General features: G+C 42.9%; 5 protein-coding genes and 2 long non-coding RNA genes across 19 annotated transcripts in view; 4 read left to right on the forward strand and 3 right to left on the reverse strand.

Moving 5' to 3' along the window:
- On the reverse strand, positions 577 to 5,026 carry LOC110393654. The gene is made up of 3 exons (XR_002435085.1): positions 4,567 to 5,026; positions 4,117 to 4,236; positions 577 to 1,745 (listed from the first exon to the last, which is right to left on the reverse strand). It is a non-coding gene; the product is annotated as an uncharacterized LOC110393654 (long non-coding RNA).
- NMT2 (N-myristoyltransferase 2) lies at positions 5,847 to 38,084 on the forward strand. Its single transcript, XM_021386742.1, has 12 exons — positions 5,847 to 6,101; positions 13,628 to 13,763; positions 19,184 to 19,328; positions 22,286 to 22,404; positions 22,493 to 22,584; positions 22,691 to 22,807; positions 23,175 to 23,345; positions 25,060 to 25,168; positions 28,752 to 28,922; positions 30,881 to 31,048; positions 33,579 to 33,716; positions 33,931 to 38,084. The coding sequence occupies exons 1-12, from the start codon at positions 5,992 to 5,994 to the stop codon at positions 33,949 to 33,951; spliced, it is 1,497 nt and encodes a 498-aa protein (XP_021242417.1). The 5' UTR covers positions 5,847 to 5,991; the 3' UTR covers positions 33,952 to 38,084.
- Positions 38,308 to 43,266, reverse strand: RPP38 (ribonuclease P/MRP subunit p38). 10 transcript variants are annotated; one of them, XM_021386733.1, is made up of 4 exons: positions 42,578 to 43,266; positions 41,539 to 41,759; positions 41,042 to 41,092; positions 38,308 to 39,358 (listed from the first exon to the last, which is right to left on the reverse strand). In XM_021386733.1, the coding sequence occupies exons 1-4, from the start codon at positions 42,960 to 42,962 to the stop codon at positions 38,483 to 38,485; spliced, it is 1,533 nt and encodes a 510-aa protein (XP_021242408.1). In that variant the 5' UTR covers positions 42,963 to 43,266; the 3' UTR covers positions 38,308 to 38,482. The 10 variants fall into 10 exon arrangements, with proteins under 10 accessions (XP_021242408.1, XP_021242407.1, XP_021242416.1 ...); XM_021386732.1 differs by having other exon boundaries at positions 41,042 to 41,095; positions 42,578 to 43,265; XM_021386741.1 differs by lacking the exon at positions 42,578 to 43,266 and adding an exon at positions 42,268 to 42,345 and having other exon boundaries at positions 41,042 to 41,095.
- ACBD7 (acyl-CoA binding domain containing 7) lies at positions 42,056 to 44,994 on the forward strand. The gene is made up of 4 exons (XM_021386745.1): positions 42,056 to 42,172; positions 44,346 to 44,463; positions 44,572 to 44,634; positions 44,722 to 44,994. The coding sequence occupies exons 1-4, from the start codon at positions 42,161 to 42,163 to the stop codon at positions 44,793 to 44,795; spliced, it is 267 nt and encodes an 88-aa protein (XP_021242420.1). The 5' UTR covers positions 42,056 to 42,160; the 3' UTR covers positions 44,796 to 44,994.
- On the reverse strand, positions 45,063 to 52,535 carry OLAH (oleoyl-ACP hydrolase). 2 transcript variants are annotated; one of them, XM_021386743.1, is made up of 7 exons: positions 52,089 to 52,535; positions 49,922 to 50,053; positions 48,162 to 48,300; positions 47,449 to 47,548; positions 46,233 to 46,402; positions 45,763 to 45,848; positions 45,063 to 45,522 (listed from the first exon to the last, which is right to left on the reverse strand). In XM_021386743.1, exons 1-7 carry the CDS (start codon positions 52,339 to 52,341, stop codon positions 45,389 to 45,391), a joined length of 1,014 nt encoding a protein of 337 aa, XP_021242418.1. In that variant the 5' UTR covers positions 52,342 to 52,535; the 3' UTR covers positions 45,063 to 45,388. The 2 variants fall into 2 exon arrangements, with proteins under 2 accessions (XP_021242418.1, XP_021242419.1); XM_021386744.1 differs by having other exon boundaries at positions 52,073 to 52,179.
- Positions 45,717 to 49,182, forward strand: LOC110393655. The gene is made up of 3 exons (XR_002435086.1): positions 45,717 to 45,803; positions 46,307 to 46,404; positions 48,283 to 49,182. It is a non-coding gene; the product is annotated as an uncharacterized LOC110393655 (long non-coding RNA).
- Positions 66,868 to 69,082, forward strand: part of CROT (carnitine O-octanoyltransferase) — a 20,169-nt gene continuing 17,954 nt past the window's right edge. Inside the window, exons 1-2 of one of the 3 annotated variants that reach the window (XM_021387511.1) lie at positions 66,868 to 67,003; positions 67,565 to 67,688. In XM_021387511.1, coding sequence (XP_021243186.1) covers positions 67,574 to 67,688 — 115 coding nt within the window. In that variant the 5' untranslated portion in view covers positions 66,868 to 67,003; positions 67,565 to 67,573. Of the gene's footprint in view, positions 67,004 to 67,564; positions 67,689 to 68,023 lie in introns of those variants that run through there. The other 2 variants (XM_021387513.1, XM_021387514.1) reach the window with 2 other exon arrangements.

Genomic DNA, 69,082 nt, shown 5'->3' on the forward strand with positions numbered 1-69,082 from the left:
TAATGCCTCCTAATCCGCTGTCCAAAACCAATGAGGGAAGCACAGTGTGACAGGCAAGTTCCCACATATGAGGGTTAACTGCCTTGTGAGAGCTGGATTGGTGCTTTATCCCTTGAAATCAGCAAAGTCTGCCTATATAAATGTGTGTGTTTGCGTGCACATGCATGTGTACATACATAAATGTATTTAATATAAAAGTTGGCTTAAATGCAAGCTTAAGCATTTGGGGATTAAGCAGTGCCAAAGTAAATGTTGCTCATCTAGGCTGACTGGAAAAACCAGCACAAGAGCTCATCAAGGTTTGTATTAATTAGCTTAATTGTCCTTGTGGTCTGAGATTGCAGTCAAAGCCATACTCGATGCTGAGTTTGTGCTGTGCTTATGCCCCCGACTTCGATGGGATTTATTCACATTTGCCAACTAGTCTAGACACGATGCCTAAATTTTCTTTGTTATTAAAGCTTCTTTAATGTCTTCAAGCAATTTATTCTGCAATTGTTAGAACATTGGGTGGAAATTTTTCTTTTTGTTGTAAAAGTGGTAAAATTCTCTAGGGGAAAATCTCACTGAAAAATCTCCAAAAATTTAGCATAGAAATTGAAGAATTATCATAGAGCCTGATTTCTTATTTTCTTCACAGAGAAAATTCTATGTCCACGGGACACCTCTTAATTCAATGCAGTTCTCCAAGCAGTAGGTACACACCCTGAACATTGTTAATCTGTTTCTAACCACCCAGGAGGTACGAGGAACCTTTGTTACCATTATCCCTTTATCTGATTTGTAAATTAGTGGGATCCAACCTAAAGGGTATTGAAAATGATTTTCTGTCAGCTGTCGTGGAAATGTGGGAAATACCCAGAAATATCAACACCCTGAGCAGGGTGTCACCCCCAGGAGCGTTCTGCTTGTCATCAAATACAGTTCTCACCCAAGGTTCACTTGTCTTTAGGCTGCAGTCTCCCAAGACTGGAAGAGCACCTTCCAGAACACCAAACAGAAGGGTCCGTTGGCTTAATAATGCAAATAGGTAACAATACCAAAGCATCTGATAAGAACACATTTAGTTGGAGGGCTGGGGATAGTGAGACTTCTAGATCTCCTTCTCTGGCTATGATCTTCAAAAACTATTCCAGTGTATTTGTCAAGGTTTCCGTCCCATTTTCTAATCTCTCTTACAAGGTGTCTGAAACTGTTAAATACCCCAGGGCAAACTAGATATGTAGGAGAATCCCAATAGTTCAAGACTTTCAAAAGTGCTCTTGACCTGAGAGTTGTAGTGAGGCTGTAGCCTCTTTGCTCCATCAGGAAAAATTTACATCTATCCTAAGAAACAGTCCTGTTCTGCTTCAGGATAAAGAACTATCAGAATGACAGAAAATTTTGAAAAACTTTCATTTTTGAAAACTCATGCTGGAATGCTCAGAGAATGAAGAGTCGTTTGTATTTCTGTCACCTCCGCCATTCAGAGCCAGGGAAAGCATCTTGACGGTACCTGCAGCCTCCCTTCCCTGCAAAGAGGAGGAACAGCAGGTGTCTGGATAGGGGGGAGCTGCAAGAGGATGACAGAAGGACTGATTTGGGAGCGGGTGGGAGTAAATTGGATTGATCTGGAGATTGGATGTGCAGAAGTAATTGCTGAGTGGTGGTCCGAGTTCCTGAAGCTCCTGACCAGTGTCAACTTGATCCTTATCAATAAATCTGTCACCACTAATTCTCATCCACATTCATAGTTTGAGAAGGGCCTGAAAGGGTTAGAAAAAAGAAAAGAAGAAAAAAGATGTATAAATCTGTAATAATCATTAAGAGCCAACTGCAGTTATTAAGCATTTTTGTATGTAAACCATTACTAGGTTTTGGGTTTTTTTTGTAATCTTTTAAGGATGCAGAGCACGGCAACAGAGGAATTGCAGCACTGGAATCTGTCTAAACGTGTGTTTGAGCCTTGATCTGAGCCGTGTATTCTGCTCCCACCATCATCAAAAACAGATGCGTTGGGAAACTGGGGAAGAGATCTCTACCAGTGATTATAACCCCACAGGATAAAAGTCTTGCTATCCTTATCAGTTATGCCCTTCAGCATGAGGTTTTCTATTTATTGTACACATTTTAAATGCTATAACATGTTTTCACTATGCACGCAAATGTCTAACCCCTATTTACTGCTGTGTAGGCAGCTGCCCTTGCTAATATAGGCACCAGTAGGTGCTTCATTGCAAAAGGTAACAGGTAACATGGAAGAGGTATGTTAGAGCTGTGTTTTAGAACACGGATGAGTGTGCAGGAGGGAGATGGGCCGTTCTGAGAGCACTTGCCCCCAGCAGCATGGGGAAACAAGCAGGGCTGCAGCTCGCCACACGTGCCATGCAGGTAGGCCAAACAGGTGCAGAGTGGGAGAGGCAAAACACAATGATCAGGGACGTGATGCAAGCATGCAGCAGGCTAGCTCACACACTCATTCCCCAGCCGTTTCATTCTGTTCTGATGTTTGCTTTTATAAGTATATAGATGTGCTTCTAGTGCATTTGTTAAGTGTATTTTGACTCTCTGCTCTCTCACCCTTGCGTCTCATTCAGGACTGAAGAAGGCGGCGTTTAAGTTCTCAGCATAAAGAGCAGCCAGTAAAAAGATAGTCATGAGGTAGTACTGGTAGACATTCGTGTGAAGCCTAAACATCTGTTTGCTCTCCTAAAATAAATAAATAAATAAATAGGACAATAGGAGAAACACTCAACTACTATCAAATTTTCAAATTGGATCAGTTTTGCTTCCAATTTACAAGATTATTTGCATTACCAAATTCATTTTAAATTAGAAAGGCAATGAATATTTCAATGTGATACACAGAGGTAGGAGTAGTCCTACAACTGCATGAAAATTTCAGATACTTCTGCAGTGTTTAATACTCAGAACACCGAGTAATTGGATGATACCACTACTCTGAATGCTGAGTATATGCTATATATCACTTGTTCACTGAGTTGTAGTTAATCACAGAGCAACAGAATGGCTTGGGTTGGAAGGAACCTTAAAGCCCACCCAGCCCCACCCCATGCCGTGGGCAGGGCTCCCCCCACCAGCTCAGGATGCCCAGGGTCCCACCAACCCGGCCTTGAGCACCTCCAGGGATGGGGCACCCACAGCTCTGGGCAGCAGTGCCAGTGCCTCACTGCCCTCAGAGTAAAGAATTTCTTCACAATATCTAATCTAAATCTTCCCTTTTGTTTTAAAGCTGTTATCTCTTGTCCTATCACTATACTTCCCACTCCATCTTTCCTTTCAAGTTAGGTTGAAACTGAACCTATCTTGTCTGTTACTTCTGGGTAAGAAGCTGGTCGGGGCCTTTATTGGAACAACAATCCCTTTCTCATGCTTTTATCTGTACCTTAATGAAACTTCTGAACATGAGTTTCCAGTGTCATACCTACAAAAGAAACAGCTAGTGCTGGCCTGAAAACAAATAAATATTGATGACAGACAATTTTATTTCCACAGATACTTGTGACACCAACACCAGGATGCTACCTATCGTTTTCATATTCTAACAGCATATTGAAAGAAAATAGAATAGATGATGAAATCCATAGAAGTGACTTGGGGTCTGGAGTGCATGCCTTCCACTAGTCTAACACCCAAGCTCTACCACAAACTGCATCCTTGACAGTCTGACTTGATGGTTAATCTGACAGGCAAGATCTGACAAAGCTCTGTACAGCTGCTGGAGTCTGGACTTCCTAAACCTCAGTACTTCTTCAGGCAAGTTGAGGTGGCTCCTCGCTCAGTAGCCCAGCCAGGCTTTGAACTTCTGTCAGTCACTGCAATGCTCCAAGTATTTGGATGTTTGTAAAGCCTTTTTCTGAGTCCCGGTTATTGCTGCGGGAGTCACACGCTGCATCACCCCAATCTATTTGTGGATCTGAGCCTATATTCATATGCTCACATTTAAGCTGGCTGAAAGCCTCTCAGAACTGTAGGCAAGGGTTAATTTTGTGCACCCAAGACAAGCTCATGGCTGCAGCTGTAATGGAAAGCAGAGGAAAGAGAGAGAAGCTGGAAAGTGAGCAAAGATGGGGAAAACTGGTGGTGCAGAGGGCCCCCTACACACTGCTCTGTTACCTGGTGGCTGGCAGCAGTGGGAGCAGCTAGGCAGGGCCATGGCCGTAGTGTTTGTATCAACCTTTCTCTCTTCCTTCCTTCCAGTTTGCTGCCATAACCAACTGGATATTTTGGCTGTGTCTGGAAGCAAACCAAGACTCACTGCTAACGCTCTAAGGAAACCTGTGAACATACCCATCCCACCAAAGAACTATTAATCCAATGCTGGAATTATTTTAAATGTTTTTGTGATATGCTATTTAGTACTGAGTGAAGTTCATCTCCTGATTAGGAAGTCTATTTTCCTTTGTTAATGATTTTTTAGCTTTTGTGCAAAGTAACCGTGGTTGTTTGATTCTTTGTTTTTTTAAGTCTTCCTAAAATAGAAGGATTTAATCTCTCTGGTACCTCTAGGGAGAGGTTTTTTTATCAATGAGAAACAGTAAATTCACATCTTAACAAACACTTTACCTGGTACATTTAAGATGAAACACGTCTGATGGCCTTTGAAGGTCTGCTTTGCCTGGTGCAACTGTATGGCTAGGCCCCCACACAGCTGTCTGGGGACATAGTCACCTGCAACATCAGTGCTCTTGCAGCGAAGTTAGGAGACAACTCATGGATGAAGTATGGCAGACATAATGATCTGAGCCTTTGATTTTTTATCATGATATTTTCTGCCATTGACTATTTGAGAACGTTATGGATTTGAATTACAAGTTCCTGTGGCAGCTTGCATATTGTAAGGACCAACTGCTGTGAGACAGAGTGGCCCTGAACCAGTGCTCAACGTGTGCAGATCTGTAGTTTCACAGAGAGAACAACTGCATGGCTATGTAGCTGTCTTTTGCCAGACCAGTGAACTGGGTTACTTGACATGGAATCTGTGATATCTTCTTCACATTAAATGACTTTCAAGAGGGTGGCAGAGATAAGGAGAAATTGCAACTGGTGCGTATTATTCTTAGGTTTTAATGCGCTGCTTGGCAGCCAGCCAAACCAAGCTCTCAGAAATTCTGAACTCCATCCAGAAATCTCGATGCGACCGTGGAAATCGTCAGAGTTCAAACAATTAATGCAAGGTTCTCTTTATTTGCTTTCCTGGTTTTGAATTGTTACAATTCCAACTCCAATTTTTCCAGCATGAAATTTGTAGAAAAGATGAGCCCTGGAAGCAGCGTGACTTCCTCAAACAGCCCCGGGACTGGAAGCCGCCTCCCGTGCCTTCACAAACCAGTGCTGCTCCGTGATAACATCATCACGGTTGCGGCAGCTCTGCTGCGAAGCTGTTCCCAGGGCTGCACGCCGATCGAGGTGTGAAACATCTTAACATCGGCTGAACGACTCATGCTGGGCGTCCTTCAGCGTCACACAGATCGCACTTCAGGAAAGCACGGAACGCTGTGAGGGCCGGTGACAAGGCCCTCCGGTACCTCCCAGCAGCAATTCTATGTCAAAAATATTACCGTCAGAACAAAAACCACGGCGCTGACAGAACGGGCTCCGCGCTGTCGAGGCCCGCAGTTCCGTGGCGGAGGGGCACGGCCCCGCCGGGGGAGGCCCAGCACCGCTGCGGGGCGGCCTAGGGACCTCCCCGCCCCGGGAAGGCGGCGGGTGCGGGATCGATGCCGCCCACGGGGCACCGAACGGCGACGGAGCAGAGGCGGCACCCGGCGGGGGCCAGGGGCCGGGGGGAGCAGGGCGCGGGGCACCGCCGCCCGGCATCGGGCACCCGCAGGCGGCGGGAAGCTGCCCCCAGGCCCCGCGGCCTCCGCCTCCTCCGCGAACACGGGGGAGGACAGCAGCTAGAGGGAGCTCCTCCGGACTGCATCTGCCCGTGCGCCCCGGCTCCTTTCATAGGCTCCCCCGCCTCCTCCCCTCCCTCCTTCCCCCGTGATGGCGGAGGACAGCGAGTCTGCGGCCAGCCAGCAGAGCCTGGAGCTGGATGACCAGGACACCTGCGGCATAGACGGCGACAATGAGGAGGAGGCCGAGCACGCCAAGGGGTAGGGGCGCGCTGCGGGCACGGCGCTGCCTTTCTCTCTCGCTCCTTCCCACGGGTGGCGGCGGGGCGGGCTCGGCGGGGCCGCCGCGGCCGTTCGCGGTGCGGGGAGAGCCGGGCTGCTCGCCGGGCTCGCAGGGGGCGGGCGGCTGTCAGCCGGCGGGCGGCCTCCGTGGCGCGGCCCGCGTTCCGCCTGAGCCAGTGCCGGCCGCGGGCACCCCTCGCCCTCCTCCCGGGCCGCCCTCCTCCGTAGCGGGCGGGTGGGAGGACGCCGGCGGCCCGGGCCGCGCTGCCTCGCTCCGCTCCCTGCGGGGGGGCCTCCGCCGAAGGAGGAAGCGCGGGGGCGGCGGGCCTGGGGAGCGGGGAGCGGAGGGGCCTCGGCCGGGGAGGGTTTGGCGGCTGCTCCGGACGGCGGAGTTAGAAGCTGGCCCGCGAGTGTTCCCCGCCTAGGGAGTGGGGAATCCTGTTCTGTTCTGCCTGTGCACGGCGGTTTTCCAGGATGGAGGGGTTCTGTCTCGGGGTCTGGGCCGTAGAAGCTCCCCCGGCCGTGCCGCTCCCGCCTCCCCCGCGTGTCTCGGCGCGGAGCGGGCACGGCACTCCCCGGGCTGCGGGGCGGCGCGGGCGGCACCGCGTCCCTCTGTCATGCGCTCCCTCCTCCTACTCGGCGTCCTCTATTGTCCGAATTGAAATAGCAGCTCGAAATCCACATGTTGTTTGGAGCAGAGCGGGTGTTCTAGCCAGCGGAGCGATGCTGTGCTGCCTGTGGTGCTTCCTCTCCCCTCGGACCGGCTCTAGCAGCCCGGGGACGCGGGCCCTGCACCGTGGGCATCCCTCAACCTGCGGCGTGCTTCCATCTGGGCACCCGCTGCCGTGGGTCTGGCTCACGCTGCGGCTTCTGGGAGGAGATGCATTTAAAAACTGACTTCATTTAGACATGCCTTCTTGCTGTTTTGGGAGCTAGAAAACTGATGGCAAAGAAAATGCTTCTTTGTCGCAACCAGGAGTAACCCAAAATAGAAATAGGTTAATTTATATACCGCTGCACGAATACATTCCTCATGAATTTCTGATTCATTTGGTTGAGAGCATTCCTGGGGGTGATTGATGCTTGAAGATGTAAGCTGTTTGTCATCTCCTGCCCGAGGTTTGCTTGGCAACAAGCAGCTCTGCATCTTACATGTGGCAAGAGGAGCCTGGGAGCCCTGTAGGAGGGGAGGGCTGGCTGCTTTAAAAGGCAGCAAGGGGAAAACTTCCCTGTGAGCCACTGGGTCAGGGTGTTCGCAGTGTGGATGCAGGGTGCTGCTCTCCCCCAGCCTGGCCTCCAGCAAGCTCACTGGGATGCCTCGTGCAGCTGTGGATTGTGTAGTGTTCTCTCCAAAACTTGTTTTTGTTGAACGTCCCAAAGGTGTTCTAAGGAGTGTTTTGAAGAAGCTCCTTAATTCATCTTTACTTGGAAGCTTTCACTTCCTATTTCAGTATGAAATTTAATGAAATCAGAGCTAGAATATTGCTATAGAGAAAAGCCTCTAAGTATTTTCATCAGTTTTCTGTGGTGTTTCCGACGCATGAAGTCTAATATTGACTTTTGAATAACTGTATTTTGATTTCCTGAAGTCTTTGAGAACCTCGTTTGCTACAGCTTTCTGCAGGCTGGAGAATTCAAACAAGTTCCATCAAATGCAAAGAAAAATGTTACATTACAGCAAACACAGCTATGTCTCAAGATCTGCTCTCCAGCAGGGAAGTTAACCTGTAGCTATAGGAGCCTGTATTGTTCCCTGTTTTTTCCCTGTTGCAGTGTTTTCATTTTGGAGGTGGCTTTGAAGTTTACTTGGTGTTCATAGGTTAGGCTTGGTGTAAGTAAGCAATGTATGAGCAGTCTTACAACTTAAAATTGTGGCTCTGCCAGCTGACTTACTACGTGCTAAATGGTCTGCATTGAAGTTGAGCAATATTTAATCTGATGATGTCTTTACCTGTACTTTTTATTTTTAAGAGGACAGTATGTGTTGTGTGCCAGTCTCCAGTAGGATCACTTCGTAAATGAAGTTACTTTCAATCTGTGTCTTAATGTGCCCTTACAGTGCTGCCCACAAACAGATATTATGCATATATATATATATATATATGTAAGCGTGACTTTGCAGCAGAAAATACCTGTTTTGACTCAACTGTGCAAATGTCTTTGTCCTCTGTTTCTGGTCCTGTTTTTTAGCTGCAGGATTATGTATGTTGTGTGACTCATATTGCTGTTCTGTCTGCAGTTTGCTCCTGCTTGATGCATTATGCTGTACTTGTTCTGCTTCATAATAAAGTGTTGTTTACAAGGCAGCTTTGTTAGTGTGTATGTAGCGAAATACCTTTTATTGCACCTGACTCCCCTGCTGAGCCTGGTTGGCGAGGTCTCTCCCTTCGTTCTAAGTAGCTCCTTCTGCTCCATGACAGAAAAGAAGATTTTGTAAACAGATGAGGAAAAATATGACCTTTAGACCCCACCCCCTCTCAACAAATGATTTACTTTGGATGTTTTGGTAGTATACTCCTTCAATTAACAGCAACTTTCTGAACAGCTCTACTTTTAGATATAGATATGTTTTAGTTTATTTGTAAGGTCTGGAGGCAGTACTTGGTTTTAACATGTGAGACTGAAATCTTGGCGCACAGCCTTACAGACCTGAGGGAGCCAGGGGAGGCCCACGGAGCTGTGGGGAGTGTCTGTGGGTTCTGTTCTAAGGCACTGCTGCTGGATTTTCATGCTGAAGAAACTTGCGTTTCCAAGCACTGAAATGTGCGCAAACGAAGTGTTAGTCCAGAAAGGTTGTCAGGAATGGGAGTGCTAACTATGGAATTTGAAGGATGTGTAATAACCCTCTCTGGTCCTGTGCTGTTGAAATGGTGGTGGCCTAATACAGGAGGGGGAAAGCTCTTTGCTTCTAGGCCTCCATTTTCTGTACGAATCAAGGACAGCCCTAGTATAAATAATGCTACTTTGAAATGTGTTGGAATCTTGCCAAAACACATAAGGTCTGATTTTTTTAATGATCAAAAAGATCTACATAACACCTTCAGAAACATAGTTCTGAGACCTCGCTTACTCACAGGGAGACAAAAAATTCTGTGGAGGAGAGAAAGACCCCAACTGACAGTTCTGGGCCTTTGCCTCTTAAAAATAAGCAGCTAAAATAGACGTTTAGTTCTAGATTTGAGAAATTGTTAGCTTAAAATTGCCATTCGCTGTAACTCAAAGCAGATGTTGATATTACAACGAGCTGTTTCTGCTAAAGCAGGATTCAGTGTCCAGAAAGACAATTAAAACAACACTGAAGAATATTTGGTGGGAAGGATGATCTTGAATGAAACCAAGGGGACAGAGCGATGTGAGCACCTGGGCACTGCGGCTCTGCTGGCCCTGGTCACTCCATCTGAGCACTGCCCGTTCTGCTCAGAGCTCCGTGCGGCATTCCCTGCCTCGCTTCACAGTGGTTCAGTTAAAAACCTGCACATTGAGAGAGGCTCAAGTCTTTCTCCACATCTATGCAAAACACCAGATGTGTGTACATAAGTGGAAAGGTATGTGGGTGTGATCACGGGCTTATTTTTATGATTTTGTTGCGCATATGTGGGCCTGAGTAACTTTCCCGCAGCCTGCTCCTGCAGCAAGGCCAAACCTTTAATGCTTTTGGGACAGAGGGGATTCTCTTGACTCTTCTTTTTCCTTGGCTGCAGTCAGACTGCAAGTTACTTCTGTGCCGGCCTCTCTGCTTTCTTCTTCGTCAGACCAATGTGGTGGGTGCAGTTGAAGTATCACAGATCTGGGGTACACCTCAGTGTGTGGCCTGCTCTCCTGTCAGCAGAGTGCTTGTAGGGCAGGCACAGCCCTGTCAGGCCCTGGGCCGCACAGAACGGTGTTCCTGCTGGGGCTGGGCTGCTCGGTGTGGCATCACAGTGGGCTGCAGGTCCTTGTCCTCCTGCCCGTGCTGGTTAAGCGAGAGCCGTTTCACACGTGAAGGTCAGCTTCCATTGAGCTGTGGGAGTCATTCTTTCCAGCTTCTAAGAGTGAGATATGTTTCACATCATACAGGTATGTCTAAGCAGACGACAACTCGGATCTTAGCACGTAAGAATGTTTAATTAAAAGCTTTTAATAGGAGTCTTCACTAATAATCTTGTTACCTTTGCATCTCCTTTGTGCCATTATGTCCAGTGTAATTACTGAATATTGAGCAACAAGTCTCCTCCCTTCTCAGCCCTTCTTTCTCCCAGCTTTAAGACCTTTCAGCTCTTCCCAGGGCTGAGGCGGACCTCCAATACAGAGATGCTCTGCTTTTGCCCCATTTCACTCGGTGTCTCTGGCTGCAGCTTGTGCTGGATGAGCGTGTTGGTTTGACCCAAGTTTCTGTGCACTGCCTGCTGCCAAACTTCAGCTGCAGTCCTGCCCGGGGAGGTGAAGGACACAGTGATTTCACTTTATGTGCACTTTCTGTGGGCTGTGAGAGTGATAAGAGCAACTTAAGCAGAGGACTGCATAAAAATAATTGCCCTGAACAGCCCCCATAACTTGTCAAACAGGGGGTGCGGATGTTTATGTTGTGAGAGACAGCATGAAAGTTCTGCAGCCAAAGGCCATAAGCCAAGGGCAGGGATTTAGGAAGGTGCGGAGATGGTAGGAAAAATAAGAGGGAGAGATTATTCAAGGAGGTTTCAGACACTTCTCCCTGTTCACTCTCCACAGCCGCAAGCAGAGTTGAGAAATGAGTGGTTTTAAATACTGTCCAGCCTTCATAGCAGCTTGGTCCTGTCTTCTCTCTTTCTCAGCTAAAATATATGTGTATTTCTATATGGAAATAGCCTTGAGCTGGTGTAAGAACAAACTGTGATTATCCTGGTAAAAGTGCAGTTGAACTGGGGTAACATTAATTAAGCTTGGCAAAGCTGCTTTTTTCCTACACAGCTGCTAAACTTTTTTTTTTCCTTTAGTGGTCACTAGTTCTTTCACCAAACTAAATAGCACATTGACCCTGCGGTGAGCAGGAGCCCTGTGGTGGGAGCGGGCAGCTCCTGCTGCAGGACGAGCTGCCAGGGGCCGCTGGGGAGCGGGGACTGGGGCAGCGCCTTGGTGTGAAGTGGGGTCAACTCAGGGACACAGGGCAGCATCTCTCTGGTGTTTGTCATGCTACTGGAAAAGGTGGAAGTTTAGGAGAAGTTTAAGTTCAAGGAAACGAAGCAGTACCTTGCTAAACACAGCAAAGGTGAATATCTCACTTTCTCTGATATTTTTTGTTTCAGTTTTGCCAGAGATGGGGAAGTCCTCGATAAGTTGTCCATTTTTTTTCATTGTCTCATATTTATAACTTCTTGCCAGACATCTAAAGGGAGTTTAAAAACATGAGGGAAATAAACTTTTTACACAGGTAGATTGTGATAGGACAAAGGGGAATGCTTTTAAACTAAAGGAGGGGAGATTTAGATGAGGTATCAGGGGGGAGTTTTTTACTGAGACAGTGGTGAGGTGCAGGAACAGGTTGCCCAGGGAGGCTGTGGATGCCCCATCTCTGGAGGTGTTTAAGGCCAGGCTGGATGGGGTCCTGGGCAATCTAATCTTGAACTTATCTAGTGGCTGGCAGCCCTGCCTGTGGCTGGGAAGGGAACTTGGTGATCCTTGAGGTCCCTTCCATCCCAAGCCATTCTATGATTCTATGATCTAGGTCTGTTCTTTGTTTAGATTCTGCACAAATGTCAGCTTGGTATACAGACCTTCAAAAAGATTTAAATTTGATTATTTAAAAGTGAGAATTTTGGAACTGCTAATAGAATCACATAGAAGATCCAGCAGTATCGTCACTGTGCACAGAAGGCTCCCTGCTGCCTCACTTTACAGCTCAGTCTTTTGTTTCTGCGGAGCTGTGGTGAATACTCCTGGTTCTCCATTCTGTGTTTGATCTGTTACACCGTGATCCTTTGAGCAACTCCTGGGGGCTGATCCCAGGTCCCAAATTTCGAGCTCTCACCTCACTGGGAGCTTGACATAGTCTGGTGTAGCTGGGAATGGTAAGCTCTTGTCAGGCTTGATCTTTCTTAGAGAAAAGCAGTGATGCCACGAAGTATGACTCTGTTTAGTTAAATACTTGATTAATTGCAGTTTTTTGGCTTCCAAATAGAAAATTTGGTACTTTCACACTGACTGGCGTTCTGAAAAGGTTTAGCTGCTGAGGCAGGGCAGTATGGTCTTAGAGCATTCATGGCAAAAACCACGGCCCTTGCAAACGTATTGGCCTGAATAACTTTGTTAGTGTTCTGAGTTCTTCCTGTTGGTTTGCCAGTGTCAGAACATTTTTTTTTCCTTTTTTTTTTCTCCAAAATTGTTTCCTCGACTTTTTTCCACTGAAAAATGCCTAAGCCCCCTAACCCTAACATCTCTATTGAGCTCCATAATATGCTTATGGCTCTGCTGGGAGATAAACCTCCTGAAGAGGCTTTGTGTTAACTGACTCATTCCCTCCTTTGCTTTCCGTCTGAGAGTTGCCAACACCTCCCACACTTTGCAAATTCTAATCTGATCTTGATTCTATATCTCGATTAGTTGCTAAATTAGAATCTCCTTCAAGAAAATAGGAGTTGTATTATCGATAGTCCAAATATGTGAGAATCTGCAAGCACAACGTAGACTATATTGCACTGATTGTTTTAAAGCACAAATATTTGGATCATTTTGTGGTGATTCTTAATGAGATTTCACCAAGATTTTCATCACTGCTTCAATTAGAAATAAAATTTCCTGAAAACAGAATGAAAAAAATCCAATCCAAACCTAATTCAGCTGTCCCTGATGGCTGAACATCAAGGAGGATAAATATTGGGCCATCCTAGTTATCCAGTTTTGGAGGAGGATGCTTTCCTTGGTTCCCGCACTTTCCTGTGTTCCTCCAAGCTCAGTTGAATTTGTGTTTCTAAATTGCTTCATCTCCCCAGGAAATCCCACCCCAACCCAGAGTTAGCTGTGCTTGGAACAGGGCAAATGGAATGTGTAGTTGCAGGGCCGTGGGGTTTTTATCCGTCCCTCCAGCAACCACTTGTAGAAGCATCGGAGATCTCTTGCTCTGCTGTGTACAACACCTTAATGCACCTTTCGTGCTTGAAGTCTTTGGCCCAATTTTCTGTGCAAGGTGCTTCTAAGTAAACAGTTCATTAGGCTGGTGAGCCTCCTGCCTACATGTGGGAATGGTCATTTCAAGTTTGAGCTGAGGCTCTTACAGTGTATGCAGTTTCACATTGCTGTGTCAAAATGCCTGCTTGTGCTGGGCTCTGAGTGTAGAACAGATGAGGAGGTGCTTGCAGGAAGCTTTTTGTGAATGCACTCTCGTTTCCCCCCCCCTCCCCCCCCTCACTTCCTTTCCCCTGGCTTGGCTGCAGATTCAAGCTACTGTTAGATTTTTCTTATAACACTGCTGATTTTTCCATATTTAATCTTTATGAATTTTAAGTTTGGTGGTATTGATTTTTCTCATTGCACGTTCTCTGAATTTCTGGCAGAAGTCCTGGAGGGGATTTGGGAGCGAAGAAGAAGAAAAAGAAACAGAAGAGAAAAAAGGAGAAGCCAAATTCCGGAGGCACCAAATCAGATTCTGCATCTGACTCTCAAGAGATTAAAATTCAACAGCCTTCGAAAGTGAGAGCCTTGTCCTGTTTCAGTTTGTGTGTGCTTTCTGTTTCAACTTTTTAATTTGTGTGTTGCTTTTTGTAAAAGAGAGTGGGTGCTACTGCCCTAGCACATCTGAATTAGGCAACTCTCTTCAGAAGCAAGGTGTAAGTCCTGGTATTGGCTGGCTGCATGAAGTTAGCCAGAGAGTTGTAACCACAGCAGTTTTTTACCACAGTGTTCTTTAACAGCAGTCAGAATTCAGGCTTTGTAGCAGAGAGTCTTAATCTGCACTGGTAATGCTTTTAAGTACATTCCGTGTTTGATGAGTTGCCTTTAGTTTAGCTGCCACCTACCACAGTTTAGTGCAGCTGCAGTTACATGGACAGCGTAGCGCTATCTCATGGCAAGCATCAGCAGGAGGAGGGGCGGACGAGTGAGTTCATGCTGACTGTATGCTGCCTATGCTGTTTTATAGCATTTTACACAAGCACGTACACACAAATAATAAATAAAATCCAGTGCTCAGCCAAGCCAGTCCAGTGTTTAGGCAAAATCTTACTGAGGCGAACCTGCTTTGTTTAACAAGCCTCGTTTGGGCAGAGTAGCAACATATCATCTCGCATAAAATGCAGTAATCTCTACCATGGAGGTACGGACTGAAGAAACTTCTTGCCATCTGAAAGGTCTCCACTGTAAGTAAGAATGCAAAATTACTTGAAGGGATGCGCAGCCTTTGTGGGCTTTGTCTCTGTGCTTTTGACTGCCAGGTTCTAGTTAAAGTGAGTTATGTGCATTGGTGGCTTTTCAACATATCTCCAGAGAAATCTGAGCCCGAGAACTGAGGTTTATAACATGGTGATATGGAAGTTCATGGGCCACTGAGCATGTTGATGTAGTTAGGTTTGCTTTACTGGATTAATGTGGAAGAAGTTACACTAACTGTGCCAGTAAGATTTGTCACGTATGTTGACACTACCAGCTGATTTTCGGGAAGAAGCTGTGCTCTGGTTTGTTAACGAACTGATGGATTTTGTGTTGTCCCTCTGGATCTTCTGTGTCACACCTATTGCTTTGAACGGATACGTTTGCCATGTGGGATTCTTATATGTAGAGCGATCTTATGTAGTTTCTTGTCTCACTACATGTTTTGACGTTATTTTTCGACAAAGTACATGGCATGAATTGCAAGAAGATTGCAAGCAACAGCCAAGTGATCTTACACTCTTTTATAGTGGGAGTGGGGCCAGTTTTAATATTAATATATAGTTCATTGTTGCAGTATCATGAGAGTTCCTAGATCCTCTGCTGACCAAATTTGTTGTTGCATCAAAAGGAATCTGCTTCATTTCATCTGCGGGACACTAGTCCTCAGCACCTTGCAGTTTTGCACACCGTTTCTGTAGCATGCACTGTATTTTGCAGACGTGGGAACTTATCCTTGTTACAGTGATGCACTCAGTGATATTTCACTAATGCAACAAGTTCAGCCAGTTTGTTAGCAATATTAAAGTTCTGTTCTGTAGGCACACAAGGGACGCCTTTAAGTTTTTCTCTCAGGCTGTAGTGTAACTAAGCCGTTTTACTGCCCTTACAGAGCTTCCTCATTTCTGTACTTGCAAGTGCACCAGTGTTGGTTTGTTTCCCTTTCTGTTCATTGTTTCAGGTGTACGACCTCATTAGTAGACAGGTTTCTCTGTCTTGGACAGCTTTGGTGTTTTAGATTATTTTCAAGGGCATCTTAGACTGCTTGTCCGTCAGTGTGGAGAAATATATTTTCTCAAGTACTCTAGTGATATTTAGGTTTTGTAGTCCTTGTACTATGTGAAGTATGGGAAAAAACATGTTTAGCATTTGCTTGCTGTTTGTTGAAAGAAGGTCTGCAAAATATTTCAGAGGAAAGTGATGTTGTACACTTGGTCTCTAGGAGAATATACACAGGATCCTCAGATATTACTCAGTGGGGCTTCTGAACAATCTGACAATTACTTTGAAAAAGAATTTTGAGGTGAGCTGTTTTTGTAAACTGGTATCCCGGTCAGCAGATGAGAAAAGCAGAACAGTGAGTCTCCTTGGCTCCTCTCTCATTTGTGATGCTGGACCTCTTGAGCACTGGCATGAGTGTAACCACAGCAATAAATGCTTGTTAGCTCTGTGCTTAAGTTGACCTTTAGGACACTTCACAATGCCCATGAGATGGGCAGCAGAGTCTCTTCTCAGTACTAGCCCCAGGGATGTAAAATTCCCGCACTAATACAAATGAACTGGCCGGATCTCTGATACTGTCAGTGATAACTGTAGTCACCAATGACCTGCACAGCATTCAGTCATAAAATAGCTTAGCTTGGAAGGGACCTCTGGAGATCTTTAGCCCAACCTCCTGCTTAGTGCAGATCGAATTAGGTGAGGTTGTTCAGGCTTAAATGTGTTTGTATGGACTCCAGAGATCTCCATCAGATTCTACAGCCTCTGTGGGCAGCCCCTTCCAGTGTTTTACCACTCATGTGGTTAGAATGTTATTAGTATTAATGGTAAATCTTTATATCTAAAATGGAACTTGATCTTTTTCAACTTGTGTCCATTATTTCTTGTTCTGTCTTTAAGCCCGTCTGCAAAGACTTGACTCAGTCTTCTTTACATCCTCCCATTAGGCAGCACTACGATTTCCTGCTCCCTTAGCCTTTGTTCAGCCTTCTTCTTGAGCCTTGCATGTCATGTGCTTCAGCCCCTCAGCCATCTTGGCAGCCTGCTGTTGAACTCATTGCGCTATGTCAATGGTTTCTCTTTAACGGGAAACCCAAAACTGTGTTTGTGGTCTCAGGGAAGACTCTTGCTGGTACAATGCAGTATGCAGTTGACTTTCTTTGCTGTGGGAGCAGACTGTTAGTTCACATTCAGTTCTGCCCACCAGGGCCTCCCAGGTTCTGCAAAGCTTCATCCTAGCCAGTCAGTGTTAGCCTCTCCTCTGTGGGCTTTCTGTGTTTCATTTACCTTTGTTAAACTTAATGAAGTTCTTGCCTTCAGCTTGTTGAGATCCCTTTGAATGGCAGCTCTGCAGTCCAGCACATCAGCTGTTCTCCCCAGCAAGGTATCACCTGTGAAGCTACAGAGAAAGCACACTGTGTCAAGTCCAGATCATTGAGGATTATTCACCCGAGTTCTCAAAATCCTCTTCAAGATGAGTGTGATATTTCCCTTTTTCCAGTCATTAAAAAAAACACCCAGCTATTGCTGTACTCTTTCAAGCTTGATACAGAGTGATGTTGCAGTAACCCCAGCCAGCTCCCGAAGCATCCTCAGGTGCATCCTGCCTATCCTCACGGGCCTGTGCTAAGTGACTCATGTGCTGAGGGGTCCCTAACTCACTCTTTTGCTCTAGGTAGTGGGAAACTTAGGCTCTGCTGCAAGGCCAAGACACAGAAGATCTCAGGTTAGATCCTGTTGCCAAAACTAGGGCAAAAACTGCATTGCGTACCTCAGCTCCATTGCACTACACTGCTGTACAGTGCTTTCTCGTGCTGTGGGGAGATGTTTTCCCCACACTGGAATTAAACAAAATTACTCTTCTTTCTCATTCATATTGAAGCACTGTGTTCACATTTCTTACCTTCCATTAAAGGAAACCAAAAGGATTTCCTCTCAACTTCTTGAGAGGAAAGGAGATTTCTCCAGATGTCCCAATCCATGTTGTGCTTAGTACCAAAACATGAACTTTTACTTTCCATGTGCTAGTTAACATCCTTTTGGAACTTAGTAACTTCTTTAGATCATCTGTTTTCTTCTTAATCTAGAAAAAATATTAGACTTGAGAAAAATCTAAAACATACTATATAAATTCTTATATGTCAACATTGGTGTATGATTACTTAATCTACCGATAAGAGTTCAGAATTTATCTAGGAGAGTCAGAAGTGTTTGTATCAGGCCAGAGGGTAATTGTCAAATTCACTTTTAGTTAAGAAAAGTAATCTACATCACTGTAACTTGGATTTAAGAATGGAGTAGGATTTTTATGCTTCCATGGCATTGATCTAGTTTGAACTACTTGGAAGTGTGTAAATATGTTAGTTCACAATTACTCAGATGGTGGGTGTTAAAACCTGTTCACAGGCTGAATTTAACCCCACTTAAATTAGTGAAAGAAATTGCATAATGCTTAGAGAGCACATGTTTTTATTGTAAGTAGGAAACAATGGCTTGCATGAGCTACATGCCATTGCAGAGCTACTCCTTCTGTGACTGAGGACACTGAAGGTAGTTGCCCATCCAAATGAAGCTTTAGCTTCATTGTTACATGTAGCTTGTGGTGGTTTTTCAACACACAAATCCTAGTCAGAAAGCAAAATACTGAAATAGCATTGATATTCAGCAAGAAAACATCAGGCTTGAAATCTCTATCCAGAAATATTTAATATTTTCCAATCCGTTTGAGACTATTCCATCAGATATATTTATTCCACTGCAAAGTCTGGGAAAACATGAGTGTAAGTGTGCTGCTGGTATGCTCAACTTGTCACTTGGGAGATGGTTCTAAAAAGAGAGAGAGAAAGAAGGAGGGAGGGAGAGAGGAATAAGTTCCTTCGCATTTAGAAGTCTGTTAGCATCATTCCTCTGCAATTTCATGTGCAGGTAGAATTCTCATTCTAATTATGCATACTCAGAATGCTCAGAGTTCAGGGTTTAGGAGCTCAGTTCAGAAATGCCGAGCCTCAGGTTTTTTGTTTTTCAGATAACTCTCTATAAAGATTTTTCCACTTCTAAGTGGAATATTAATTTATTTTACGTCTGCTTCTATAAGGTAAAGTTGCCTTAGGTTGTAAGTTTTAACATAGTTGGTATTAGTGGCAAAATGGTGAACTTCTATATATGATACAATGCAGTAAGCTGCCTACTATAAAATTAGGTACCTAATAGAAGGTAGATCCAATATAACTAAGGTTGTAAAGTGGATATTTGCAGCAACAGCATAACTGAAATATTGAGCCGTACTGAACTTAAGTAATGTTTTATAGTGTATATATGAGGTATAACTTCAAATATCACTGTGTAGTGTCTTTAGATTGTTAGATATCTAAGCTAATCTGCTTTTTGCAGGCCTTATTTTATTCTTTATTCTATTTTACTGCTGGGAGAGGAATATAATAAGCATTTTATTGTGGTACTGGTAGCCTGGCTTAATGCTGCTGTTACATGTGTTACCAGCACTGAATTTTCATAGTTAAATGAAAACACTACTCAAAATTGCTAAGTATCTTGTGAAGCTGCTTGTCTCCTTCCCACCGATCCTTCCCTCCTCCTGCTGCTGAAGATAATACTAAAAGTGATTGTGATAAGAAGGGCTTATACAAGAATACAAAAGAATAAAGTAAATGCAGATATTTGTACAGTGGTCTAAAGTAAACAGCGTGTCCAAAGTAATCGTACCCTCTTCTGTTTGTCTCCACGTGCAGAATCCAGCCATTCCAATGCAGAAGCTTCAAGATATCCAGAGAGCAATGGAGCTGCTCTCTGCGTGCCAAGGTCCAGCAAAGAACATTGATGAGGCTACCAAGCGTAAATACCAGTTTTGGGATACACAACCTGTACCGAAACTTAGTAAGTTGAGTTGGGCCTGGGCACGTGATCTTGAAAGAACATACACCAGTTGTGTGGCTCTCTAAAATGAGTATTAAGTTGGACTGCATGTGGTAGAGTTCCTTAATCTTTTGTGTTGTTTGTATGGGATTATTGATACTCTTTAGGTGAGTACCTGCCCTTCAAAATAATATGCAACAAAACACGGTGTTACTGAATCTCATTCTGATGTTCTCTACAAAAATGCTGTTGCAGTAACATTCCTTTGTATATCCTAGGTCTGAACTCTTAAACAACAGAACACAAATAGAACACTTCAGGGCAAATAAAAAATCTATCAAGTAGTGATAAGAGTAAACTTTTACTCTGTTTATTTTCCCTGGTTGTTGTTGTTGTTGTTGTGGGGCACAGATAGATTTGCAGTCACAGTGACTGTGACTCTTCTGGTGGAGGCTACAGTGTTTCCATGCAGCTTTAAGTGATTAATGACACTTCCCTCCTACCTGAGCTCTTCTGCTGCTCTTTGTTCACCTGCTTCTTCCACAATGTACACTACCTTGAAGACATGTTTTCTGAGTCTCTTCTTTGTTCTTGGTACCAAGTGAAATGCAGAGGTGACTTCTCCTTGCCTTTCGCTTTGTAAGGAATTTGTTGGATTACTTTTTTATTGTACTCATCTGATCCCTGTTTACATAGGGTTGGTAAGTCGTAGTCTCTGTTGGAGAAGACAGCTGCTGACTCTCTTGTTGGTGGTTTTTTTTTCTGATTTATTTCTGTATCATCTTCTTCTCCTTTCACTTTTTTTCAAGTTAAGCTGTTCTAGCTCTGCAGTGCCCAAGAAACTTGGGGACTGCACAAGTAAAGCGGTACCTGTCATTAATTCTGTTCTGAAAGTTTGTCTCCATGGCATTGAGGGCTGGTGTAGAATAAGCAGAAATAAGTTAGAGAGTAAAGCACAGGAGCACTTTTCTCTGTCTGTCCAAAGGGCAGTGTTTCACATTAATCCAGATCTGTAGCTCAGTCCTCAGTGATCATGTTTTCCCCTGACTTCCTTGCATAGAGAAGTCCAGAGCAGAGTGCTCTCCACTGGATTGAACTGACCTGGGCCAACTATGTTCTGGGCTGCATTAAAAGAGGAGTGGTCAGCAGGGAGAGGGAGGTGGTGGTCCCCCCCTACTCGGCTCTTGTGAGGCCCCATCTGGAGTACTGCATCCAGGCCTGGGGCCCCCAGCACAAGAAGGACGTGGAGCTCTTGGAACGAGTGCAGAGGAGGGTGACCAAGACGATCAGAAGGCTGGAGCACCTCTCCTATGAGGAAAGGTTGAGGGAACTGGGCTTGTTTAGTTTGGAGAAGGCTCCGAGGAGACCTCATTGTGGCTTTCCAGTACTTGAAGGGAGCGTATAAACAGGAGGGGGATCGATTGTTTGTGAGGGTGGATAGTGATAGGACAAGGGGGAATGGTTTGAAACAGAGACAGGGGAGATGTAGGTTAGATGTTAGGAGGAAGTTTTTCACACAGAGGGTGGTGACGCACTGGAACAGGTTGCCCGGGGAGGTTGTGGATGCCCCGTCCCTGGAGGCATTCAAGGCCAGACTGGACGTGGCTCTGGGCAGCCTGGTCTAGTGGTTGGCGACTCTGCACTTAACAGGGGGGTTGAGACTCGATGATCATTGTGGTCCTTTTCAACCCAAGCCATTCTATGATTCTGTGATGATTCTATGACCTGCCTGAGTTATTCTCTGTACAAGTTTCGTTCAGATATCTCTGTAAACTAATAGATAGTAGTTGTAGCAGTAGTCCTGCCTTGATGGAAGAAGAGCCTAGTCGAGAAAAGTTGATGTACAAATCAAGAAATACTCCTGCCATTACTAAGCATTTTCAGAACCAGATGTCTGCACAGCATTTCCAGGAGTTCAGTTCAGAATGCTCAATACATCCTAAAGCAGCTCTGTACAGATGAGCGTCTTCTCCCAGCCTAAAAGGACAAATAGAATGGCTCTAGAGATGGCTTGTTAGGGCTGTAGAGTAGAAATATACTTGGCTGAATTAGGCTGGCAGAGGTTCTGGTCAGCAGTTTTTCTGAATTGCTTCTTGAGTCTGTTGTTGAATTTTATTTTATTTTTTTAGCTTTATCTGCTGAATGGACATAATGGGAAGTCTTCACTGTTTGATACACAGGTTATGTTCAGATAGAAAAAGAATCTATTGATTCAAGAAATAGTGGTAGGAATCTTTGCATTAAATTAACTTCAGAATCTGTCTGCCTTATAGTTAAGGTTGTTAGCGATCGGTCCATTACTGTATAATATTAGGTCAAGTCTGCTATATAGTGAGACAACAGATGCTTCCAAAATTTATGTAAAGATGCTGGTAATTATGGCCTTCCAAATGGGACAGTGAGCCATAACTACTTGTCAGGATTGGGCATTGTTTGGGAAAAGTACGTACCATGTTTGGCAGGTGCCACTCCATGGAAGAGTAGCAATTTCTGTTTATAGCCGATTGTTATATACTGATGAACTAGAGTTGTACAATAAGGTAGGAGGAATACTCTTTAATGTAGGATTTGAAGACAAGTTTCCTGGTTGGTTTTTTTTTTTGCGTTCTTTATAAGCCCTGGCTTTGCAGTACTGCTGGTCCTGAGTAGTACTGCTGAGCTCAGGCCTGTTCAAGGCGGTTGTAAACAGGATCCATCGCTCATTAGCCGTCGGTACATGTTTCTGATGATGAAACCATGTATTTCACAGCTGGCCAAGTGCCGTGCGTGTGCTGATAAATTGGTGTCCTGTATTATGAAATACTGGATGGAGTAGTTCTATGGCTGACTGTAGGCACTGTGATGAAGTAGTTGTCAGTCTGAATGCAATCTGTAAGAACTGAGAAGTTCTTGAGAATTAATGGGGAAGCTAGCAGTGTAACTGTTCTTTTTTTTCTTCTTCTTCTTCTCCTCCCTTGATTTTTTTCCTCCTTCAAAAGACGAAGTCATAACTTCACATGGTGCAATTGAGCCAGATAAGGACAATGTCCGCCTAGAGCCATATTCTTTGCCACAGGGTTTTATGTGGGACACGTTGGATCTTAGCAACGCTGAAGTTGTAAGTAAAACATTTATTATATGTACCTAAAATCACTGGAATATATTCTGATTAATTGTGGGTAAGCCTTTTTTTTTCTTGTTTTCAGCTGAAGGAGTTATACACACTGTTAAATGAGAATTATGTAGAAGATGATGATAATATGTTTAGGTTCGATTATTCCCCTGAATTTCTTCTGTGGTGAGTGGCAAGTGCTGCATTCTGTTCTGGCTGGAGTGCAAAGAAGGGTGTTTTTATTACATCTTCTTAGGCAGTAATTTGTAATTATTCCTGTCATCGATTCTAGGGCTCTCCGTCCTCCAGGCTGGTTACCGCAGTGGCACTGTGGGGTCAGAGTGTCTTCAAACAAAAAGCTGGTAGGATTCATAAGTGCCATCCCTGCAAATATTCGTATTTATGACAGGTAAAACGCACCATTACTTTTATATTTGTAAAAAATAAAAAAAGGCATGTTACAAATCTTAAAGCTGACATCCATTACCATGGAGAGCTTACAAAGAGAGAGAGGTTCGCTGACAATTGAGAATGGAGTACTGTAAACACCTTAGATGCTGCCTTGCATGTCATGCACTTCTCCACTCATGTCGTGATATCAGATTAATATTTGTTGCAGATGTAATTTGTCACAGGCTGATTTATCTTTACATGAAATTCTTCTGTTACGATATGGAAAACTAATATTATGTCATTGAAAATATGCAGTGTGCACTGTTTGTTTTTGTCGATAGTATTTTTTTAAAATTCATTTTCACTCTGTAATGTCCTTTTAGTGTGAAGAAAATGGTAGAAATCAATTTTCTGTGTGTCCATAAGAAACTGAGATCTAAGCGGGTGGCACCTGTACTGATTCGGGAAATAACCAGAAGAGTAAACCTGGAAGGGATTTTTCAGGCTGTTTACACTGCTGGAGTGGTGCTCCCCAAACCTGTGGCCACTTGCAGGTAACCTAGGTGATGTTCATAATAACATTGGTTCCTGTACTAGTCATTTGAAGCGCGTGCTGTGTAATTGGCTATTGTGGTAATTTCACACTGGTAGGTAGCTCTGCATTGCCTTGCTGCTTTCTCAATCTCCCTCCCCAAAAAGACAGGGAGAGGAAATATGATGGAAAAAAACACATGGGTTGAAATAAAGACAGGAAGATCCCTCATCGATTACTGTCATAGACAAAACAGACTCAGCATAAGGAGATTAATATAATTATTGCCTACTGATAGCAAACTAGAGCAGTGAGAACTACAGGCCAGCTACAGACAGTCTCCCCCATCCATCCTCCTCTGAGATAGTGCAAGCGAACATGGAATGGGGACTGCGGTCAGTTCTCTGACCTGGTTAGCTGCAGGGCTGTTCTCTCTCATTTTCCCACTCCTCTCTCCCAGCTGCTGTGGTGCAGTTTTTCTCTTCCTTAAATCTGCTCTCCCGGAGGCGCAACCAATGTCCCTCATTGGCAGCTGCTGGTCTTACCTGACATAGGACAGCTGCTGGACTCTGCTCACAGAGACCACCCCTGCAGCCCCCTCACTACCAAAACCTCGCCACATAAACCTAATATGGGTATCTTAAAAAAAAAAAAATATATATATGTATATATATAATATTCAAAGAAATTGAATGCTGTGGATTTGATTCTAACCTAAAAGCACAAGTATATGTATGTGGTTTTCTGCTTGTTTTCTTTTTCCTTTTTTTTTTTTCCCCCCTTAGGAGCCTCGGATAAAATACCTTCTCAGACTGAAATCTAATACTGAGTTTGTTTATTGTACCTCAAATAGATTAATAATGTTTCTGTTGACCTTCTGGTGAAAACCATGCTAGCAATGGCAGCATTGTATACCTGTGTTTTTCAAGTGGCCTGTTTCCCTGCTGGGACACTTCCCTGTTGACCTGGTTGCTTGCCAAAGATGGCAGAGCATTTCTGGGAATTGTGTGATCTGCTTTTTCCAATGCTTTAATCTTTACTGGAGAAAGGAATTTGATAAAGATGGGAAAACTATTGCATGAAAACAGTGGTATGTTGTAAAGTATGATTTCATTTGCTTGGAGTGAATTTTGTTTCTGCTGGGAAAAGTTCTGTTTCAGCGGTATTCTTCTGAGAACAGAATACTCATTTATGAGGCTTTTGATTTAAATTTTGTTTGTACATATCAACATCAAAGATCCTGTAACCTCCTATAGGTAAGGATGGAAAAAAAGTTGTGCTGTGTAAGAGTAACCAGGGATGTTCTGTTGCCCTGTGGTCTGCAGGGAAGAGTCCCTTCAACAAACTGCTCAGAGACTGAGCAAAGAGGGACCTCTGTTCTTAAGCTTTGAAAACTAATCAATAAAATGAATGTTACCATGTAAGCATGGAGAGATTGGCGGGGATATGGCAGGGACTAGAATGTTTAGCCCTGGGTTACTCATTCCTTAAGGAGATTAGATCCAAAACACAGTGATTGCAGACTTGTCTAACAGCTATTGCTTAGGTATAGCTTTTCCTTTTTCGTTGATTTTTGTTTGTTTGTTTGTTGTCCAAGTCTCCTACAGATATCAGGTCAGTACATGCTGGCTAAGAAATGAATTTGTAGAGGAGGAGAAGAGCAAGAAATTAGAGAAACGGATACAAGTAAAGCTGACACTTAAAACGCTACTTGATCTCATGAATTTTATTTCCAGGTATTGGCATCGATCACTGAATCCCAGAAAATTGGTGGAGGTGAAATTTTCACATTTGAGTAGAAACATGACTCTACAAAGAACAATGAAGCTCTACAGACTTCCTGATGTAAGCAGTATGTCTTCTAGAGAATCCCCACAGTTATCGGGAGGCCCAAAATAACCTTCCATCTGTCTCTGACAGCTCAGACTTTTGTGCATGTAGAACATAGAAAAATAGAATCTTTTTTACTAAGCAGAAGTAGGGACTATACTAAACAGAAAATACTATTCCTAGAAGTGTAGGTTTGTGCACGGAGAAAATATAACCGTGGACTCAAAAGTCTTTAAAAAAAAAAAAGTAAATACGCACAGAAACCTTGACTTTGTAAGCATATAGGATTGAGTTGAAGATGATAAGATTTTTCTAGGTGTAATTTATCTGATAAAAATTACTGGAGTAGAAAATTAACAGCTAACGTCTTAAAATTCTTAGAAAAGTCCTCTAGAAAGTTGGTTGAGTACAGTGGGATTGTTTGGTTCCACTCTAATTCCCAGCTATTTCTTGTCTGTCAGAGAAAGTTGTTGGTCTGCAATGAGCAGGCTCAGCAAAAGCTGCCTTAAGTGTTGTGTGCTGTTATTTGCATGGTTGGGCCAAAAAAAAGTGTTCTGGCGTAGCTGGGTTAGTTAAAAATATTTTTTTCCATATTTGCTGCTAATAGCTAGGCTGGCAAAAAGCCTTCAGATGCATTTCCTTGACAGGGCAGGTCTCTGTAAGTAGTCTGAGATGAACTATTAAAAAAATCTCATTGCTGTAATAGCCTATAGAAGCTAGTCTAAGCTACATGATGGAAAGCAATTTCTTTGCTTGTAAAAGCTACCTTTCTATTTGGAGGGATTTGCAGACTGTCCTTTGGACCAGTGCCATTTCAAGTAAACCTTTTTGATGTAAACAAACTCTCCCTTTGCGTTTAAAAAAAGAAGTGCTTTTTTATACTTTATAATGCACTTTGTAATTATTTATCTGCCTTTGGAGAATTTTTTCTGTTTATATTTAGCTTGGTGCTGCAGGCTCTGTTCTTACTGGTCCGTGTGAGTAATACACTAAGCACTCCTCAGTATGAAGCACGTGCCGTGGCTTGATCTCAACTCCTGCTGCTGTCAGTGGGACTCATTTCCTGTGCTGCCTGCATGCTACTTGTGCCTGCATGTGTGGGTTCTCCCTTCTCCCTTGCGTGCAGGGCAGCCGTTTTCAGAGCTTAAGAATTAATAACCCTATTAATTAGGTTTTAATCTTGGAGAACTAAATATAGCTTTCATCAAATCTGAAGATGGTTTTTAAAAGTCTGAAAAGTCCCATAGACAGTTTCAAATATGGGTTTCAGTGGCAACACTAGTACCATTTCTCATGGAAACAATACGTGGTAAGAATAGCTTAAAGAATAAGATAAGGATCATACAGTGAAGTATAACTACAGTCAACTGTAAACCAAGGGCCTTAGGACTCCTTATGCCTCAGTTGTTCATTTACTTTTATGTAGAACTTGAGAGATTCTTCTACGGAAAATAAAGATGTAATTTTTTTCACAGAATCACAGAATGGCTTGGGTTGGAAGGGACCTTAAAGATCATCTAGTTCCAGTCCCCCTGCTGGGGGCAGGATTGACAACCACTAAATCAGGCACTAGATCAGGTTGCCCAGGGCCCCATCTAACCTAGCCTTGACATTTTTGCTAATGCTTACTGCTTAGTTTTTGTGCTTTGGGTTCTATAGAGTTTCTTTTCCTGTGGAAAGGTCTAAGTGCTTTTGCAAATCTGTATCTTCAGTCTCAGGCTGTTATTATAAACAGTTATGTCAGACAAATTGGTTCATTCAGGACAAACTGTCCTAAAATAAAAGCTTTCTGAATTCCTAACCACCACTTTAATGTCCCTCAACACCAATGTTTCTTGCATTCTAACCTCTTTTCCTAGAGTCCTTGAAATATCATTGCCACTGGGAGCTCATCTCCCTTTAATAGGAATTAATCAATCCTAATCACAAAAACAGTGTGAACTGAAAAGGTTTTCTGAAATAATAGAGGAAATACTGTAATTACATCATTGAAGTATCACCCTCACTGAAGGCTCTTTGTGCATATACCTGCAGATACATTAAAAAAATAGGTGGAGGTAAAGTGTTTAATCTCTTAAGCAAGGAGTTTTCTGAAAGGAAGAAAATTTGGCTGTGTTTTGAATAAAGACAGGAGTGTGTTTGTCTTTGTATGTCTTTCTGTGGCTGAGCTCCGTAGCTAGAATACTCACATGGGAATATGCCCAAGGCAGCTCAGTTTGTGGAGCGGAGAAATAAATCTTAGCCCTATTCTGTACTTTCTTCTTCACTTCTGCAGCTGTAAATAATCACTTAGGTTGGCCATTCTAAGTGCTTCTAAAGATGTTGCAGCCCAACTGCTTTTCCTCCCTTTGTGCTCCAGTGTATAGTTTTAGAAGTCAGGCTTGGGGGAAGCAGAAATTAGTATGTTATGTTGTCGTTCATAAGGAAGTTGTGAACAAAATACAACATATAAAGGGCCGTTCTCCTTATGGATTCAGAGCACTTAAAATTCTAGAGCAGATGCTGTTGTGGAGTCACACCACCATCCCATGCTGCTCAGGAAAGCAGGAAGAATAGTCCCAGTACAGGACTGTGGCAAGATGTGTCTTAATTTTTCATCTAGCTGCTGAATCCCAGAGCATGTGAATAAAGACCCCCAGAATAACTCCTTTTTGAGCAGGGCATAATCAGCTGCACTAATTTCAGGCTTCCAGTAATCAAATCACTACTTGGCTGCTCTTGCAATTGACTTTGCTGTGATTAATGTGGTACATGCCCAAGTATGTGGCTCAGATAGATGAAGCTGGACAAACGAGCTCTGAAGGAGAATGAGCCTTTCTCTCCCTGAAAGGAAATAGTCAAGAAAGCTAATAATAACTGGAGAGAAAACTTCAGCCACCTTTACGTGTTTAAACATTAATTAATCGTATAGTACCGGGAAGCAGTTTTTCCTCTTCCAGATTTACATTCAAGTAAGCTGCAATATTTGTTAAAATACCATAACTTTTTTTAATTTCAGAAAGCTTGAAGTTATGAGAAGCTTTCTTGGTAAACTGTGGCTGAGTGTATATAGGAATTTGAGTTGGCAAGCAAGTTTATAAGCATTAAGAACAGGTTAAAAGATCTCTTATTAAACATTATCATTTGACTTTGGTTTATAGCTTGACTAATATTTTTAAATTTGAATCATAAGAGTTCTTGTCTTCAGATTAGCTTCTGATATGTAAGTTGCTTTACGTTTTATTTCTGTACCTGCGCCCTATGTAGTTTAGAAGAGGATAAGAAATAAAGACTGACCTGGAAAAAAAAAATCGGAATACAAATGTGTGAAGCCTGGGCTGTTGGCAGTAGCATCTCCTTCTCTGGAGAAATGAAGTTGCTTCAATATTGGAATATTAAAATTGAAGTGCCCCAGACCGTCTCAATAATTAGAAGAGGGGGAATTCTGATTGAAAGCGGTTTGTAAAATAGCATAATGAATTAGGTGGCTAGGGTAAAGTAGGCTAATAATGAATGCATTAGAGCAAGTGGAATGACTGTGCAGCCTATTTCCAGACCTTGCTGTGTATGCAGTTTTCCTTTCAACATCTTAACATTTATTTTTCTTCCTTACAATAAGGCTACGAAGACTTCGGGTTTGAGGCCAATGGAACAAAAAGATACTAAAGCCGTCCAAGAATTAATCAACACTTACTTGAAGCAGTTTAATCTTGCTCCTGTGATGGATGAAGAAGAGGTGGCCCATTGGTTCCTGCCTCGGGAACATATTATTGACACTTTTGTTGTAGAGGTAAAATGTTCCCTAACTACCTCAAGAACGTGTATGTGAATGTTGCTTGTGAAAATTTTTATCAGCACCAATCTTTTTGAAATGCAGTTGAGATTTGGTGTCATGACTCCAAGTTTTGTTCTTCATATTGTATTCTTATAGTAAGGAAATGTTTGTTTGACTGTGATAAACTGCAGCACTCTTACAATTTTTTTAAAAAAGAATTTTGAAATCTCAAAATATCGTTGTCTTGGAAGTATCACATTGAAGAACCTTACACATTTTAAAAAATGACCTTCGCACACCCTGCATGCCTCCCTGATCCCTGTTCCTTCTCGAGAGAAGTGACAGTAATTGTCCAATATTGCTTTTGTCCAAAAAATCTGCTTTTCTAGAAAAATGATTTAATGACTGGTAAAAGGATTTGGTTTGAATTCAGTTTCATTCCCACAGGTGTTGAATATTTTTCTGCAATATGCCAGTTCAACATTTTTACTTCTTTAAAACCAATTTTTAGAGACACACTGCTAGTATATGGGAATTGTGTGGGATTTTTCCAGTAGTCTGCTTCAGTAAAATATCTATTTTTAATAGAGTGTCTGTGTGCATACTGATGATTTTGTGTGCGTTTGTGTGTTGGCACTGTGGTGAAGTGCTGTTGACTAGGAGTTCAGTTCTCTTTTGTTCCTAAATGATCATCTGTTGCTTCCTCCCCTCAGCCTGAATTGTGGTGACAACACCTGTGACAGAATAAGCAGTACAGAATAGGCTAGCGTTTGGATTGGAAATGCCCAAGGTGTGGTTGGAGGTAGCTGTGATTAAGCTAGGGGAGGAAGATACGCTTTTCCCCTTGACTCCATGCTGTATCAAGTGTGGACATCATTTTCAGATAGTGAAGTACTTCGTTTGAATTGATAAGGTTATCTAAAAAGGTCAGCACTGAAATTACTAAACTTAGCACATCTTCGCAGAAGCTTCAGGTAGCAGTTGTCAGTGTTTCCACACAGCAGTGTGAATTCATTCAGGAGTCTCAGCTGAATGTAGAAACTTCCTGCTGCTGGAGATAAGAGGTGCTGCTCATCAGTCATCTTTGTCCAGAGTTACTTTTCTACTTACTTTGCAGTGGGTCTAGTGCTCACTGGACTTCTCCATGGTCTGATTTGCTTTATTGCTCCTCTTTTGTTCTCCTCACCACGCTTTCTTCCTCTGGGTTTTCTGTCTTTGCTGGCGAATTCGAGCCCAGAAACTACAGAACTCTCCGTAAGCACCAGGATTGTGTGGCTCCTTTGCCTTATCTTCTTGGAGGAGTCATGAAACACGATCAGAATAGGAACAGTGAAAATCTGGGTAGTATTCTTTGTGCTGAGTGTGTCAGTTATAAACCATGTGTTAATTATTTCCTATTGCATACACTCTTGAAAATGGTTAAACTTCATTATGTTCATTAAATATTAGGCAAGTTTCTGTAGGATACTTTGGATTTTTGTCTGATTACCTTTTTTGATTACTACTGGACTTATTAGAATTTCAATGTAATTTAGCACTGTTGTCTAGCAGATAGTTGAGAAAATGATTCCTCAGTGTGAACTTCATCAGATTAAAAAAATCTTTTAAAAATTACATTCAGTTGGAAGAACTTTTCTATACATATTTTTGGGCGGGGGTGAGTATGTTTTGTTATCTATTTTTGTAGGAAGGTAAGCTTGAGAAACAAACTTAAATGCTTTGACCGTTGGTTGTCAAAATGTTATTGATGCAATAGAGTAGAAGAATCTAAACATTTGTGTCCTTTTCTGAAGTGACCGTTTCTGGCTGCAGTCTCACTTTGATGTATCGATACATCCTTGTAAATAATTCTGTTTCTTCCATTCTTAGCCAAGCTTGTCTGTTATGGAATAATAGTTTGCGGCATTGTGCACTCAGTAACTAAGTGGTTATTTATTAGTTGACTGGTTTTGGTTTTTGTTTGTATTTTTTAGGGCGCAAATGGTGTTTTAACAGACTTCCTGAGTTTCTACACATTACCTTCAACAGTGATGCACCATCCTGTTCATAAAAGCCTGAAAGCTGCCTATTCCTTCTACAATATTCATACAGAGACCCCCCTCTTGGATTTAATGAATGATGCACTCATAATAGCTAAGTTGGTAAGTATTTTTCCTTCTGCTACTTTCATGAAAGTATTCTTAGGAGTAATGGCAAGATGAAAACTGTCAGTAATTTATGCATTCCATTACATTCTGTTTTCTTTTAATGTCTACAGCTCAGAGTGCATATGATGAGACTCTAGTATACCCTGAAATATAAAACACTATGTTTGTTTTTCCTTTTTACTTTAAGTAATGTTAGCAAGTGACAAGTGTATGAAGATCAAAGTATTTGCAGTAGCTTTAACGGTGTACTCATCCAAGAGCACACTGGTGACCATATTCATTCAGTATCGGAAGAGTGGAAAGTATCACTAAAATATTTTTCCTTGGGTGAGTTAACAAGTTCTATTAAATACATTAAATAAAGTGGATTTTTTTTATTTATACAAAATGAAAAAGTCTGCATTCCAATCTTGTTAAGAACTGCTGACTGTAAAGTTAGATAGGTGATGTCATGAAATTCTTAAGCACTGATTTGTATGTGGAATAACTGATACCACAATTAAGTTAAATGGAAGGGAAGAGACTAGAAGAGCTTTTAAATGTAGCACTAAACTCTTGCAATTCCTGTCTGATTAAAAACAAACACTCAGCCCTTAATCATCAGGGTTTCATGGCAGTATGACACAAACACCATGGCATTGTAGTCTGGACAGAGCTGTGCAGGTGATGCAGGTCCCAGCACTCTGAGTGGATTCTCAGAGACCTCTGTAGAGCTGGCACTTAACAGCACTGCATATCCAGTCCATGGTATCCATTGCAGCAGCAGTTCCCACCACAGTGCAGAGCATGGCATGTTTTCTACTGCTCAATGCAAGCAAATGTTCGGTGTGTTCCATCTGACCCTGTTCAGAGCCATTGCCTGTCTGTGCTCCAAATGTGGCATTGGAATTTCTGCACTAATCCTTTATAAAGCCTGTTGTGGTCTGCAAAGGCTGTATCTGTTCAGACTTCAGGTAGCATGAAAGCAGCTCCACAGTCTTCATCTTGCGTTTCTCAGCCGTGCAGCACTGCAGCTGAGCTAATGTCTATGACATGAACTGCTTGCTGAGGCTTGTTTGAGCTATAAACAGTATCAAGTCAGGTAACTATTTGGCAAAGATATCTCCTGGGTAGTCACAGGCAATACAGAACCCCATTGCTCAGGCTCCACTGTAATACCAAAGGAAGTTTAGAGACAGGCTTTCAAAGGTAATGAAAAATACGAAAATACAGATGTTAGTATAGTTTTCAGAAGTGTCTACACAAACTACTTATTTCTAAAAGTCAAAGTGAAAGATATAAAGGTTGGTTTCCAGCTGAAGTGTAGCATGGGGAGTTGAGTGGCTGGCTGTACAGTAGGCCACTGATGAATGGGTCAGGAACCATGGAGTGGTCTAACCACAACGCCATGCTACCTTCCCATGTCTGTGTTTCTCTTAGAATATGTCGCGTGATTCTTTTCTTTAGATGGGTCATCGTGCGGTGAAAACACTGAGAACTGTCTACAGTCGTTAAGTGCCTAAGTTTGCAGGTCTGGCACTTGGACTTTCAGATGAGGAGAGGAGAGGCAGGAGAAGAGAAATGATAAATGCACTCCTAACCACAGCTTTTTGTTTACACATACCTCACATCACTACTTTTGTACCAGGTCTGGCTGGGATGGAGTTCCCTTTCATCATAGCAGCCTGTATGGTGTCGTGCTTTGTATTTGCAGCCAAACCAGTGTTGATAACACACCAGTATTTTGGCTATTGCTCACGGCACTTACACAACATGAAAACTTTTCCACTCTCCTACATCTCCCCCTACGAGGAGGTTGGGGGTGGGCAAGAGTCTGGGAGGGGACACAGTTGACACAAACTGTCCAAGGGAATGTTCCAGACAGTATGACGCTGTGCTCAGCAGTAAAAGCAGAAAGCGGGAGGAAGGGGAATGCTTGTGGTTTATGGCATTTTTCTTCGCAAGCAACCATTCTGTGTGCTGAGACCCTGCTTTCAAGAAAGTAGCGTGGCATCTCCCTGGTGATGGGAACTACTGAATGAGTTCCTCTTTTTGCTTTGCTTATTTGTGTAGCTTTCTTTATTATGCTGTCCTTATCTTGATTCACAAGTCTTTTTGCTGTTTCCTCCCATCTTCCAGGAGAGGGGTGAGCGAGATGCTGGATGGGTGCTTGGCCATGGGCTGGGCTCAACTCAGTGTTCAGCTGGAATAGGCCATGTGCATCAAAGCACTGTATGTGATGCTGTAAAAAAATGTTTGTGTGAATAAAGATAAATAAAGGCATTAGGAACTCTTCAAGCCTTTAGCCCCGAAAGTGGCTTTAAAATTCCTACCCTTTCGGAGATAATCTTCAAGCAAAGCTGTAAATTACTTTCCACTTGAAAAATGTGTGTATGTGTCTAACTAAAAAGAAAGATTTATTCCCGTATTTTTTTTCCCAACTTAATTTGATTAGTCTCTTGGATATTGTTGTGCCAACTATGGGAAGTGTCATTTGTGTGTCGTTTGAAACATTAAAACTTTTAAAATGTTTTGCTATTGCCAGAAAGGATTTGATGTGTTCAATGCACTAGACTTGATGGAAAACAAAACGTTCCTGGAAAAACTCAAGTTTGGGATTGGAGATGGAAATTTGCAGTATTATTTGTACAACTGGAGGTGTCCTGGCATGGAATCTGAAAAGGTAAGGGCTTAAAAAAAAAAAAAAAAAAAAAAGCTTCTGAACTCTGCTAGGTATAGTAATGCTTTAATCTACACTGGCCAAAATGAGAGGAGTTTTTAAATAGCTGTTTTTATTGGGCACGCTTAAGATCCGTAATTCCAGTGCAGAAAACTAATAATGCCTAGATTTATTGCTGTACATTAACTGAAATGCTACGTTTTCATTCTTCCTTTAGGTTGGTCTTGTATTACAATGAGGACACATGTTTCTAGAACTCTGAGGTCATCATTTGAATTAATTTGATCTCCATAACTCTTGGAATGATATTGTTCAAGAGGAGTAAAAGCACAACGTCAGTGATACTGAAATAGTCCATTAAACCTGAACGATGAAGAAATCCACATGCGACCAAATTTATGCATTTTCAGATAAATCAGAAAGTCCTTGAAACTTTTATTGTCCATGAAAAGAATAAAAGCACATTCATTTAAGTTTCAAAGCTTAGCTTGCACCTTGATGAGAAGAAGGTATTTTTTTTTCCACTCTGTAGAAAAGACTGTTTTGTACAAACTGAACTTCAGTGGTGGATTAGGGTACAAAAATATTTGCTATTATGTGGATGAACTGCTGCATTTCTATTTATTAAGTGGTGGTGTATGTTTGTCAGTGTAACAGAATGAAGGATACAAACACGAGTATCTTTGCTATATTTACTTCACGTGGATATCATCATTTGGGGAAAAATCATGAAGTACGATACGTTTGTAGCTCTATGAAAGTCCTGGATGTTTTTTGTAACTGGAGCAGAATGACAATGTGCTGGTTTAACTAGTGCATTTGTTTCTCCATAAGCAACGCTGCCAAATCAATAAAAATACAGATTTGTATTTTGATCTTCAATAGATCAGTGGATTGATTTAACAGTATCGCACTGTTCAGTGCAGGTGTTACCTATGTTGCCGGAATGATAATACGTTACTGTACTTAATTTACAGTTGTGGCACAAAACCTTAGTTTTTCCTCAGTAGAGTAACATCAGCCTGTGTGTAAAACTAAGAATTTTAGTAGTACTATCAGGATATTTATAGTTTGAATGTTTTCAATGCTTCTGCAAAATTGCACATATTCCTTTGTCTACTTTGATTTCCTATGAAGTCTGTAATTCTAATGAAAAGTATCTTGTGTAAATACGTATTCATAAATTGTTCCTGGTAGTGTTTTTATCCTGACTGTGGAACAGGAAGTTTTGCTTTCTATGTGGCTGGCAAGCAGAAGAGAAAAGCTCTACCCTCAGTCCTTGGAAGCCTGTGTACTCTGCTTCCTGAAATGTAAGAGGGCTGATCTTTGTTGTTGGGTAAGCTGTTGTAACTTAACTCCCTTTCCAATGCTCGACAACCAGAATGGCTTCTGAAGCACTTTATATGCATTCCAGCATAGCATCATAGTTAGATATGATAGCGGTCCTTTCCATTCACGGATGCTGCACTAACGTGAGCACCGAGAAAACCTGCAGTAAGAAACTGTTCTAGCTGAAAGTGCCAAACTGTGGTAGTGAAGCCTCTGTGCTGTGAGCATATTTTGAATGTGACTCAAATATCTCATGAAATGCAAATGTCTGAACTTTCCTTTTAAACATGCCTGTAATTCTGACAGCGAGTTCTGCTGAAAGTTGAATTCTGTACCTGAAAACATCAATTTAGATGAAGATAAACTTGTCTGTTCTTCATAACTGCTAGCCCTATCCACCTCCATATAGGAGTGGCGGTTTCCTTCTCCCCTCCATTTCCCATGAGTGAATGGTCTGTGGTTTGGTTTCTTCTTGTTGTTGAACAGTGAGAAGATTCTGCCCTGGAAACAGTGATAGTTTCCCTTCCTGCGTTACAGCTCTGCGCTTAAAGCATTTGCTTCCTTCGCGCAAAGGAAGGGATTGATGGTGGCTTGTCCGGCCCGTGTGCACGCAGCAGCTCGGGCCTGGTGAATGCAAGGGCTCTGAAGGGGATTTTTTGGACTTCTGGCAGTGGAGTCAGGCTTTACAGCTTTGGCCCTTCTAATACCTGTCTGCTAATGGAGACTGTGTAGGTGGAGTTTTGACCCTGTGTGTGGCCTGAGCAGAATTAAGTGCCTGAAAATGTAATCGATGGTATAGATACCTGAAGCAATGGGAACGATATGATCCCAACTCCATCAAAGACTGATGTTCTTTACTCCCTGAAGGTGGGCAGCACGCCAGGATGTGTGGGAGGCTGACAGCAGGATGTGGCTGGCGTTCCTGCTTCGCGCTAAGGGCAGGGCCTACCTGCTCCTCAGCCCGGCAGCATGACCCTGTGCCCTGGTGAGGAACGGCCGCAGCCTGGTGGGCTGCTGCTCCACGTGTGGAAGGCATGCAGGCAGGATGATGTGCTCGTTTTACAAGTGGAAGAAAGGGTAGATGATTATTTTTCTTTACTCCTCTCTTCTCTGAAATCAAGAGGCAAATCCCCACAGTCCTATTGCTTGGAAAAGCTGTTAGGCTACAGTGGGACCAAGTATGCCTAGGCAGTAGAGAGAGCCGAACCTGGTTTTCTTGCAGCCTGGCTTTCTGCCCTGATCTCAGGGTGACTGCCTATGATGGAAGGAGCGTGGCCACTCTTCCCTTTTGCCATCTTCTCCAAAAAACCAATGAATTTGAAGGGTGCAAATTTGATTTCTGGCTCTAGCTGCATGCTGACTAAAGGAAAGCAGGTAGAGCCGTGCTCCTGCTGAAGCGTTGCAGTGCTGTAGCTATGACTGAAAAACTGCAAGGGCCAGAAAGGATGAGGGAAGGGGGCAGCTGAGCCTCATCTGGGGCAGTTCCTGGAGAATCCTCTTCACAAAACCGTTGCTTAATAGCTGTTTAATCCAAAATGGTGTGTCCCTGCCGAGTGCTCAACCCTTTTGGCTAGCTATGCTCCTCACCTCAAGTGCTTTGCTGAAGTGTCACAGCTTCAAGAGAATGTGAGTCTCAGAGGTGTCCTGGTGGTTACTCAGGAGTGGAAATTGCAGCCACCCACCCTCACTTCCTAAGCAGGGCGTTGGTGTGGGTGCCGCTGTCAGCTCTGACAGAGGCTGTCGTGTTGTTCCAGGTATTGAACCTGCATGTGCATTAGGCTTGATAGGAATGGTTACCAGGTAAGACTGCAAAAACTAACAGATGGTTTCACAAAAATTGGCAAATTTGAAGGTATTGGAAAGGCTCACTCTACCACATTTCCCAGAAGATTTTCGAAACATCTGTAAATTCTTCAGTAACTTTGCATGTGTGGAGGGGATCCAAATCCTTTGGGAGAGCTGTAGACCTGGACAAGCAGCAAGGTGCTTGATAAGCGATTGCTGTGCTTATGTTCTTTACCAAAGCCTAATCCTCATGCTTTCTTTAAAGACTAAGAGCTAAATGTTACGATTAGCCAGCATGGGAATTAATTATGCTAGGTTCTAGCATGCCTTCACAATTTTATGCATCTAAAAAGCCAAAGCAAATGACCTCTATGAAGGACTATGAAGCAAGGCAAAATAAAATCCTCTCTCTCCTTGCTGCCCCCAGGAAAGGAGGGCAAAATTTTGGCATTAAATGTCTGGTTTGTTTACAGGGAGCATTATGACTGTAGAATCATTGCTACTGCCTCCCTTCCGAGTCGGTACCATGAATTTAAGTCACTCCTCACTAAATCCAAAACGCCGATTAAGTAGCTGATAGCTCTGAAAGACTACGTTAGCAGAGCCCTGAAACCCACAGGGTGTAAATTCCATCTCTGAGAAACAACAGAGTAACTCGGCTTTTTTACAGTATTACAGTATTGACTATTAGTTATAGAGTGCCAAATAAATTCCTGCGCTATCCATTTGATTGCAGTTTGAATTGCAGCACTATTTCCTTCCTACAGAACAGTTTCATTAGGAAACTGTTCATAGTCATCGGTAAAATTAAAGGAAACTCAAGTTTTTCAGTCTGTTATAGTGACTATAGCTGTCATCTGCTACTTCACATTCAGTGGCACATGGCATATCTGAACTTCCTGGAGAATAATTTTAGACTCCATTTAGAAACTGAGTGTAGGTTAGTTTATGTTTTCTCATGGGATATGTGCGTTAATAGTTTGCATATGGAAATTTGTTTTTCAAAAATGCAGCAGTATTTTGTTCCGTGAATGAAAATAACATTTTTCCTGCAGCGTGTCAGGCACGAGGTAGTTGGGAGTCCAAGCCTGCATACATTCTTGACCAAAACAAGTTTATTGTTTGGCAGAGAAAAGGACAAAAGCTCAGAAGGGAAGTCTGCCTGTGCTGTTACTGCTGTTTACTTGAAACAAGCATTGAACCAGCTTTAAAAGTTATACTGGCATGGACCTTTGTTTAAATAAACTTTCAATTTTGGTATTGTTTTTTTTTTGCGTAACTACATCAATTTGAATCAGTTTTGTCTGAAGCTTGTTCATGTGTAAAAAAAAAAAATACAAAGTTTGCTTAGCATTTTCTACTAATTCTAAAGATGTGCTTGTTATGTCTCATATTACTTCAAGATATTCATTAAGTTTCAACTTTGTGATCTCCAACTGCAAATGAAATATTTACCTCCAGATAGAGACTCACGCACAAGTCTGAGACGTATTCTTTATTAAAGCAGATAGAACCTCACCTGGATGCATCACAGATGAGTTAACCTTGAGTTCAACTGCTTTACACTGTTAAAGCTTAACAAAGTTCAGTTACAGCTATACTCCATAGGCATTAAAAAGAAATCACTGTAATCTGAAGAACTGAACTAAAATCAGTTATGCTGAGAAAGCTTTTTTCTTTTTGCGAGGTGGTTTCTTTATCTTATTTGGATTTGGAACAACTTTCTTGATTTTCAAAGGCTGCAAAATTACATGTGAAAGATCGAGCTGATTGCTTTCTGTACGCTTCCGCTTCTGCCTTGAGAGCTCCTCCTCCAGCGTCTCTGCAAGCTGCTCAGGTTCATCAGTTTCTGATGACTCCGCACACGCTGCAGATCCTTCAGTTAGGTACTGAAACCATGGCACTTCCAAAGCAGGTATCTTTGGAGTTATTGCTTCTATTACGTCAGTAAATTTATCAGACTGCCTTTTAAAGCCTAGCGCTAAAATGGACGTTAAGCCAAGAAGTGGCGCTACTGTTTCACTGAGACGGGGAACCTGCCCTGCTGGCGTGGCTCGACTTGCGCTCAGCTGAATGAGATGGGATGTGATCATGGCAGGTTTTGCAGATTTGCACACCAGCAAGAGAAGTAGTTCGTTTTTCTCCAATGCTTTTGTAACTTCATTAATTCCAATAGCAAGCTGTCTTCTGATGCCCACGTCAGTCCATCCTGGTGCTTGTCGATGGCCTTCTGTTTCTTCTTCTGCAGGGAGCTCATTATTGCTAGCATCACATTTGCTTTCCATTTGTTTTTTTGTAGCGGAACGTTTCTTCTTTCTTGGAGTCTCTATCTTTTTAAGCCCAATACATTTAATCTTTTCTTCTAAGGTCTGTAATATAAAATGCATACTATCTCCATCTATGGTTTTCCACTGAATAACAAAGGGGTTATCTAGGCATGTTTTTACAGTCGTTTTCTTCGCTTTACGAAGGGACGCCGTCCCTTGTGGAATTATGGGTGTCCCGAGGTTCTGTTCTGTTTCGCCACCTAGCTGTGGAGGGAAGAAAAAGGCAAAGAGGAGTTCAAATCCTGCACAGTTTGCTGTGGACTTCATTACTAGAGGCTCCTTTTGGGAACAGGGAAGAGAAACAGCTCAAAGTGATAACTGGCAGCAATCATCTTCACACCAGCTCAGTGCTAATCCTTAATAATCCTTCAGCAAGGCACAGGTTACTTGCTATTTTCCAGCAAGGCAGCACCAGTGATGGGAAACCCTTCTGAAGCTGAAACTGAATGAAAGTAGCAGGAGGTTCCACAGATTTTTTTTTTTTTTTTTTTTAAGAAAAAAAGAAAAAGCTCAAGTTCTGAAAGACTAGTTTTCACTACTGCAGAGCTGTGTTTTAGAATTATCCCGATGTTCTGCAGAATCACAACATGATTATGATAGAAGACTGCAGAGCCCATATTACGTTCTCTGTGAAGGAAGGCAATCCTCTGCAATCCATGGAAAGTTCAAAAGTGTTCGTTTACTCTTGCATCAACTAGACCATGCCTTTAGGGTTATGAAAAAAATCAAAGTGCAGCAAAGAAAGGATAACTGTTCCAGTTCTGATCTACCCAGTCCAAGTGAAGGCATGCTCTGATTACCAGCCCTGCTAACTCACTAAGTCCCCATGCTCGTGCCAACATAACAAAACAAGAGTACTCATGTGCCAACTGAGGAGAAACAGACAGCTCTCCTTAGGGTCCCTCCTTCCGCAAGTAGACATATTATGTACATTACTTTAGTGGCAACCTTTAGATATTTACAAGAAACCATTTTGTCGGTCACATCAACTCTCTGTGTTCTGATAGTAGGCTACCTCAATTTTAAAAAAGAAGAAGAGCATCTTTGTTGAAATTGCACCCACCTTACGCACTGCCATAAAGCAACATCTGTCTGGAGGGGTTTTCCTTTAGCTAAACTGCATCCATCCCCTCTGAGCTCAGGCAGAGCAAGTGCACAGAGCAGAGATCAGCACTGCACTGCGACCTGTGAAGCTGCTACGCACAATGGGAGTCAAAAACACGGGAATAATTTGATAAAACTGAACAACTACGTCAAAGAAAAACTAGAACATGGAGCTGCTCTCCCAGTACTCTCAGAAGTGCCCATGAAACGCCTTGCAGGACCTTTGTCTCACCTGGTCCTCTCCCTCCAGCACCAAAAGGCTGCCTGGGGAGCCAGGGCCACACTGCTGCCTCACCACCCATTCCCCTCTGCTCCCACGCACCCAGGACAGTCTCATCAAGGGTGTGAGATCTGCACATTTGTTCTGTTAGGCCTTATCAGAGCTGCTGTCTGTTATTTCATCCCTTTTACGTCATGGTGGAAACCACTTTAGAACAGACGTGACCACTAGAAATCTCACACAGGCATCTTGTGTGTGGCAGTGTTAAGAGAAGATTACGATAGTGAAGTCACATTATAAGACTTTCAATGTGAGATGCTCTCATGACCTGATGCAGATATCAAGCACAGGCTGCAGTAAACTTGTGTATGGGACAGCACAACGTGAAGAAGACTGCATTTGTCTTTTCAAAATGGACGCTACCGAGGAAAACAAGCATGTAGGCACAGGAATTAAAGCGACAGGGCAAAAAAGCAAAAACCAACTTCTTCCACACGTATCAGTTTCAGGACCCATTGCTGCCAGCAGAGGGGATGAGCAACGTGAATATTTCCAACATTTACCTCCATTCGAAAACTCCGGTTTCCAAACGCTTCGTGAGAGCCTCCCGCCAGCTTCTGACGAGAAGAACGAGAAGGCAGTTAAAGCGCGGCGCCACCACAGCGCCATGAAATCGCGCCGGGGGACGGGGGGGAACTCACCCGCCCTCCACTCAGCGCGGCCGCCGCACCGCCCAGAACTACCCCACACGCCGCACTCCCACTCACCCAAAACGCTACCCCGCTACCTGCGGCCTACAGGGGCCCGAGCACGCCGGCAACATGAACCCGCCCCGCGCCGAGCGCGCCCCGCCCCGCCCCGCCCTGCCCCTGCGGAGCACGCCCGCCCCATCCGCCGCTGTGCTCCGAGGCCGCCGGGCGGGGGCAGCCGCGGCGTTACGGGGCTGTGCGCAGCGCTGCCCCTTCGGGTTTCGCAGCCTGCGTTTCCTAATTTTAATGCAGCCGTAAATTTTTTTGCAGGGTATTTCTGATGGGTAATAAACAGGCGTGCTTTGTCATACGCGAGCTAATGAAATGACGGTGAATTGGGCAGTAGGAGTTTCGCGGTGGCTGTGCTGCCTCTCCGCGCGGTACTGCGCGCGGGTCTCGCTGTAACGCTGCCGTGCCGCTGACGGCGGGCGGCGGCTGAAGCCCGCGGTCCCGAGGAGCTGGCTGCTGGGGCTGCCGTGCCGCTCTCCGTCGGGTTTGCAAAGCCGCGGCTGCCAGGTGACGGCCCCGGTGCCTGGAAAAAGGGGAACGTCACTCCCGTTTTTTAAGAAAGGAAGAGCCGGCGAACGACAGGCCGGTGAGCCTCACTCGTGGAACGTACAATCACAATCATAATAACGTACAATCGGTTTCGGTTGGACGGGGCCTCACGGCCCACCCAGTCCCACGGGCAGGGCTGCCGCCCACCAGTTCAGCCGCCCAGGGCTCATCCCACCCGGCCCTGAGCGTCTCCACGGTCGGGGCGCCCGCAGCTCTGGGTAGCGGTGACGGTACTTCACCGCCCCGTGACGGCAGCGGGGCCCCGAGGGGAGGTCGCTCCCCGCTCGGCATCACGTGCGGCCGAGCGGACCCGGCGGTCAGCGGCACCGCGTCGCGCTGCAGGAGCGGGACCGGAGCGCGCGTCCCCGCGGCGTCATGGCCCTGCAGGTGAGCGGGACGGGCGGGGGCTCCGCGGCCTTCACGGCCGTGACCGCGCGGCACGGGACGCGGCTTTCGGCTCGGAAGGCTGAACGCCGCGTTACCTGTGCGAGCAGAGGCCGAGACGCGCAGCCCGTTGCGAGCTCTCCCCGGGTGCTGTGACGGCGGCGGGAGGAGACGCGCTGCTCAGGTGCGCGAGGTGTGTCCGCGCTCGCTGTACGGACGGGCTTGTTGGGAGCCGGCACGGGACGGGGAAACGCTGAGCCCCGGTACGTGCGTGTGTGGGAAGCGTGCAGTTTTTAAGGGAGTTTTTAGGGTGTGCGCATCTTTGGAGTGCTACACTTTGAGTGGCGTTTTGGTAGGAAAGCATCTGCCTCTCTCTGTCCGCACGCCAGCAGCTCCTGAGGACATTACCTTCGTTGCTGCCTTCCCGCACTCCGCCTCTGCGGCACGTGTGAATGCCTGCCTCGCCCGTGCCCGGACGGGCTTGGCTGTTATTCTCTATTGGGCTTTCCGTTCTCCCTTTCGCTTTAAGACCCTCCAGCCCTTTTTCCTGCCCTCGTTGCAGTGCCTGCCTCGGCTCGGTCTGTGTGTGTGAGAGAGAAAGGGAGGCCCAGGCGCGGGGGGCATTGGCCGTAGCCCAGCGCTTTGAGCTGCAGATCCGTGGGACAGCACAGAGCGTTCGTTGTTCTTTCTGACCCTGCTCCTTCCGTGGGCCAGAGCTGCCACGTCCCGAGTGGAACACCAGCTTTTGTTTCGTCAGCGGTCTTTGAAGTTGTAGTTCACTGTATTCTGCCATGAATTCGTGCTAGAAAATAAATGCATTAGCCCCAATATTTAAGAAATGGGCCATGCATCGCTGTTAGAAAGAGCTGAGTGCAGCAGGATGTGCTGTTGCTGCGTGCAGTGATGCTGTCACCCAAAAGTCCATAGCTGAAACACGGAATTCTACCCCCTTGGGTTTCAGGCGTTGTAGATGCTTTCTCCCCATTACCACTTCAGTTAACAGCTGCCACCCGCATCCCTTACATCGCTGACTCAAGCTGCATGGGATTGAGGGCAAAGTGAACAGAGCAGTGTTTTCAGCAGGAAGGCTCTGAAACATCTCTCGTTTTGCAAACTGTTAAAATCTGCTGAGAATGAAGAGTTTGTTCCGGCTTCTTTCTTTGCACGTATTATCTGTGTTTGTGATAACAGTCTGGTAATTTCTGTGTTTATCTTTAAGGCATGCGTGTGTATCTACATCTGCATACGCATATATAAATTATAGATCCACTTCTGCTTTTGATTTGAGGAGTTAGAGGGGAATTCTATCAGCACATGATTAAAGGGTATTATATTTCACAGGCTGCTCCTAAGCGTGTTGTGTAAGCCAGCAAATCCTAAGCAAAATCCATGCACAATGATTGGACTGAGGGAGATGAAGAAAGGAAAGTTTGACATTGAAATTTCATTTCCACACACTTATTACTGCTTAAGATGTGCGTTGCATATTTTTGAAACATCTAGCTTGTGATAATTCATATGGATCCAAATAGAATAAAAGTATAGAAAAATAAGAAGCTAATAATGGCATCCTTATTGTGGGTTGTTCTTTGTTTCTTTTGAGTTGTCTTTTGTCTGTACAAGTCTAATGCTTCTAGCTCATTCTTTCTGTGATGTTAGTTCAGAAAACAACTCAGGGCATATGGGAGGTTTCCACCAACTTGAATAGTCCTTCTGTCTCTGTCCTGGCAGGCGCTTACACACTGCAGTGGCCACAGTGTAAAGATGAAGATGAAATTTACATAATCTTCAGTCAGTTGTGGCAACTCGGTTGTGTATTGCTATTGATGCCAGCTCTTCATCTTGCTGGTGACCAAGCATGAGTGCTGCTGTTGTTTGTACACGTACAGGTAATACAAAGAGATGGTAGTGGTGTAAGTCACTGATCCGTGGGGTCAAGTATGGCACGTCTACTGGTGTTGGGATTACGAGTGAAATACTTGTTTTAGAATGGAGTGGTTTGGTTGGAAGGGACCTACAAGACCATCAAGTCCTGCTGCCTGACCTCTGCAGGGCTAACCAAAATCTTAGGCCTTGAACGCCTGAGTTCTGACCCTGTGCTGCCATCGGTGTATGTATTATTTAAGCACACCCCTACAGAGGCAAACTAATACTTTATGTATTCTTCTTGCATTAGGCTGACTTCAACAGGGCTGCAGAAGATGTAAAAAAATTGAAAACAAGACCAACTGATGAAGAACTGAAGGAACTATATGGATTATACAAACAAGCTACTGTTGGAGATATTAATATTGGTATTTCTGTTCCCATACATACATCAAATTTACCGTATATCTTGAAAACAAGAAAATGTTCTGTAAATCTGCATGATAATTAATGAAGGTATGCATTCATTTTGGCAGAATGTCCAGGAATGCTAGATATGAAAGGCAAAGCCAAATGGGAGGCATGGAACCTGAAAAGAGGTATTACAACAATTAAATTTACTTCATGTCATGACTTCAGTAGGGTGGCAAATGAGAAAAGATAATGACTCCTACTTTTCTTCGCAGGTATATCGAAGGAGGATGCCATGAATGCCTATATTTCTAAAGCAAAAGCAATGATAGAAAAATATGGGATTTAGAATACTCGGAGATCGCACTAATAAGTAGCTCCAGTGGTTAATGAACTAACTCTGCTGAGGAAAATGCAGTAGTGACTGGTTATTGTGTAATCTAACAGTAAGATAATTTACGCATGAGCCACCGCACTGTAATAGGTGTTCACATGCATATTACATTCTTAGACTGTATCTTACTCTAAATAAATCTGAGCTTATTATATAAATGCTTCTGGAAGAACTGTGGTTTTTGGGGGGGATCAAATGATATTTAGCATTTTTACAGTACACACAGAGAAGTTCTAAACGTAGAATAACTTACTGCTGTCACTTTTTGCAGCTGATGCTGTTGAATAAAGTGAAGGGTTTATGCATGTGCTGAATGAGAAGAGAGAGAAAAGATGAAAAGTGTTTTATTTTTAAGACACAAAGCTAGAGTTTATTTTCAAAAATCAGAACAACTCTTTAAACCTTTTTAAAGAATTACAAGGAAGATCTTCTGGAGGAGCAGAGTAACTTTTAGGCATAACAATGCAATTTAGCAGAAAGAATGACTTAATAATTAAGTAAGTGCTGTAGACTAATCTTACACTTGCTATTAAAATAGAGGGAAATACTCATAGAGCAGCATTTTCTATACACTTGGTTATGTGTTTTATCAAGAAAATTTCATTAGAAGGGTCCAGCAGATAAAAGTGACCTCCAGGAAGACTGTAAATGGAAGTATCTCCTCTGGTTATATTGAGCCAGGCTGAAAAAGATATTTAAAGTGTCAGAGAAATGTCAACTATTGTGGTCATTTTAAGTAACTACTTCAAAATTATTATTTAGTAATTGTTTTAAATCCCTTACCAACTGCTTTCTCTGCATTTCTGCGTATCTGTTTTGTTTAAGAAGGTGATAAAAGACTCTAGAGAATTCTGCTCATTAAATGATTTGCTACAGCAGGGAAATGCCTAAGTAGAAGAGGAAAAACATTTAAGCAAAGTACCTTCTGCATCGTGCACTGTTTCTTCAGACCCATCAAAGCAGGTGACATCACAAGAGAAGATGGTTTTCCTTTCTGCCTCCTCAAAACTGTGAACATTATAAAGTTTTATTACCATAACTTTCCATTTCCATAAAATACCTATCTTTGAGTTTTGTCTCTACCTACAGAATAGCTATTTCCTTCTACTCAACAGAAACTTTATGGGTTAAATTGTGCAGAACATCGGGAAATGGAATTTACTGTGTCTGTAAGATTCTTAACTCCTCACACTACTGCAGTGTTTTCATTAATGGCAGAAATACTAGACTTAAAGGAAAGGCACACTAAGGAGAAAACTATGTTTACTGTTTCATATTTTTTTAATAGCAAAAACTGGAGCAAATTGCAGAGCAATAAAAAAAAAAACCTGAAATGATCAGGCAGAATGAAAGCTTTAAAATGTAATTGTAATACAAAATTATAAAACTTACCAATATGTCTGAAGAATGCTAACATCTTCTCTTACAGTAAGGATCAAGTGTTTCCTGATGTCTTCATTTTTCAGAAACTCGGAAGGAGTTCCTCCTAAGAATTTGACATGTTCAAGAATGTCTTCGTCTTTTACTTCATTGACCTTTCCCATCAGAAGAAATGCTTCAGACTGTGAGCACCAGACAAGAGATCAGGCATTGTGTATAATATACACAGTATTAAATAATACAACATAGCATGCACAGCTTTAAATAACATTTTCACTAAGAATTGCTTTAGTAAAAAAGTAGGAAGATTCTCTGTCATCAGTATACAGTGGCTGATCAGCTTAACATTTGCAGAGAATGCTTCTTGGAAAGGGTTAGGAGACAGTGTTAGCTAACTGATGGTAAGTGAGAAAGACACTGAGAATTCCACACGTATAATATTGAATTTGATTTTGTTTGAAGTTTGACTCTTGCTATTGAAATATGAGGAATAAAACATTGAAGAGAAAGAAAAGCCTAACTAGTGGGCGCAGTGCCCACTAATGTACGACTGGAGTGACCTAGAGGTTATGGAAATTTTCAGGACTCATAATTACTCCCATGAAGCACTAGCTCATACTCGAGCATGCTTGTTAACAAGTCCCAGAAAGAGAAGAATGAAAACAGCAAATGACAACTAAGCAGAGGAGGGCTGGGAAAAAGCCCAGTCGCTGTTGCTTTACTGAGAAAGACTGGGAGAACCACTAGAACAACCAGAAAATCAGAAGCAGAGGGAACTGAGGGCAGATTGCAAAAGCAACGAAAGATTAAAAGGGGAAAAAATAACTGGGCAGACGCACAGAGGGCTGGTGTAGGAGGCTGATAAAAGACTCAGGTAAGATAGTTATTTCACATTACAAAGGAGCGTAACTTTACGTGGTTTTTTTGTTGTTGTTTTTTTGGGTTTTTTTACTATGGCCAAAGACCATAGTAAATAACAGAGTATTGAGAAGATCAAGGAGATTGCTCTCTCTAGGTTAAGGTTAACTTAATTTCCACTGAAATTCTCCAACCACCTCAGAATTAACATCCTCAAAGAAGTCAGAACATTTTTCTGCATACGATCTGAAGCTTGCTTTGTTTTAAAGCACTTGGCATATAAAATACTGTAAAAGGATACCACAAGTGTTTTACTCATGCTAGCTAATATACTATTCTCCTTTGCACTGGTAATGATTTTATAACTTACATGTGGGGCATATGCCCCTGATAAAAAAAGATGGATCGGCTCTAGTCCATGCTTTTCTTTCAAGTGTACCGCAACTGCATAGCTAATGTAAGCTCCAAAACTGCAGCAAAAAGAGAAATTGAAGTAATAAAAGTGTAAGTAAAATCTGGAAAATGTTAACTTAATTTGAATGTTAGTGCTAACTGGCTAACAATGACAAAAACTGTAAATGTTACAGTTCTGTAATTATGATGTAAGTTATAGTGAAATTAGCTAATTCACATGAGGTGCATTTCAGTACAGACTAGTTTTACAAATCAGGCCTTTTTTGCATATATTTACTGCAGTAGTCTCCTGAATTTACAGTAGAGAGTTACGCTGAATAGTTGGAACTAAGTGATCTTCAGAACATGTTCATTTAATGATTGGTTCACCCACGCATTCATTAAAGAGCAAACGTTGACACAAATACTAACAGTAACCAATTACAATTTAATAGTGTAAAAATAAGTGAATCACAGCACTGCCATTTTCAGACGACACTGTGCCTGAAGTAATTTAGAAGTAATTTAAAATAAATAACCAGAGTCTTTGAGATCAGCAGCATCTTTTAGTACGGCTTGACATAACCTTTGCAGAAATGTTTTTGCCAGTGGTTTTTGCGAAGAGGGTCAAATAACTATACAAAGATAAACTTCCTTCACCAGGGTATCTGAAAAGATATATAACTTCACCTGTGACCAAAGAATGCAAACGGTTTTTCTTGCAGATCTTTTAGCAAAGCACCTGTAATTTCGTTAATTACAGCTGTCATGTCTTTTGCAAAAGGCTCCTTCACGCGACTTTCTCTTCCAGGGAGCCTAACAACAGACACTACAGAAGAGACGGAGGAAGGGATGGAAAAGAATGACAGTCATTTCCATTTTCATTTGCAGTCATTTTCATTATGTTTTCTCATCAGTTCTGAAAATATACAAGTTATGTAAACTAATCCTTTTTATGGTTGGTACAATGTGTTTGCTATTCCTACTGCTATCATTTAATCCTGCGATTAAAGACAGATCAAGTCTCCATCCCTTCCTTTACTCACAAATGTTGCCTCTCCCGTTGAAATAATCTATAAATGCCTTGAGTCAGAAATTCATTTAAAATGATAACAAGGTCATGATCTCAGCTGAGGTTTCAAAGCAATTGTATTGCTATTAGTACTAATAGCAATCAAAAATCCACCAATTTCAATAAAAGTAAATCAAGAAAAATAAAGAATATCCTTTAAAGGGCAGCATTAGAAATTTAACCGACTACTAGAATCATACCGTCCCTGTTTTCCCCTTGGAAGGCTCTTCAGAGTTGCGCACAGTAAAATGCAGAGTCATCATATAAATCGATGAGTAGTGTATCTTATTATTACATTCCTCTCAAAAATTTGAAGTTTTCTCTCACTGATTTTCTCTAATCAGGAATTAATAAATCAGTATGAATGTTGGTTTCCTGAAATTTCTGAAAGTAATGGGTAAGACACAAGGTTTTTTTACAAGAGATAGAATAAGCCCCGATTGCATAGTACCATAGATAGTAGTACAAAAATGGTCATGTTTTTCATCCTTTTTTTAGAATAACTAAAGCATCTGTAAGAGCATGCTGCTATCTCACTTTTTCCATCGGGTTCTGCAGTTGTTCCTAGGCCATCTCCTTAGTAACTTTGTTGGAAGCACTTCCTTTTGAACAAAAGCCTTTATTTTTTAAGTTTTTACTTTTTTTTAATTTCTAGGACAGGTAGATGTGTCTTATGCAACAATTTGCAGGAAGCATACAAGCGATTCGAGGACCGGTACAACTGCAATGGCAACGCCCTCCATTAATGCTAAATACTTCCTTTTTTCTTTGCGGAAGGTCTGGGATGAGGCCTTGGTTCCTCTTCAAATAGTTCAGCATTGGATCACTTTAGCACTGATACAGACTAACAGCAATGACAATTGCTTCACACTAACTAAATGTAATGTCAATGCTATAAATCCACTGTTTAAACTTCAAATTTGATACAAGGAGTGCAGAATGATGCAAATGCTCTGGATAACTGAAATTAATTCTGTGCAGCCTCCTAACGTTAAAAAAGTATTTCTTAGATCTTCACTGTTCTTTAAGGCACTGCTGATGCCTTGTTTTAACACAGTTAACAATATGACACTGTTGCTGTTTCTGAATCCTACCAGCAGTTTCTGAGGCAGCAAGCATACTACATGGTCTTAGCTCTGAGGATATAACTTTTTAGTCTAGTCAAGTATAAGGTACAAGGTGGTACAGAAGCTTTGTAAGCCCAGAATCCTAATGGAAATGTGAGTTCCTAGTGGAATTCCTTTCTAGATATAAGGTCCATTGGAAAAAAAGATTGCAGTGCTCTCAAGAACATGATATTCTGTTTAAAAAATGTGTTAACTGCAATTCAGACTGCCCAGCTTTCTTAACTTCTGCTTTAACCGCACAAATGACAAACCTTCAATTGAGCTGCTGAAGAGTTTGCCCCACTGAGCAAAGTGAGAAGTTCCGCCTCCAGCCCAGGGAAAGCAAATCAGCCTACAGAGAGCATTTGGCCTTTTGAATGGACGAACAATCGCCTTCTCCATGCCTGGGAAAAAAAAAAAAAGTACCAATATGAAAACATCGTGTTATTCGAGAGCAAGTCTCTTCAGTTAAAGGAAAATTAAACTGAATTAAGTTTAACTTATATCAATGGGCTAATATTTTCTATCATCAGAGCTGCTTGTGCTGTGACAACAGTCAGATATGAGACAATCTTCACACAACAATGAAAACCAGTTTTATAGAACCAGTTTTATAGAATGCTTTTACAGAGGTGATGGAATAGCATTGGGCAACACCTTTGGCAGTATTTTCTTCTATTTGAGTCACTGGCCACAAAGAATATTGCAAGCAGCAAAAGAAATTGATCTGAGATTTCAAGGTGGCTCTTCAAAAACACAGGCTTTTAGAAGATATCCCAAAATATAAGGTCCATCTAAAGACATAGAAAACACAATGACCACATAGTTCAGTATTCTGTCTACAAAAGCAGTAAAAATGGATCTCCTGCGAACAGCTGGTTGCAGTTTCTTTATATATGGAAAACATCTGTGAATTTCTCATTCATGTATTTATCCAGTCTCCCCTTATATTCACATAGTTAGCACCCACAGCATCCTCTTGCAATGAATTGCACCACTCTCTGTTGCTTGAAGAATGATTTCCTTTTCTGTTCTGAATCTGACTCCTACAACTTCTTTTGGTGCCCTCAGAGTAGCCGCGTAAGGAATGCGAATGGGCAGCCCTCGGAATCTGCCTCTAAGCATTTCTGAGATCTTCTGTCACATTCTCTCCGCCCTCCTTCTGCTTCCTGAATGAAAAAGCCTGGCTTGCTGTGATATTCTTCATATGGCAGTGCTTCCACATTCATGACCATTATCGTTGCCCTTTTCTGTTTTCTGATTTTGTTGTATCCTTTTTGAGATGCTGGAGTTACCAGAACCACACCCAGCTTTAGCATAGCAGCTTCAGTGTTGTTGTTTATAGACAGACAGAAGTAACACTGAAGCAAGATCTGTAACTACTCAGTCCTTATTGAGAGGAGATATAGCATCAAAGATGCCAACTGTATTGTTCTTAAGCATCGGATACTGTCTTTACTATCAGAAAAGTTATTCTAAACCATTCTTTTTCTTGATTTTCCTTTCCTTTATTATTGCAGATTAGATTGGTGGACATGAGCACTGAGGTGACATCCCACTGCTTACTGCGTACCAGTCTCTGTTCCGTCAAACAGAAATACCAGGTACAGATAAATTACTTAGAAGCCACAGTGAAACATGATTTTTAAAAAATCTGCAACCATTCATATAAACTCACAGGTTCCTGTTCAAAAGACTGTAAAACTAACAGTAGATAAAAATAAGCAGCAAAAAAAAAAAGCAACATTTCCAAGATGCTTAAAGTCATCACAGGTATTATTTCTCATTGTGAATACAGCTCAGTATGTGCAAGAGCAGATGATTGTTCATAAAATAAACCTATATGCCTATATGTAGTCTTTTTTACCTGCTCACAAAACTATGAGAAGTGCAACCAGATCAGAGTAGGCAGCAATTCTCACCAATTTTAATGCAAACAAGACAGAAGAAAATCTACTGTGATGTTGCTGTAGTTAAAATTTTCTTTATTTTTGTGCATGTTTAAATTAGGAAGTTCAACAACATTTGTTAAGAATGATTTCAAAGAAATTCTAAGAAAAGAAAGCCAAGCAAACTTGGATCAAAATTCAATTGGCAAAAGATGTAGCTTCAAAGTCAGCACGGCAGAAGCCGTAATTCCTCAGGTAGATTCACTCAGCGTCAGTACCACCAGCCCCGTTTACACGGTCACTTCTCCCTCACAAGATAGAAACAAACATTTTGGAAGCCTTTTAACTTGACAGACAAGTAAAAATAGAAAATTCTCTTCTCAAACCAATTCTAAAGGTGACACAAAAATTGCAGGCATGAGAAAGAAGCACATTTAGTCAAGTCCTTAAACTATTTCATGATACATTACCAGTCACTGAGAATCTTTCATGCTTTCTACACATACAGGTTTATCCCGTTATCGTCCAACTTACTTTAGAAGCAAAATACCTGAAAAATCACCAGTGCAAGTGCCAAGAAATGACAGCCCAAGGGCTGAATCAGTGCCGCGTAATGAGAAGAAAGAATCAAACTTTTTATGTCTCAGCAGATGCGAGGCGAAGCCAGTCCTGCAGGTGAGGAAGGAATATGATCCAGGTGGAAGAGTCACTTGCTTTATGTCTTTTCTTAGGGGGAGGAGTCCATGCACAGGAAAGAAGGCAGGGTCTGAAGCACAGAACATCCCAAAAAGGGACTGGAACATCTGGGCGTGACATCAAGCGGTGTAAGAAGGGTGTCCACACCAACCCCAGCAATTTAAGCAGCGTAGGTTAGCACACCGATGACAGCATGGAAGTTGTAGCAATTTCACTATTTCAGTTAGGTTCACAACCTAACTGAAAAAAAAGCCTTTACAAAGCAACCAAGAAAAGCCAGCCAGTTAGGAAAACTATGTTCGGATTTATGTCACTCACACTGCTGCTGGGCAGTTTTGTAAGGGCCTGAAAATGTGAATGTCACCGCCTGATTTAAATAAAACCCTACATTTGTTTAGTGGGCCAGTTATAATTTTGACAAGCTGGAAACATGAACACACTGGTTACATGTGATGGTTTTATGTCATTTCCGAAGTTGCACTTCTGAAGATGCTATCAGCGATCTAAAAATCCCAGTGTATTTTGTAACTGCATTTGTAGCACTAGGAATACTGCCATCTTTTTTTCTTCTTTTTAGTGTTGCTCTAACAAAAATAATAGCAATAGCAATAAAGTAGGGATATTCCAAAACATTGGCCAAAACTAACAAACCTGAGTGCCAAAGTGTGTTGTGATCCTTAGCTTAAGATACATAAGCTGGATTACTCTGTAGTTTTCACATTATTGCTGGCACTGCTGCCCAGAGAGCTGTGGGTGCCCCATCCCGGGTTGGGTGGGCCCTGGGCAGCTGAGGTGGTGGGGGGCAGCCCTGACCATGGCAGGAGTGTGGGAACTGGGTGGGCTTCAGGGTCCCTTCCAACCCAAGCCTTTCTGTGATTCTATCGCTCTATGATTATTCTCCATTTTTCTGTATTTCTCTAGGAGACTGAGAAATGTGTGGTGTTGGTTGAGAAGCGCACCTGCTGGCCCAGCGGGTCAGCTGGGCTTCCCCAGATGAGGTCTGCAGCCTTCCATTCAATGCTGATTTCCTGCTGTCCTGGGAACCCTGAATCAGGACAAAAGATCTCATGCAAATGATAACCAGAAAGCCTTCCCCATCCCTCCTCTCCCAGCTGCAGCTGTTTCCATGGGAACCGGTGTGGGGAAGGCGCGGGCTTGGCAGTGAATGCTGATCACGGGCTCTGCAAACTTCCAGATGGCAAAAGTCAAAATGCCAACAGCCACTAAGGTTCTTTCATAGCACTTCTGTGTTGCAATTAATATGAAGTAAGATGCGACACACCTATGTTTGGAAGGTGCAAAATTTAAAGCAGCTTATATTGGCTGACTAGTCCCAACCTGTGCTGCTGTGCCCAACAGGGCTTCTCCACATGATGCTAACAGATGCATCTGCTTACAACTTGCAATTTGTAATAAAGCACCTGATGTGCCTCATTTACCTCAACCTCACATGGTGGCAGTTATAAAATCAGACACATAACATTAATGTCCTGAAAGCTGGCTGTTAAAAACATCAGGCCCACTACTGATGCCCCTAGAAGTAATAAAATAATAGTGGAAACGACTGTTCTCTAACTGAGGTTAAAAATAAAATATGTTAAGAATAAGATTCTGAAAGTACAGCATAAATCAAGTAGCATGACATTTCCTTAATAATAAATTACGAGTTGTACGTACTGCTTGGTTTTACTTACCTTCTAACTTTTTTTTCTCAGTATCAAAGAACTTTTCATTTTTCAAATAAAAATTAATGTTTTCACAAATGAAGTATTTCCAAGAGATGTCACTCTCCACCAAGGTTATTTTTTCTTTCATCGTCATCCCTGAAAATGTGGTATTTACAGAACCGAATTTGCCAACTCTGTACTAGTCCAGAAGTGCCTCCTCCTTAAAGATTTCTTAGCTGCTTCTCTGTTGGCAATCTTCAGTCTCTTTTGGACAACAGTAATACAACGGGACCTAGCAGTAGGTCAGGAAGACTACAAGTGAGTGAAGCACTTACAAGACAACTGGTAAGTATGACTCTATCAGAAATGATGACAAAAGCAAGAAACAAACTAAAGCAACAAACGAGCATTGTTTCTCGGTTGCACACGTAAGATTTGAAGAACTAAGTCATGTATATTGCTTATTAAAAGTTGGCTCTTAGTATAGTCCATTGTGAAATACATTGGATTATATGTACTGCGAGCCATTTAATTTGCTTTCTCCTCTGTAAATCATCACTTAATTATTTGTCAATAATTATTACTTTAACAAATCTTTGCCATTTTTAGCATATTTACTGCAACTATACGTCACTTCCTGGTCACTCTACTTCAAAAGATAAACTTAAATCTTTCTCTTTTAGAAGCATTCATGGAGAGATGTGCAATTAATCTGTTGTCATTCTACCTGTAGGAAGAGCTGCAGTAAGCCTCATCTCTAGGACAGTCTTGAGACAATCTTAAATAAATGAAAAATGTCACTTCTTTATTACTCTTAAGTATGCAGAAGAAATGTGAATTGAAAAGCAGGATTTGCAAAATGGAAGACTTCAGAGATGTATTAGCAGGATATCCTGGAGAGACTGGGAAAGATGAGTGCCACCAGATACAGTACCAAATAATCTTACCTGGAATTCTGCCTATCATACTGCTCAGCCTCTTCAAGAAAGGTGACTTCAAACTGGATCGGATGCAGGGCATGGCTAGAATAGAGAGCTTATGAAAGAGAAGCAAGGGCATTCCAAATAATGAATGCAGGCTGCCTATGAATTAACTATAGCTAGAAATAGGATTTTAACCCATCACATTCTGAAATAGCTTTCCAGACACTAGCAGAAAAACTAGCTGCATTAAGATGGTAATTCAGGTTATTAAAGTGGTTGTATAACACACAGGTAAACCCTTTCACCACCATGCTCCTATTTGCTTGACATAGGAGTGCATCTGCAGACAAGCAAAGAAAGCCAGCTAGCTGCAATGCTGGAAGAATAGTTCTGTTAACAGAGGGCCAGTTTAGTTTAACAAATACAAAGCCCTTCTCACTATTGTACTCAGTACACAGTACGTGCAGTAAAGTCAGTCTGCTAAGGTCTGCTAACCAAAAAAGAAAATAAAATAGAGGAGTACTCAAAATAGAGAAAACAGGAAATCCAGAGGGACTAGGACCCATAGAGAAGCTGACTTTCCAGCCTTGCACAGGAATATTATGTGTGGAAGTTACATAAAAAATGTTCAGTCTCTGTACAGGACTGGCCATGGGAAATACAAGGAAATGAAACTGATGCAGTCTGGGCACAGAGCAGTGACAGTGATGGATATATGGATGGGTGATGATGGCAGCAACTGATGATGTGTTGATGGTTGGACTAGATGATCTTAGTGGTCTTTTCCAGACTTAATGATTCTATGACTTTATGTTTTTGTTGATAGCTCAGGAGGAGATGAACGTGTGGTCACCTACCACTATCTGAAGCATCAAAGTAACTGGTAAAAGTGCGTCACTGGTGCTATGAAGAAAATTCGGAGTGGTGCTTCTGAGAAAGAACAAAACTACACCTGAACCGATTCCCTCTCTCCCTGCTCTGTGCTCAGTCACAGACACAGAAAGGTACTGTGGCAGGACCCTAGCATCCTGGAGGAGACCTGTCTGCACATCCTCTTTGCAGTGAACTCTAAAGCCGGGAAAACAGTGCCTGAGTTCCAGAAACCAGGTCTTGTAAGGTCCAAATTTCAACAATGAAGGTTCTTATAAACAAATCGGGGCAGGAGGTGCACTCTCACTCTCTCCCTCTCAGCCCACAGTCTTTAAACTTCTACTCAAAAGTGTTCTGATGTTCCCAGCCCGGGCACAGTCTTACATCCCTCCAGAGAAGTCCATCTGATCTAGAGTGCTGCAAAAGCAAACCAGCCACATCCTCCTAGAGTGACATGCAGGCTGTGCAGTAAGACAAGCTTAAAAGCTCCACATACTGTTGTCTCAGATACATCACACATCTTAAAAAGCTAATTTTGGTCTCTAATGGTGGAAAACCAGTTAACAGCTTGGGGAAAAATCTTATTCTACAGAAATGCTTTCAATCAGTAAAGAAAATTAAAGTGTTCAAGGCAGTGATCCAAACATTATTGAGTTCTGCTACTGTAGAACAAGACACAAAAACTGACTGCAGCACTTCCAGGCAGCAATAACAAATGAGAGAAAAGTTATCAAGAGCTACAAGCTAACAAGACAATGCAAATTGTCAGTAAGAAAGCTATGGAATAATGAAACTAATGTTTTGGTCCTTGCAAGAAAAAAGAAATAGTCCTATAAACAACACAGTTATCCTCGGTACAAACAAACAAACAAAAAAAGAGATAGAATTGGCACTGTGGGCTCCATTCCACTCGTAAGAAAAGATAAAGACATTTTTCAAGAACTAAACACCAACCTGAAGTCAGGAAAGAGTATCTCCTTTAGGTACAACCTGTGACACTCCTGAAAATCTTTGTCAAATCCTTCAGTAGATACCTCAGGGTTTGAATGATACACACACCAGTTTGAGGGCTGAAGTGCTCCACTGTAAATTGAATAACATTTTAGAGAGAAGGAGATTGAATGAGAAATGCAGTCAACTGCCAAGAATCCAGAAATTCCTAAAAAGCATCAAAGGCAACATTTTAGGATGGACAGAAAGTGAAGCAGAAGAAACCTACAGATATCTAAGCCAGACATTCGCTGAGCTCTGAGGGATTACAACTGTACCCAGAAAATTTCCCCTAAAGGCAATCAAAGAAATGCATGAATGAAGGAAATCACTGACAGAGATGATCTAGGTATGAAAAAGAAGGCAGACCTGATGTGAATGCTTCAAAAATCATAAGCAAGACATTAGGTCTAATGTACAGTAAACAAATGAAGCAACTAAAGTTACAGGGAGAGACTTGCAATAAGATACCCAGAAGTTGTACCGCAAATCTCTGCTAAAATAGCCGTTCCAGACATAAAAAGCCGAGCTTCATACAGAAAAGAACTGACTGCACACCCCACAAGGTAGTAATTTCATCAGTACATGGAGCAAATATGCAATCTGATAACAAATCATTAGGAAATGGCATGAGGAAACCATTGCTGAATGCTCTCGGGCATGTTAATAGCATGAAAGTTCTTCTGTAAGAGGATAAAAAATTCCTGATAGAAGTGTATTTATCAGGAACTTAACCTGGTCTTTGCTAAGTGTTTATGTGTAGGCTGCTAACCTTCCACAGCATAGCACAACTGCCTCTGTAGAACTGGTGTTAACAATCATTTGCAACATATTCATGTTTACTTTTGGAGGTTCCAAGAAAACCAGCAAACTCCATCCATAGTGCTATAGCAGCAAAACTACTGGTGTTGCAAGTATTGCCAGATGTCAAGGAACTGCCTATTGCACTTTCCTAAGAAGTAACTGATAAACTGTAAAAGATGGGATTTTGTCTAAAGTGGACAAAGCAGTGATAGCAGTAGATAAAAGAATAAACATAAATCAGCAGATTAGTGTGGTGAAATAAGGAATGTATCAGCTGGTCAGGAAAAGATGCACAGCTGAGAGCGCAGATTGACGAAAGGTTTCAGACTACATTTATTGACAACAAAAATCACAACCAAGAGCCTGGGGAAAGGTCATGAGATATACATTCACTTTTAATGCAGCAGCTACCTCACCACAGCAGATTACAGCTTCAGCTTCTGGACACTGGAGTACAGAATGAAATCACAGAATTGTTTGAGTTGGAAGGGACCTTCAAACGTCATCCAACTCCCCTGCAATGAACAGTGACACCTATAACTAGATCAGGGTGCTCAGAGCCCCATCCAGCCTGACCTTGAATGTCACCATCACTCTGGGCAACTTGTACCAATGCCTCAGCACCATTATTGTAATAAACCTTTTTCTTATATCCAATCTAAATCTCCCCTTTTAGTTTGAAACCATTTCCCCTTGTCCTATCACAGCAGATCCTGCTAAAGAGTCTGTCCCCTTCTTTCTTACAACCCCCTTTAGATACTGACAGGCTGCTCTCAGGTCTCCCCGGAGCCTTCTCTTCTCCAGGCTGCACAGCCCCAGCTCTCTCAGACTGTCCTCATAGGGGAGGTATTCCATCCCTTGGATCACTTTTGTGGTCCACCTCTGGACGCGCTCCAACAGGTCTACATCTCTCCACATCTAGATGCAGTACCCCAGGTGAGGTCTCACAGTGCAGAGTAGAGGGGCAGGAACACCACCCTGACCTGCTGGCCAAGGTCAAGAACATAGACATTTGGTGCATAGCCACAACAAACAACAAATTCTGCAGTGTATCAAATTGTAGTACATCAGTGAACTTGAAGAAACTATTCACTGTTGGCCAACAGAAATAGTCAAGACTGGGATTATGTTTGTTGAAAAAGGTTAAAATAAGTCATAATAGTTTGTATTTATCATAGCCTGAGGATATATATTCTGCATGTGGATTATCATGAAAAAATGATAGATGACAAATTGATAACCCTGGCTAATTTGTTGATGGAGGAGAAAAGACAGATAATTAGGAACCTCTATAATTAGAATAACAAATATGCATTTGGCAAGGAAAGCACCGTGCCCAGGCTGGATATCAACTACAAAATGAATGCAAAACCAGGGTGGAAACAAGACCTTGCATAGAGAGCAGTAAAAGAAACAACATTTGAAGATGAAACAGGTGCTAAGAGTCATGACACCAATGCAGCCTCAGTTCATTCCTAGCCTTTTGGTTCAGTAGTTCAGCAAACTCCTGCGTTACAGATAAGGGAGAAATACAGCCATTTCATTGGAAATTGAAAGAAGAAATATGACTTTGAAGAAAGTGTTTAAAAAGACCAGCAAAGTAACAAAAAAGTAGGTACATGACTTGAATACTAGCTGCACCTACTTCAGAAAATTTTCTTCCAGTGTCAGCATATAGTCCATGAGCGATCTCACAACAAATAAAAACAAAATATTGACTGAGCAGCACAGCAATCACCATCTGCAGTGGGTTGCCACTAGAGTTAACCATGCACAACATTCCCCTTTACTGGGCTCTGCTCAGGTTAGACAGTGATGGCTTGCAACAGTCTCCATCTTCCTATAGGCAGTGTTGTTGCACCCATCACCCATAGCTAGAATGAGTGGGAGCAAATGTGCTGAGGGGCTTGTGCTAAGCACTTTGGATATTTTTTCTTTGGTATCTGATGCCTTTTTCTTTGAAAAAGGGTTGTTTATTCAGGTGTTACCTTCATTACCAGTTGCTGTTAAGGATTACTGCTCCATGGCACCACCTACAGCTTTCCCAGTATCACAAAAAGGCCTTGTTGCCCGCTTACCTTCCAGCTCTGATATACGTAACCCAGCCATATGGGTCAAAAGGAGAATTGGGTAAAAAATATTTACACAAAGTAATGAATGCTGTAGGCATGAATACACAGATGCGTTCTCCTCAGATTTTACTTGATCTCGCTGATGGCAGAAGCAATCCTGCCCTTCTCAGCTTCCCAAAGCATAGTTTTCAATCCCAGTCTTTTTGTCAACACTATGTAGCAAAGTAGTAAGAGCAGTTTATCAAGCTGAAAACTAATACTTACCTTGTAGGTTAGTTTTCAGATAAACCAGTCAGCAGATCCCATACAATTTTACCATCCTCCTGCTGATAAGAGGAAGGGGACAAGGGTTCATGACTTTTTTTGCAGACTGATCTACTTAAGCCAGCTGGAAAGATGCATGCTGAGATTACATATACACTCCCAAAATTTGGATGTAAAAGATGCATCTGCGGTAACCTAATGGAGTCATTTGCCCTTAAGAATTATTTTACAACTCTTACTTTAAAACAAAAAAATAAACAAACAAAAAAACCAACAACCTCGCAGTGTCTGTATTACAAGACACCTTCAGTTGGTTTCATTGTAACTCAGAACAAAAAAAGAAAAGAAAAAAAGCCACACACAATAAAGAATTATTACATGAACAGATGATCTTCTGGGGCATACATTCAGCTGAATCTGAATTTATGTGAAATCTAGGCAGTTCTAGTTAGGGAAGGCAGGAGTTCTAAAAAATTGTTTATTTCTAAATTGTCTTTATCTTTCAAATGCTCCCATCTTTTGGTCTTTTATCTAAGATCCGATTTAGACTCTGTTGCACTGAAGATAGAATCACGGAATCAGCTGGGCTGGAAGGGACCTTTAAGATCATCTAGTTCCACCCCCCCCTGCTATAGGAACGACACCTCCCTCTAGATCAGGTTGCCCACAGCCCCATCCACCCTGGCCTTGAATGCCTCCAGGGAGGGGGCATCCACAACCTCTCTGGGTAACCTGTTCCAGTGTCTCACCACCCTTACAATAAAGAATTTCTTCCTGATATCTACTCTAAATCTACCCTCTTCCAGTTTAAAACCATTTCCCCTAGTCCTGTCGCTACATGCCCTTATAAAAAGTACCTCCCCAGCTTTCCTGTAGGCTCCCTTCAGGTATTGCAAGGCCACTGTAAGGTCCCCCTGGAGCCTTCTCTTTTCCAGGCTGAAGAGTGCTGACTTTCTCAGCCTGTCCTCGTAGGGGAGGCTCAGAGGGTTCAAGCCCTCTGATAACCTTTGTGGCCCTCCTCTGGACTCTCTCCAACAGCTCCATGTCCTTCTTGTGTGGGGCGCCCCAGAACTGGACGCAGTAATCCAGGTGGGGTCTCACGAAAGCAGAGTAGAGGGGCAGAATCATCTCCCTAGTCCTGCTGGTCACACTTCTCTTGATGTAACCCCAGATGCAGTTGGCTTTCTGGGCTGCATGTGCACATTACTGACTCATGCTGAGTCTTTCACAAACCGACACCCCCAAATCCTTCTCCTCAGGCCTGCTCTCAAGCCATTTTCTGCCCAGCCTGTGTTTATGCTTGGCATTGCCCTGACCCAGGTGCAGAACCTTGCATTTGGCAAGGTTGAACTTCATGAGGTTGGCATGGGCCCACCTCTCAGGCCTGTCCAGGTCACTCTGGATGGCATCCCTTCTCTCTAAGGAGTCAGCTACACCAAGATACATAAGAATATATAAGAATTCCTCTAAACAATCAAGATTTTCCTGGATTGCACCTTTTCTTAACCAATTTTCTTCTTTAAGTTAGGTATATGTGCTTGAGATTGTTCAGTCAATATAATTTTTTATTATTTTTATTTATTTATTTATGGAACTATTGGCAAAGAAATAGTTCAATGTGAAAAAAGTCTGAATTTTGTTTTAAGAAAATATTCCCTGGAGGAGTGTGTATTCTTTTACCCTCTTTACATTTAGAATATGTTGAAAATTCTAGTTGTATAAAAAGCTGTATAAAAGACTAAAAGAGTAGGCAGATAAATCAGAGAATAATTTAGCCAAGAAGCGATCTCTAGAGATCATGTAGTCCAAAGCCCAAACAAACAAGGGCCATCTTTGAAGTCTGACTCAATTTTAAAGCTAGATGAGGTCATTTGGGGCCATGTCTAGTTGAGTTCTGAATATCTCCAAGGACAGAGACTCCACAGCCTCCCTGGGTAACCTAGTTACAGGGTGTGACCAGGCCCACAGTGAAGGTATTTTTCTTTCCGTTTTTCTTTTCTCTGTTGCAGCTCGTGTCTTTCGTTGCTTGTCCTTTTGCTGGGTACCTCCAAAGAAGAGGATGCCACTGTGTACATCCTTTGTACCTTTCCATTAAGTAGGTGAAGGTATTAATTAAATCCTCATTTAGCACTCTCAGCCTCTGCTTGCACATCATCCATTCCAGCCACAATGGCAGAGGCCCCTGTCACTCCAGGATGTCAATAGCCTTCTTGTACAGGGGACTCCAAAATGGACACAGACGTGGTCTTGCAGCACACAGACACTTTACATTATTTTTTAATCACATTTTTGAGGCGCAGTCTTTTCAGGCCATGATGAGATTTTACATTTGCTCTACTCATCATTTTATAGCAAGCAGACAAATACTAACTGAAAAATACAATGGAAAACACATGAAACAACAAAACACTTGCATTTACCTAACACTAAGATAAACATAGAAATAGATCCAACAGTGCCACAACTTTACACGTAACTACATCAGACATAGGCTTGTTTGCATTCATCATTCACATCATCTTTAATAAAATTTAGAATAGGTATTTTCCAAGGCACTTAGGGTTTTTAGAAAACAATAGTCATGAAAAGAGATGTCCAGTTAGAGAGAATGCACTCTGTAACACGCATAATAATATCTGTTACAGGATTTGTAGGACTATCCCTTGAAGTTTTTCTAGTCAGACAAAACCAATGGTGTCTGTTGCACTCAGGAGACAGCAAAATGATTAAACTGTAGGACAAAATCTGTAGGAAACCGTGTCTTAGTAGCTCCTGGGCTCAGGAAACCTGGAAAATTAAGACAAGAGTAATCTTGTGTCACCTAGACACTATAAACTGACAGAGAAAACTATGCTTACCCTCAAATTTTGTATACATTACTCATATTTTTCCCAGCACGTTATCTCTCTGCATTACACTTTTAGCAGACTATACTCCAAACAGGCTAATTAGTTGCTAACATTCAAAGACTGATCACAAAAAATACGCATACACCTTTACCAACTGAAATTCTGATCCCCAGAAAGCCATTTACTATTACTTAGTCTTAAAAAAAATATATAAGAAAGTATACATTTACTTCTGGAAGACTTGCAGCTGATGCACTCATCGCCTAACTAAAGCAGACCTTCACAGAATTTACTGGTGAATTTTTGGGGATGTTTAACTTGCCAATGCTACTGTAGTAGGTCATTGATCCTAGCTACTTTCATATGCACTAAACAACAAGTAGTGGCTTTACCGGTAATTGGACAAAGCAAAAGGTGATTGAGCAAAGTGACTCAGAGAAGGGGGGTTTTGAAATTGGCAACGGGAAGCCATTTTGACAGCAAAGGTGTACAGCAATAGGGAAGCAGCTAGAAGGTGCCACTGCTGCAGATGGAAGCACCATACATACAAGGAAAGAAATTAGGGAACAAAGTCTTGATCAGATAAGCTGTGAGTGATAACACATTATAGAAGTGCTGAAATTTTACTCTGAGTGCAGCAGGCTATGTCACAGAAAATATTCTGAAGTTGATTATAGAGTCATAGAATATCCTGAGTTGGGAGGGACCCATAAGGATCACTGAGTCCAGAGTCCAACTCCTGCCTTTGCACAGGACCATCCAAAAATCAGACCATATGACTGAGAGCATTGTCCAGGCACTTCTTGAACTCCAGCAACTCGATGCCATGACCACTTCCTTGGGGAGCCTGTTCCAGTGCTTGACCACCCACTTGTGAAGGACCTTTTCCTCATAAACAACCTGATCATCCTCCGACACAGCTCCATGTTATTCTCTTGCGTCTTGCTGCTCCCACCAGAGAGCAGAGCTCAGCGCTGCTTCCTCCCTCCCTGTGAGAGCTGCAGCCGCCATGAGGCCTCCCCTCAGCTCCTCTGCTCTGGGCTGAGCAAACCCAGGGACTTCAGCTGCTCCTCATATGTCTTCCCCTCCAGCCTCTCACCATCTTTTGTAGCCCTCCTTTAGACACTTCCAATACTTTTATGTCCTTTTTGTACTGTGGCATCCCAGTACTCGAGGTGAGGCCACACCAGTGCAGCGGAGAGGGAGGCAATCACTTCCCCTGACTGGCTCATCCTGTCAGGTTTTGCTTAGGTCCCATGATCCCAAAATTCTGCCAGTGACACCGGCCTTGGAGCCACGTATTGACCTGTTGGGTCTGCCTGTTCCTTTCAATATTGATGATCCCTGCTACTGGAAGGACAGAGGAAAAAAATACCTGTGCACCGATCCTTTAGGTAATCACCCAAAGGCCTAAAGTCCTTTTTGACCACCCGTGGACTTCTCTTAGCTATCTCATCACTGCCAACATGAAAAAAAAATAATGTGTAATAATCAGAGGGCTGCACCAGGCAAGTGACTTTTCTAGTGATGTCTCTTAGCTGAACTCTACAGAAGCAGCAGACTTCCCTATGGGTTTGGTCTGGGCGGCGTACAGGGTCCTCGGTTTTCCTCAGATAGGAGTACCTTATGACAGTAGCCCTCGTCTTCTTGATGAAGGTTGTAGTGACATAGGGGGTAGGCTGACTTGCCTTAGGTGACCCCTCCAACCTGGATGGACCCTTGTCCACATTTACTTGCCCCCCAGGTTCCAGAGCCTCTTGCCTGGTTGTGTAGGGGCACCTGGGAAAGTGACGCAGGCAGGGAGAGAGTTTATCTGCTGCACCGGGCAGAAACCTGCTTCCATTCCCCCATCTCTTAGATATCCTCCTTTTTTCTGGTGGCAAGAGGAACCCTTATCTCTTGTGTTGTGAGTGATTGATGAGTCTGCCTCAGGGGTGGATGGTAGAGTATGATTCCATCAATCAACCTCCTTCTCTGATACCCTGAAGCTCCCCAGTCTGTCCACCTCCTCCAGAAGCTCTGCAACCAGGCTGAGCAGTTATTCAACCTGGATGGATCTTCCACAGGTGTACTCCCTGCTGCTGCTATCAGGCACTGACTGAAGATTCAGGCACACCCTGCATCTCAAGACTTAGACGGCCGTGTTTTCCCTCATCTCAGGAGCTCCATCTGGATGGCTTCATTGCTTCCTGTGGCTGGAGAGGCCACATGGGACTCAGAGGACCACCTGATGGGGACCTTATCACTCTCTATAACTACCTGAAGGGAGGTTGTAGTGAGCTGGGGTTCAGCTTCTTCTCTCTTGTAACTAGTGACAGGATGAGGGGGAATGGCTTCAAGTTGTGCCAGGGGAGATTTAAGCTGGACATTAGGAAATACTACTTTTCTGAAAGAGTGGTCAGGCGCTGGAATGGGCTGCCCAGGGAGGTGGTTGAGTCACTGTCCCTGGAGGTGTTCAAGAAACGTTTAGATATAGCGTTGAGAGACATGGTTTAGTGGGGTTATTGGTGGTAGGTGCATGGTTGGACTAGGTGATCTTGTATGTCTTTTCCAACCTAGCTAATTCTATGATTCTATGATTCTATGATTCTATGATTCAGAGGACAAGGCTTTCTGCTGGGTGGATACCATGGCAGAACTCCTTGTGAACAGGTTACAATTGCTGTTGGAAACCACAGTGACTGTGCCCAGTGATGCTAAAGCCATGACAAAAGCAAAGAAAGAGGATGCAATTCCTATTATGACATTCTCTGTCCTTAAATATTCCTGCTCTAGATAAGTACAGTTTGAGACGACAATCCTTTTCTGAGGCATAGCAGAAGAATAGGATTAAGCAGCAATTTAGCAGAAGAACAATTCATTTTTTCCCACTTTACTTTCACAGCATCCATGCTAGGTGTGCTCCTGTGCAAGTACAATATTGAAGAACAACACAGAAAACAAAACTCTCCTTGTTTTCATCTCTACCGTCTGAACAGAATTATTAGCATATCTTGGTGTTATCTAAAATGCGTGGATGGAAAATTTTTGGCTAGGTCCCAACTCAAATAACAATGTAGCAATTCCCATTGCTACAACTAAAGACTTTAAAGCAGCATTTCAAAAAAATTGACATTTGGGATTCAGTTTATGAAACAGTGGTCTTTCTCATTTCACAATTACTAATGCTTCAGTGGCAAGAATGATCAAAAGATAGTATAATTCTCAAGGATTGCAGAAAACGTGCAATGTTTTCTATCACATGCTGACTTTGCCATGTTCCAAGCTCAATTCACAACTGTGAAGTGAAATCTGAACTAAGCCTTAAGTCTACCTAAAAATAACTGTTGCATACTATGAAACCTCATTAAATAGTTTTGTTTCGAAGAAGAAGATTGTATCTCCTGTCTCTTGAATGATGAAGATAACCTAACGTGCCTCTTGAATGATGCAGATAGCCTAACATGCACCTCAGCCTCCTGTCCCCAGTGTCAATGTCATGTTCAACAGCCTTTTATAGATTGCTGAGAGGCGTTCCTTGAGGCCTCAGGGTCTCAGCAGCTCTTCCAGGCAGTGATGTCCCCCAAGGACAGAAGGTGAGCATGGTACACCCGTGCTGAGCCATGGCTCCCTGCTGCACATCACTCACCTCTGCACGTGGGTGGCAGCAGCACTTTTGGTGCGCCAAAGGGCAGTCCTCCAGGTGACCTAAGGCAGAAACCTCATTAACCATAGCCAAGTAGGGTTGGGAGCCTTGTGTTGCTTGCTAGGCATAAGTGTGCTGCAGCACTTGCTCCCAGAAGTGAGGACTGCTCTAACCCCCAACCTTAACCTTTGCTGCCTGTTCACATTCACTCACGCTCTGGCACAGCTGCCCATCAAACCGCTACCCCAAAAGCCTCTCTGCACACTCTCCCTGGCTGACTGCTCACCCACGGCAGTGGAACTCCTGAGGATTGGCCTGAGCTCTCCGCAGGTCCCACAGCCCCACTGGAACTCCGAGTGTGGGATCTCAGGAGAGGACCTTGCGCGGCTCCCTAAGGCACACTGACGGCAGCCCACAGGCAGGGCGCACACACCCCACGCCAAGCAGAAGCTGGTTTCTCCTTCTGTCCTCTCCTTCACGCCCTCCCTTCCCCAGGCCCAGCAGCCCTCCCAAATCCCACGGGCTCCGTGCGGCCGCTCCCACTGCAGTCCCACTGGGGCCCCAGTCCCAGCCGCCTGCGCGCGGCCATCCCATCCCATCCCGCCCCGCCCCGCCCCGCCGCGCCCGGCTTCCGGGCCCGCTTGAAAGTGGGGCAGAGGTAAGGGCGGGCAGCGATCGGCCAGGAGACAGCGGCGGCTCGGGGAGGTGAGCGGTGCGCGAGGGGTAGCAGTGCGCGGCGCGGGGCGGCCCGGTCAGGCTGGCTCTGTGCCTCTCTGGGCCGGGCCCCGAGCCGATGTAAACATCGCCGTAGTGCGGTGGCAGCGGCCTCGGGCCTCGCCTGGGCCCGGAGGAGGGGGTGCTCGGCGGGGTAACGGCTCCTGAGTGGTAGCGCGGGCGGGCGGGGTGGAGGTGTGCGGGGGGTTTTGGTGTCCCCCCACGGGCCCCCCAGGCGTAGATGGGTGGGTCAGGGGCGAGCTGCTTGCAGCTCGAGAAGGAGAATGCGCACTTTTGAGGTTGTTAATTAGAATTAACCGAGAGAGAAGCGATCGGTAGCCCTTTGGTCAGCGTTCCCCTGTTGTGTGTATGCTTCTGAGGCTGCTGGCCGGCAGAATCTTCAGTTTGGTTGTTTTCCATAGAGATTTCTGCTGTATGCGTCTTTCACCATGTAAATGAAAGGAAATAAAAAATGGAATTTAAAAAAGGAGTAATAAGACGACGTTATCATTCATCTGTAACATCATTAATAGACCTCATATTGTGCTGCAGGTCTGCAGCATGGAAAAGCAAGTGCTCGAGTCCTCCGAAGAGCGAACATTTCAGTACCAAGATTCCCTGCCTCCACTGCCAGTACCTCCTCTGGATGAATCTTTAAGTAAATACCTTGACTCAGGTAATGACTGAACAGTGGTGTGGTGTGTGTGCTTGGAACCAGGCTGATCAGAGGATATTTTCCAAGTAACTTTCATGTGCAGCTTGTATCAACTGCCATGACTCTGAAGTTTCAGGAGGGTCATGGAATCCAGTCACGTTTGGGGCAGAGAAACTTTATCAGGTTCAAAATGGGAAATTAAGTGCCCAGAGCAACTTGTGTAAAAGCTCCCACGTTACTGCTATGCCCTTTTTCTTCAGCACAGAAGGGAATTAGGTATATAGAGTGGTTACTTTTTATTGTTGTTTTTTTTTTCCCCCTCCCGAGGGCTTTTTTTTTTTCCACAGCTACGCCTAATAAAAAATATTATGCCATCTACAAGTTTTGTTTTGCGTAATGCCTACTTGGCTTGTTCATGACTATGTTTGCGCAGGATCTTTGTGTAAAAAGAAGTGATTTCAAACTCCTTTTTTTGTAATTAAATGATGTTTTTCTCATTAATATTATTAATTATAGAGCGGTAGGAAAAGGCATCAATGGGCATTTTTGATCATTTAACTTGGGAAGGTTTTTGTTTTGACAAGTCTAAAGAAAATAGTGTAAGAGAAGTTTTGAAAACATCAGTGGATAGATACATCAGTATCTAGCTTTGTATATAAAGCCGAGCTGACTTGTGAGTTACCATCAGAGCAAACTTTTGATACACCAGGGAGGATGAAGGTACCCCCTATCTTCAGATTTCTTTCCTATGCTCCTTTAACCGTTTTCAGAGCTCAGAGACATTGAGTTCTTGAATGTCTGCTATGTCTTACCATCCCACCTGTCACACAGGAATGATACCAGTAAAACCTGAAGTTTTGTCCTTAGCAGAAACATGTTACACCATAATCTTCTTTTCCCAAGACACAAATCCCTAAATTCACAGTGTTTTCTTTTATCCTGTGCATAGTAGAAACCATCCCATCAATGGAACAATTAATAGGTTTTCTTTGTTGTTCCTAGTGACATAACTTCTTGATGCAGAATGTTGAAATGGTGTTTTTAGAGGAGTGGGAGTTGATGTCTCAACAAAATGCTTTTGTTTTGTTGTAACTCGCATTAACTTAAATTGTGCTGTAATAATCGTGAATGTGCAATAACAGAATTACCCTTCAGAGTTTTATTTTGTAGATCTGTCTGGCTTTCCAAGTTAATAAATAACTCTCTTCTGGAACGATGATACCTGGCTGAACTTGTTTGCTCGTTTTCTGCTTCTGATGAGTGTTTTCATAAATAGCTTATCACCTTTTTCCTCAACTGAATTTTTTTTTTTCCATGCTGAAGTTATTTTCTGCTTACTGGTCCTTGTACTTAAGGCATTCTGTAATTTTGATCATTGTTGTTGATCTTCTTTAGCCCTCTTCAAGTCAAAGGAA

This window comes from Numida meleagris, chromosome 2 (genome assembly GCF_002078875.1).
Source record: "Numida meleagris isolate 19003 breed g44 Domestic line chromosome 2, NumMel1.0, whole genome shotgun sequence".
Classification (NCBI taxonomy): domain Eukaryota; kingdom Metazoa; phylum Chordata; class Aves; order Galliformes; family Numididae; genus Numida; species Numida meleagris.

What these genes read in the sequence shown, in the direction of transcription:
- RPP38 (XM_021386732.1), bottom strand. Translation starts at nt 42,962, where the DNA reads ATGGCAGAATACAGTGAACTACAACTTCAAAGACCGCTGACGAAACAA. An exon ending in GCGGGAAGGCAGCAACGAAG is followed by an intron (nt 41,760 to 42,577) that starts GTAATGTCCTCA and finishes CCCTTTTTCCAG; the next exon opens with GCACCGGGGCCGTCACCTGG. An exon ending in CCGTCATTTCATTAGCTCGC is followed by an intron (nt 41,096 to 41,538) that starts GTATGACAAAGC and finishes TCTTCTCGTCAG; the next exon opens with AAGCTGGCGGGAGGCTCTCA.
- NMT2 (XM_021386742.1), top strand. Translation starts at nt 5,992, where the DNA reads ATGGCGGAGGACAGCGAGTCTGCGGCCAGCCAGCAGAGCCTGGAGCTG. An exon ending in AAATTCAACAGCCTTCGAAA is followed by an intron (nt 13,764 to 19,183) that starts GTGAGAGCCTTG and finishes CTCCACGTGCAG; the next exon opens with AATCCAGCCATTCCAATGCA. An exon ending in TTGACACTTTTGTTGTAGAG is followed by an intron (nt 28,923 to 30,880) that starts GTAAAATGTTCC and finishes TGTATTTTTTAG; the next exon opens with GGCGCAAATGGTGTTTTAAC.
- ACBD7 (XM_021386745.1), top strand. An exon ending in TGTTGGAGATATTAATATTG is followed by an intron (nt 44,464 to 44,571) that starts GTATTTCTGTTC and finishes TCATTTTGGCAG; the next exon opens with AATGTCCAGGAATGCTAGAT. An exon ending in GGCATGGAACCTGAAAAGAG is followed by an intron (nt 44,635 to 44,721) that starts GTATTACAACAA and finishes TTTTCTTCGCAG; the next exon opens with GTATATCGAAGGAGGATGCC.
- OLAH (XM_021386743.1), bottom strand. Translation starts at nt 52,341, where the DNA reads ATGTTCCAGTCCCTTTTTGGGATGTTCTGTGCTTCAGACCCTGCCTTC. An exon ending in TTGCACTGGTGATTTTTCAG is followed by an intron (nt 50,054 to 52,088) that starts GTATTTTGCTTC and finishes TTTTTTTCCCAG; the next exon opens with GCATGGAGAAGGCGATTGTT. An exon ending in TTTGCATTCTTTGGTCACAG is followed by an intron (nt 47,549 to 48,161) that starts GTGAAGTTATAT and finishes TTTTTGCTGCAG; the next exon opens with TTTTGGAGCTTACATTAGCT.